At 39.3% G+C, this 72,089-nt stretch overlaps 1 long non-coding RNA gene across 1 annotated transcript; it reads right to left on the bottom strand.

The window, feature by feature from the left end:
• Window positions 1-16,469: 16,469 nt before the first annotated feature.
• Window positions 16,470-27,926, bottom strand: LOC105487872 (uncharacterized). The gene is made up of 5 exons (XR_011620665.1): window positions 27,829-27,926; window positions 17,290-17,356; window positions 16,934-17,002; window positions 16,700-16,840; window positions 16,470-16,553 (listed from the first exon to the last, which is right to left on the bottom strand). It is a non-coding gene; the product is annotated as an uncharacterized lncRNA (long non-coding RNA).
• Window positions 27,927-72,089: the final 44,163 nt, after the last annotated feature.

Genomic DNA, 72,089 nt, shown 5'->3' with positions numbered 1-72,089 from the left:
GTACACAAATGATTGGTAGATTTGATCTCTTATATATAATCCCATATTTCTTGTTTTGTTCATTCTTCTTTGTTCTTTTTTCTTTATTTTTGTCTGACGGAGTTAACTTGCAAAATCAATCTTTGAGCTCTGAGATTCTTTCCCCAGCTTGTTCTACTCTGCTGTTAATGCTTCAGATTTTATTATGAAAACCTTGTAGTGAGTTTTTCAGCCATATCGTATCAGTTTGGTTCTTTCTTAAAATGGCTCTTTCACCTTTAACTTTTTGAATGATTTTATTGGATTTCTTAGATTCCTTGGATTGGGTTTCAACTTTCTTCCTAATCTTGATGATCTTCATTGCCTTCCAGATTCTCAATTCTATGTATACTATTTCAGCCTGGTTAAAAGCCATTGTTGGGGGGCTAGGGTAGTCATCTGGAGGTAAGGAAACACTATGCCTTTTTGAGTTTCCAGAGTTCTTGTGTTAGCTCTTTCTCATCTGTGTGGGCCCAGATCTTGGAGTTGCTCTCCTTCGGATGTGCTTTTTTTTTTTTTCTTTTATGTCCTTTGGTGCCCTTGAGGTTTGATTGTCATATAAGATGGGTTTAGTCTACTGGCTTCATTTTCTGGATGATTTCTGGGGGCCAAGGCTTAGTTCTGCACCCCTGGGCTACATGCTCTAACCTTAGAGGACGGTTATTGGGACCACAACTTTGTTCTCTGACCCCTTGAGGTTATGCACCTGCTGTGCTGGAGGGGCCAAGGTGTTCCTGGTGGACTGGCAACAACACTCCAATGGGGGTTGCTGGCAAAAGTGCTTTGTTGGTGCATGTGCCACACATGTGGCAGTGAGTTCCACATGTGTGTGTGCTCCAGTGGCAGAGGTGTGCCAGGGTCTGCACATATGTATGAGTGCCAGAGATGGTGGGGCTGCAGGGTCTGTGTGCATGTGCTGGCAATGGTGATGTGGTGGTGTCTGTGTGTGTACATGTGCTGGCAATGACAGTGACTCAGTAGAGTGTGTGCATGCTGGCAGTGGCACAATAGTGGGTGTGCATCCTGTCAGGGAGAAATGGTGGCATCCACACTTGAGCTGGTGGCAGCAATATGGTTGTGTCCGTGCATGTGTATGCTCTAGCAGCAGTGGTGGCACAGCAAGGTGTGAGTGTGTATGTTGGTGGTGGGGGTTGGTGATGGTGAGGTTTGTGCCTGTGTGCACTGGTGGCAATAGGGTGGTGAGGTTGTGAACACACACTGGTAAAGCAGTAAGAGGAGGCTGTGGGGGGGTGCATGTTAGTGGGGCCCTCTCTGCCTAAGTTCTCCGATGGTTAGGCAGGGTCTTCCAGCAAAGGAGTTATGGCAATGGCCATCAGGAAGCACCCCAGTTGGACATCTCGGGATGCATTGCAAATGGGAGTGGCCAGTTAGGGACCTTGGAAGAGGCCAGCAGATAGAGGGTGCTCAGAACAGACTGACTACATCCCATGGGCAAGACTTCCCTTCTCTGTTCAGGTCCAACAGTCGACAAAGGCCAAAGTCACCTAGAGGAGTGTGCTGAGACTTGGGGGATGGGTATCCCTGCCTGTGCTCCAGTGCAGCTGTTGCTGTGTCAAGCCCTGTGGACTATGCACATGCTGGAGTATTAGCCAAGAAGCAACTCTTGATGTATGAACAGATAAACAGAATGTGGTATAAACATGCATAGAATATTATACAGCCTTAAAATGAAGAAAATCCAATCACAGAATAAAACTTGAGGGACACGGTGCTAAGTGAAACAAGCTAGTCACGAAATACAAATAGTATGTGATTCTACTTATATGAGATATCTAAAGTAGTTGAATTTTTAGAAACAGAAAGTAGAATGGTGGTTTCCAGGGGCAGAAGGGAAGGAAAAAAGGAAATTATTGTTTAATGGATATAGAGTTTCAGATTCACAAAATGAAAAAGTTCTAGAGATCTGTTTCACAAGAATATAAATACACTTAACACTACTGAACTATACATTAAAAAATGGTAAAGATGGCAAATGTTATGTTATGGTTTTTATTACCACAATAGAAAATGTATGTCATATAGAATTTAGGAGAATTACATGTCATTTCATTTTCTCCCTTAAGATCCCATGAAGTAGATATTTATCTGGGTGGGGAAGCAAACTTTTCTAAAATCATCACATATCCAGCTGTTTTAGTAAGTTGACATGCCACTTGTTAAGACTAAGATGAGCAGAGACTAGAGGAAGTGGAGTAAAAGTGAAATTGTCATTCAGGGATGGCGTTGTTTACAGAATTTGACTTGCTGCTTACCAATAGCACAGATGCCAGATCTCCAAATAGGACTCATGAACAGATTTTTTTATCCCAAGGCGAGAAACTGGCTACATGCCTTCCTCAGGCAAGGTTTCATTAGTTTATACATGAACATCTAGGGCTCAGAAGGATCATGTACTTGCTGAGGGTTGCACGAACAGCACAGAATGTGTGGTGATTCAAGCCAACGTTTATTTGGCTTTAGTCAGGCTCCAAGCTTTCTCTGTATAACAGCTTCAGGGTTAAAGTGAAGTCATCATTTCATTTGCCAGTGGGGTCAGTGTAGCTGCTCCCCCAAGGTGCCTGCTTGGCCACTGTCTGAAGAGCCCCATGCATTGCTGCAGCATCAGCAAACCTGAGCTGAAGAACACAGCCCTGGAGAACCTCTTCTGTCCCGGGCTGGGAGATCAGCAGGACGGCAGGAGCAAGGCTGGGTGGAGGAGCAGCAAGTGGAGAGTTTCCAGGGTTGCTGATCAAAAAAGAGGCAAACATATCTGAAATAAATTAGCAAAATATAGTATTTTCTCTCTTGCCAAAATAGATAGTACACCTGGTCTCCCAGTGTGTACATATGTGTGTATTCGTGTATGTGTGTGTGTGTTTGTACTATGATCTGTCTTCTTGGATGCATGTACAATAGCAGTGATTTAAAGTCTACAGACCCAGCAAAAATTCTGTAACTGAAATGCAAGAGTCTGTGTTCTATGTTATTACCAAAATTTCAAGCCCTTAAATATGTGTCCTCAGACTTTTAAAAATATTCCCCTTCCAAACAACTTAAAAAAGAAAACTGGAGAGAGAACAAGTATTACAAAAAAGTGAGGAAATGTTTTATCTCTGCTCCCTCTCCCTAGTTTTTTCTCTGGCTATAACTGAATTTGACGGTGTCAATAAATTAGTAAGTAAATTGATTTCTTTTTTAAATTTTATAATGTTATATACATATAATTGTATTTTAATATAATTTTATTTTTTTTCCTCCTTTTACCAAATAACTGTTGGATGAATATTTAAAGAATATTGGTTTTGAGGGGTCCCAAATGGTTAGCTAGCTCTGGGAACCAAATTGTGTGACTGCTGGGGTATTGTCACAGCCAGGAAGGGAGCTTTGCCCCGTTGTGGTTTTGGGCATTTGGGTCTTTAAAAGTTTCTTTCTTCTTAAAGAACACCTCTACCCAGCACAGTGGCCCCAGCCCCAAACTTGAACATATACTTTGATTGTTTCCTCTCTGCTCACAAGCTATACCAGGTAATCCATCAACAAATCCTTTCAGATGTACATCTACTTTTAAAACTTGTCTGAGTTTTATCCACATTCCTTTTCTGCTTTCTCCCTTCCATATTTTTGTTATCTACTAATGCTTGAATTGAGTTGTATCCCCCAACCCAATTCATATGTTGAAGCTTAACCCCCTATATAACTGTATTAAAAATAGAGCCTTTAAGGTTAAATGAGGTCATGAGGGTGGAGCCCTAATCCCATAGAACTAGTGCCCTTTTAAGAAGCAGAAGAGATGATGGAGATCTCTCTCCTTGTGAGAACACAGCAAGAAGGCAGCTGTCTGCAAGCCAGGAAGAGAGCCTTCACTAGAACTCAGTCTTGCTGGCACCTTGATCTTGGACTTCTAGCCTCCAAAACTTTGAGAAAATAAACACTATAGATTGTTAAGCCACCCAATCTATAGTATTTTGTTATGGCAGCCTGAGCTGATTAATAGAACTACCCTAGCTCAAAACCTCACCTGGATTACTATATAAATTTCTTTTTTTTTTTTTTTTTTTTTTGAGACGGAGTCTCGCTCTGTTGCCCAGGCTGGAGTGCAGTGGCCGAAATTTCTTACTTTGTCTTTCTGTTCCTAATATTGTCCTGAGTTATTGTCAATAACTAGTCAGTGCATGATATACTAGTTCTTCTTCTAAGTATTTACTTAACAAGAAATGAAAATATATGTACACAAAGAGGCTTGTATAAGAATGTTTACAGCAGTTTAGTAGTTCCAAACTTGAAATAATCCAAGTGTATATCAATAGGTGAATAAATAAATTATCATATTAATGAGAAACTTTAGGGTAAGTAAAAGAAAACAGTTATTGATACAGCCACATTGATTAATCTCAAAAATACGCTGAGTAGATGATGCCAACCATAAAAGAGTATTTGCTATCTAGTTCAATTTGTATGAAGTTATAGACCAGGCAAAACTAAGCTATAGTGTTAGAAATGAGAGTGGCAGTGTAGGAGGAGTTACTATGAATTAGAAAGGGGCATGAGGGAAATTTTTGAAAGTGATGGGAGTGTTCTATATCTTAATTAGAGTGGTGATTACGTATGTGTACATTTGTTAAAACTCACAGAACTGTACACCTAAAACTTATGCATGTTACTATATTGAAATTATATGTCAATTAAAAAACTAGATACAAGCAAGAGCTGCTAATGAACTAAACATAACTACTCTGGATCATGGAAATTGTCATAAACTGTAGTCTTTGCACAATTTGATTCCAAATGGAAGTATGACCATCTTAATATAGCTTGAAATGTCCCGCTTTTTTTCTTTTCTTTTTTTTCTCAGAGATGGGGTTTCTCTCTATTGCCCAGGCTGGAGTGCAGTGATGTGAACATTGCAGCCTCTAACTCTTGAGCTCAAGCAATCCTCCTGCCTCAGCCTCTTGAGTATCTGAGACTATAGGTATGTGCTACCACATCTGGCTCCACTTGTTTTGGAAGATTCCCCTCAGCATTGTAAGTAATCCTCTTCATTAAGTTGTCCTACTCACTTCTAATAAAATATTAGGCAGACTACCCAAGGAAATTGGTCAATGAATTATCATTCTCTCCTGGAAACCAGAGTCCCCGAGAAGAGTGACACACAGTTGGAGCCCAGTCATTCTGTTGGCAGTGCCCTAAAATATTTCTCGCTGAAATCCTCAGGACTCCCTGGCTCCTGCCTTTCCTGAGGCTTGGAGTATTAATGTATCCTTTGTGTCTATGAGTTTCCTTGCATTTTCCAACAAATTGTTTGACTTTCTGGTTTATATAGGTGGAGTTACTTTCTGTTTGTAGCCAAAACCCTAAACACTTGTCAGTGGCTTCCCATTGTCCTCACAATAAAGCCCACATCATTTCACATAGCATTTTAGGTTGGGTTCCCTGAGAAGCAGAACCTGAGCAGGAATTAAGTGGGAATAGTTCTTTTGGGAAGTGATCTCAGGAAGAAGTGGCAGGGGAGTGGGGATATAAGATGGGGAAGGGAAAGAAACTAATAAAGGGCTCAGAATCACTTCTGTTGACCTGTGGGTGACTTAGATTCAGTTTGGCAGGGAGTCCTGGGAGATACTGTAAGAGACGGTAAGAGCGATTTCACCTGCGAGGCAGGAAAGCTGGAGGTATATTTTTTATCCTCCAGCTCCCATTCATCATTAGGCAAGGACTGCTCCTGCTGCCTGAACTCCCTAGAGCTGGAGCCTGCTTCTCTTAGGGCTAAGAGAAAACTCTCAGGTGCAGAGCCACAGATGTGGGTCTTAGAATGTGATCAGTGTGGGCCGGGCGCGGTGGCTCAAGCCTGTAATCCCAGCACTGTGGGAGGCCGAGATGGGCGGATTACGAGGTCAGGACATCGAGACCATCCTGGCTAACACGGTGAAACCCCGTCTCTACTAAAAAATACAAAAAAAAAAAAAAAAAAAAAAAAAAAAAAAAAAAAAAAAACTAGCCGGGCGCGGTAGCGGGCGCCTGTAGTCCCAGCTACTCCGGAGGCTGAGGCAGGAGAATGGCGTGAACCCGGGAGGCGGAGCTTGCAGTGAGCTGAGATTCCGGCCACTGCACTCCAGCCTGGGCGGCAGAGCGAGACTCCGTCTCAAAAAAAAAGAAAAAAAAAAGAATGTGATCAGTGTGGACTGGAACAGTGGTGCCAAGATGATCTGGTTGGGCAATAAGCACATCTGCCAGAATAACTTACAGGGATCCTGACCCATGTAATCGTGACTCTTCCCTGCATAGCCTATGCTCTCACTGTATAGAATTTCTTTTTGTTACATGAGCACCACGCTCTCTCAGCCCTCGAATCCTCATGCCTTTGAACAGGTAGAATGTCCTTCAGTCTGGGACACTCTGCCTTTTTAATTATAAATCTCTTTACAATGAAAATTATAAATCTCTATAATTTATAAATCTCTGTATAATGGTTAGTTGTTATGTAAGAGGACATATTGACATTGTCTAATCCAAGGACTGCAAATAAGAAATCATTGCATATCACCAACTAAATATTGGGAACATTTATTTATTCTGGAGCAAATAGTTCTCTGTATCTTAGTTTGTTCTCCTTATTCTTTTGTCTTCTAATGGGGTGAGAGACACCTCTTTGAGCCTAAATTTTCTTACCTGTAGTAGGCAGAGGGACACGGTAATCACCAGTTCCACCATTGGGATAAGTGATAAGATTCAAAGAAAAAGGAGAAACATGCTTGGTGGTAAGGGATAGTTTCCCTGAGGATGTGACATTTAGCTAAGTTGTAAAGGAAGAAGAAGATATTAACCGGCTGTGGAGGTGAGACATGGGAGAGCAAGAAGCAACCTAGTGCCCCGCCAGTCTGAGAGAACCCACGTGTGCCTGCAGAGCGACAAGGCTATGGAGAGAAAGGAGATAAGAAAGGTTGCAGGGGCTTATAGACCATGTCAAGGATTTGGGATTTTATCCCAAATCCATGGCATGTCCTACACACACTGTCCAGAGGAGTCTTCCTGAAACATAGCGAATCCTGTCATTTTTCTGCATAGGCACCTCTGGTGATTTTACCCCTCAGACCAAGGTTTCAATTTCTTAACCATGTTGTTGTATTTCTTCATGATTGGGAATTAACCTAGGTGCTTGGATGTTTCTCCCATTTCTCCCCTACGTAGCTCTTACTCTCACCAACTCGCGTATTTCCTATGCCTCAACGCTACCCCATAAAAGTCCTTTTTCACAGTTTTGGTTACACGATTTCCTCTTCCTGAAATGTCTTCCCATTTCTTTCTGTCCTTCTGCCCCTTGTAAAGTCCTACTCATATATATTTAATGTGAATGTTTTTTTCTTGTTATTATACTTTAAGTTCTGGGGTACATGTGCACAACGTGCAGGTTTGTTACATAGGTTTACATGTGCCATGTTGGTTTGTTGCACCGATCAACTCATCATTTACATTAGGTATTTCTCTTAATGCTATCTCTCCTGGCCCCCACCCCCTGACAGGTCCCAGTGTGTGATGTTCTCCTCCCTGTGTCCATGTGTTTTTATTGTTCCACTCCCACTTATGAGTGAGGACATGAGGTGTTTGGTTTTCTGTACTTGTGATGGTTTGCTGAGATTGATGGTTTCCAGTTTCTTCCATGTCTCTGCAAAGGATATAAACTCATTCTTTATTATGGCTGCATAGTATTCCATGGTGCATATGTGCCACATTTTCTTTATCCAGTCTGTTATTGATGGAGATTTGGGTTGGTTCCAAGTCTTTGCTATTGTGAATAGTGCCACAATAAACATACATGTACATGTATGTGTCTTTACAGTAACATGATTTATAATCTTTTGAGCATATACCCAGTAATGGGATGGCTGGGTCAAATGGTATTTCTAGTTCTAGATCCTTGAGGAATCACCACACTGTCTTCCACAAAGGCTGAACTAATTTACACTCTCACCAACAGTGTAAAAGCGTTCCTATTTCTCCATATCCTCTCCAGCATCTGTTGTTTCCTGACTTTTTAATGATCGCCATTCTAACTGGCATGAGATGGTTTCTCATTGTGGTTTTGATTTGCATTTCTTTAATGACCAGTGATGACGAGCATTTTTTCATATGTCTGTTGGCTGCATAAATGTCTTCTTTTGAGAAGTGTCTGTTCATATCCTTTGCCTACTTTTTGATGGGGTTGTTTTTTTCTTGTAAATTTGTTTAAGTTCTTTGTAGATTCTGGATATTAACCCTTTGTCAGATGGATAGATTACAAAAATTTTCTCCCATTCTGTAGGTTGCCTGTTCACTCTGCTGATAGTTTCTTTTGTTGTGCAGATGCTCTTCAGTTTAATTAGATCCCATCTGTCTGTTTTGGCTTTTGTTATCATTGCTCTTGGTGTTTTAGTCATGAAGTCTTTGCCCATGCCTATGTCCTGAGGTATTACCTAGGTTTTCTTCTAGGGTTTTTATGGTTTTAGGTCTTACATTTAAGTCTTTAAGCCATCTTAATTTTTGTATAAAGTGTAAGGAAGGGATCCAGTTTCAGCTTTCTACATATGGCTAGACAGTTTTCCCAGCACCATTTATTAAATAGGGAATCCCTTCCCCATTGCTTGTTTTTGTCAGGTTTGTCAAAAGTCATATGGTTGTAGATGTGTGGTGTTATTTCTGAGGACTCTGTTCTGTTCCATTGGTCTAAATCTCTGTTTTGGTACCAGAACCAGGCTGTTTTGGTTACTGTAGACTTGTAGTATAGTTTGAAGTCAGGTAGCGTGATGCCTCTCCAGCTTTGTTCTTTCTGCTTAGGATTGTCTTGGCTGTGCAGGCTCTTTTTTGGTTCCATGTGAAATTTAAAGTAGTTTTTCCCAATTCTGTGAAGAAAGTCAGTGGTAGCTTGATGGGGATAACACTGAATTTATAAATTACTTTGGGCAGTATGGCCATTTTCACAATATTGATTCTTCCTATCCATGAGCATGGAATGTTCTTCCATTGGTTAGTGTCCTCTTTTATTTTGTTGAGCAGTGGTTTGCAGTTCTCCTTGAAGAGGTCCTTCACGTCCCTCATAAGTTGGATTCCTAGGTATTTTATTCTCTTTGTAGCAGTTGTGAATGGGAGTTCATTCATGATTTGGCTCTCTGTTTGCCCGTTATTGGTGTATAGGAATGCTTGTGATTTTTGCACATTGATTTTGTATCCTGAGACTTTGCTGAATTTGCTTATCAGCTTAAGGAGATTCTGGGCTGAGATGATGGGGTTTTCTAAATAGACAATCATGTCATCTGCAAACAGAGACAATTTGACTTCCTCTTTTCCTAATTGAATACCCTTTATTTCTTTCTCTTGCCTGAGTGCCCTGGCCAGAACTTCCAATATTATGTTGAATAGGAGTGGTGAGAGAAGGCATCCTTGTCTTGTGCCAGTTTTCAAAGGGAATGCTTCCAGTTTTTGCACACTCAGTATGATATTGGCTGTGGGTTTGTCATAAATAGCTCTTATTATTTTGAGATACGTTCCCTCAGTACCTAGTTTATTGAGAGATTTTAGCATGAAGGGCCGTTGGCTTTTATCAAAGGCCTTTTCTGTGTCTATTGAGATAGTCATATGGTTTTTGTTGTTGGTTCTGTTTATGTGATGAATTATGTTTATTGATTTGCATATGTTGAACCAGCCTTGCCTCCCATGGATGAAGCTGACTTGATTGTGTTGGATAAGCTTTTTGATGTGCTGCTGGATTTGGTTTGCTGGTATTTTATTGAGGATTTTCTCATCGATGTTCATCAGGGATATTGGGCTAAAATTCTCTTTTGTGTGTGTGTGTCTCTACCAGACTTTGGTATCAGGATGATGCTGGACTCATATAGTGAGTTAGGGAGGATTCCCTCTTTTTCTATTAATTGGAATAGTTTCAGAAGGAATGGTACCAACTCCTCTCTGTGCCTCTGGTAGAATTCAGCTCTGAATCCATCTGGTTCTGGACTTTTTTTGGTTGGTAGGCTCTTGATTAATGCCTCAATTTCAGAACCAGTTATTGGTCTATTCAGAGACTCAACTTCTTCCTGGTTTAGTCTTGGGAGGGTGTATGTGTCCAGGAATTTATTCATTTTTTCTAGATTTTCTAGTTCGTGTAGAGGTGTTTATAGTATCCTCTGATGGTAGTTTGTATTTCTGTGGTATCGGTGGTGATATCGCCTTTATCATGTTTTATTGCATCTATCTGAATCTTCTCTTTTCTTGTTTATTAGTCTCGCTAGCAGTCTATCTTTTTTGTTAGTCTTTTCAAAAAACCAGCTCCTGGATTCATTGATTTTTTTGAAGGTTTTTTTGTGTCTCTATCTCCTTCAGTTCTGCTCTGATCTTAATTATTTCTTGTCTTCTGCTGGCTTTTGAATTTGTTTGCTCTTGCTTCTCTTGCTCTTCTCATTGTGATGTTAGGGTATCAATTTTAGATCGTTCCTGCTTTCTCTTATGGGCATTTAGTGCTATAAAGTTCCCTCTACACACTGCTTTAAATGTGTCCCAGAGATTCTGGTACATTGTGTCTTTGTTCTCATTAGTTTCAGAGAACATCTTTATTTCTGCTTTCATTTCATTATTTACCCAGTAGTCATTCAGGAGCAGGTTGTTCAGTTTCCATGTAGTTGTGTGGTTTTGAGTGAGTTTCTTAATTCTGAGTTCTAATTTGATTGCACTGTGGTCTGAGAGACGGTTTGTTGTAATTTCTGTTCTTTTACATTTGTTGAGGAGTGTTTTACTTCCAATTATGTAGTCAATTTTAGAATAAGTGCGATGTGGTGCTAGGAAGAATGTATATTCTGTTGATTTGGGGTGGAGAGTTCTGTAGATGTCTATTAGGTCCACATGGTCCAGAGTTGAGTTCAAGTCCTGGATATCCTTGTTAATTTTCTGTCTTGATCTGTCTACTATTGACAATATAGTGTTAAAGTCTCCAATTATTGTTTTGTGGGAGTCTAAGTCTCTTTGCAAGTCTCTAAGAACTTGCTTTATGAATCTGGGTGCTCCTGTATTGGGTGCATATATGGTTAGAATAGTTAGCTCTTCTTGTTGAATTGATCCCTTTACCATTATGTAATGCTCTTCTTTGTCTCTTTTGATCTTTGTTGGTTTAAAGTCTATTTTATCAGAGACTAGGGTTGCAAATCCTGCTCTTTTTGCTTTCCATTTGCTTGGTAGATCTTCCTACATACCTCTATTTTGAGCCTATGTGTGTCTTTGCACGTGAGATGGGTCTCCTGAATACAGCACACTGATGGGTCTTGACTCTTTATCCAATTTGCCAGTCTGTGTCTTTCAATTGGGGCATTTAGCCCATTTACATTTAAGATTAATATTATTATTTGTTAATTTTATCCTGTCATTATGATGCTAGCTGTTATTTTGTCCATTAGTTGATGCAGTTTCTTCACACCATCAATGGTCTCTACAATTTGTCATGCTTTTGCAGTGGCTCGTACTGGTTGCTCCTTTCCATATTTAGTGCTTCCTTGAGGAGCTCTTGTAAGGCAGGCCTGGTGGTGACAAAATCTCTCAGCATTTGCTTGTCTGTAAATGATTTTATTTCTCCTTCACTTATGAGGCTTAGTTTGGCTGGATATGAAATTCTGGGTTGAAAATTCTTTTCTTTAAGAATGTTGAATATTGGCCCCCACTCTCTTCTGGCTTGTAGGGTTTCTGCAGAGAGATCTGCTGTTAGTCTGATGGGTTTCCATTTGTGGGTAACCTTACCTTTCTGGATGTCCTTAACATTTTTTCCTTCACTTCAGCCTTGGTGAGTCTGAGGATTATGTGTCTTGGGGTTCTTCTTGAAGAATATCTTTGTGGTGTTCTCCATATTTCCTGAATTTGAATATTGGCCTGCCTTGCTAGGTTGGGGAAGTTCTCCTGGATAACATCCTGAAGAGTGTTTTCTAACCTCATTCGATTCTCCCTGTCACTTTCAGGTATACCAATCAATTGTAGATTTGGTCTTTTCACATAGTCCCATATTTCTTGGAGGCTTTCTTCCTTTCTTTTCACTCTATTTTCTCTACTCTTGTCTTCTCATTTTGTTTTGTTAATTTGATCTTCAATCACTGATATCCTTTCTTCTGCTTGATTGAATTGGCTATTGAAGCTTGTGTATGCTTCACGAAGTTCTTGTGCTGTGTTTTTTAGTTCCATCAGGTCATTTATGTTCTTCTCTACACTGGTTATTCTAGTTAGCCATGCATCAAACCGTTTTTCAAGGTTTTTAGCTTCCTTGGGATGGGTTAGAACATGGTCCTTTAGTTCAAATAAGTTTGTTATTACCAAACTTCTGAAGCCTACTTCTGTCAACTCATCAAACTCATTCTCCATCCAGTTTTGTTCCCTTGCTGGTGAGGAGTTGTGATCCTTTAGAGGAGAGGAGGCGTTCTGGTTTTTGGAATTTTCAGCCTTTCTGCTCTGGTTTCTCCCCGTCTTTGTGGTTTTATCTACCTTTGATCTTTGATGTTGGTGACATCATGATGGGGTTTTGGTGTGGATGTCCTTTTTGTTGATGTTGATGCTATTCCTTTCTGTTTGTTAGTTTTCCTTCTAACAGTCACACCCCTCAGCTGCAGGTCTGTTGGACCTGTCCACTCCAGGCCCTGTTTGCCTGGGTATCACCATCGGAGTCTGCACAACAGCAAGTATTGCTGCCTGAACATTCCTCTGGAAGTTTTGTTCCAGAGGGGCACCTGCCAGATGCCACCCAGAGCTCTCCTATATGGGGTGTCTTTCAGCCCCTACTGGGAGGTGTCTCCCAGTTAGGGTACACGGGGGTCAGGGACCCATTTGAGGAGGTAGTCTGTCTGTTATTAGAGCTCGAATGCCATGCTGGGAGAACCACTGCTCTCTTCAGAGCTGTCAGGCAGGGACATTTATGTCTGGAGAAGTTGTGCCCACAGCTGCCCCTTCCCCCAGGTGCTCTGTCCCAGGGAGGTGAGGGTTTTGTCTATAAGTCCTTGACTTGGGCTGCTGCCTATTGTTCAAATATGCCCTGCCCACAGATGTGGGATCTAGAGAGGCAGTCGGCCTTGCTGAGCTGCATTTTAAGCTTCCTGGCAGCTTTGTTTACACTGTGAGCATAAAACTGCCTACTCAAGCCTCAGCAATGGTGGACACCCCTTCGTCTTCCAAGCTCCAGTGTCCCAGGTCGGTCTCAGACTGCTGTGCTGGCAGCAAGAATTTCAAGCCAATGGATCTTAGCTTGCTCAGCTCTGTGGGCGTGGGACCCACTGAGCCAGGCACAGGAGGGAATCTCCTGGTCTGCAGGTTGCAAAGACCATGGGAAAAATGCAGTATTGGGGCAGGAGTGTATCCTTCCTCCTGGTACAGTCTCTCATGGCTTCCTTTCGCTAGGAAAGGGAAATCCCCCAGTCCCTTGTGCTTTCCGGGTGAGGTGATGCCCCTTCCCGCTTTGGCTTGCCCTCCATGGGCTGCACCAACTGTCCAACCAGTCCCAATGAGACAAACCAGGTACCTCAGTTGGAAATGCAGAAATCACCTGTCTTCTGCGTCAATCTTGCTGGGAGGTGCAGACTGCAGCTGTTCCTATTTGGCCATCTTGGAAGAGTCCTCCCAAGTCCTACTCATCATTTTGTGACCCAGTTTCAAGGCCACCATCTCCAAGAAGACTTCCCATATGCTCCCAAACATAGAGGGTCTCTCAGGGCTCTGAACTTGCTTACTACTTGATGCCTTTCCTAATGTGGCTGATCACATTCTGTCTGGTTATTTCTCTTCTCTCCTGTACTTGATTTGAAAGCTCTTTGAGCATATGGGTTATGCCTCAGTTGTCTTTGTGTTTCAAAGACAAAGACAAACAAAGGCCAAAAAAATTACCTCATCATTAACTTTTGTTTATTCAAAGATAAACAAAGGCCAAATAAATTAAACTCATTGCTCAGTCCAAAGTATTTGGCATTTTTAGCTCTTTTGTACTTTTTGTTTTGTTTTGTTTTGTTTGAGACAGAGTCTTGCTCTGTCGCCCAGGCTAGAGTGCAGTGGCACAATCTCAGCTCACTGCAACCTCTGCCCCCTTGGTTCAAGCGATTCTTGTGCCTCAGCCTCCTGAGTAGCTGGGTTTACAGGCACATGCCACCAGGCCCAGCTAATTTTTGTATTTTTAGTAGAGATGGGATTTTACCATGTTGCCCAGGCTGATCTCGAACTCCTGGCCTCAAGCAATCTGCCCACCTCGGCCTCCCAAAGAGCTGGGATTAACCATGCCTGGCTGCATTTTTAGTTGTTAATATGATAGTCACTGATTTTATCCTATAAGAGTAAAATAGCATCTGAGAGATTATCATTTTTTATTTGCAGTTAATTTATAAAATATCATTTACATAATAAAATTTTCACATATTTTTGCTGTCACACAAAATGTCACCTACAATATGTTGGAGAGCTAGCAAGTCCTTCCACAAACTAAGAAATATATTTTCTCTGTGAGAAAGAGAGGGTGTTTTCAACAGTTCTTGGTGAGTTATTTAAAGAAAGCTAAAATACAAATAATCAAAGCTACATAAATTACATAAAATCTACCCTTAAGCATTTGTTTTTTTCCTTGCAGTTTATATAGTATCTAATCAGTTACCATTAGTTTGTTTTGAACCTTCCTACAGGTTAATCTTTCAAATCTACTGTGCACATTCATTAGAGACTCACCTATGGTTAAAAAAGTAATAATTCCCTTTTCTTGGTTTCATACATTTTTAGGAACAGAGAGCCATCAAGTAATTGCCTAGTTTGAACCACATTCTATAAGCAAGACTCTAGGTTTTCCCAGAGACTTGAGCATCATGACATGATGAAATATATACTATGAAAAAGACCCTGCAGCCCCTTCATGAAGGTAAAACATTCCATGTCCAATGACATTTAAGCAGCTTTTAAGATTTTATTTTTAAAATTAGAAAAACTAGCTTTAAAATTCAGGCCAGAAAAATACATATTTATAATATGAAGTAGAGAAGTATGTGCAGAATTTGGTAAAATACAATACAAAAAATCCAAGTTTATAAAGAGACATTATCCTGAGATAGGGTATTCCAGTGTCTTTGAAGTGAGAAACAGCCACGCCCTCAATGGACAATAGTAGATTTGCTCATAAGAAATTAAGGATCAAGAAAGAGGGCAGTGTGTAGTGGAGCATGGGGAAGTGACAGAGTGGGCAGAGAAAACAGTATGCCCATAGTATTGGCAGCGAAGTTACCAACCTGATCCTGAAGCCTTAAGTCTCACCCATCCATCCACAATTGATACCACCAACAGCAAACACATTCCAGGGAGCCAGGCACAGTGCACCATTATGTTAACCCTCTTATGTCCACCAACATGGACCCTCTTATTTCATTCCTACTCTGTCCCTGCCCTGTGCTCATTTATCTGTTTCTTTCACACACTGATTCATTTGGACATTAAGTGCTTAACTGCCAGACTCTATTCTTGGATGTAGGAACACCTGGTCAAATATGATGAGGTTTTGGCCCTCACAGCACTAAGAATATAGTAAGAAATGCAGAGAAACAAACATTTAGTGTAGAAGCATTCAGTCCTGAAATACATAAAAGATGGGTTACAATGGAAGCCCAGATAAGGAGGACCTACTCCTGCTCTATGGTTGGTTCAGGAAAGGGTCACTGGAGCAAGAGGCCTCCAAACTGAGAGCTAAGGTTAGAGTTAGTCAGGAAAGGACAGAAGGAAAAGAACAAACTGAGACTTTAGTTTGTCCCTTTTGACATTGAGTCCTGGTCTTTTGATTGAGTTGTTTTTCCTCTTAAGCAGAATATCATGAAAAGAAAGTAACACAAGTGTAAAAAATGCTGTGTAGTATGTAGCATAAATATTCAATATTCAAGTAACGTATGGAGAAATGAGAGAAGAACAGAGAGCCTGACTAAAAGAATGAAATAAAGTCAGATTAGGACATTGATGCACTTCCAACTTCTTAGAGAGAAAGATTTCTTAAAGTCAATTAGAAAAATTGGCTAGGAAAAAAGTATTTAAATCCTGCCTAAATGACCTCAATTTCTATTCCAATAAATTACTGGTCTCGTTTGCAATTAGTCATCCAGCTTGTCAGCCATATGAACAGAGGATTTATTTTCTGTTTCAGGCATTGAGCAGATGGGCATCCTGCCACACTAGAACCTGGCTGTGCTTCCAGGTAATATGGGGGAGGGGGCACAGGGGAAAGGAGGTAGGAACTGGGATTATCACCTCGAGAAATTTCCTTGTTGTTCAGTCAGCTCTGAGCTGATATTCCAGCTTTGTTCTGAAATTCAGTTTTAGATTTGTTGTTTGAAAGTTGAGAGACATTTTTCATATTGTTATGTCTGGCTGGAGGCCAGTGGGCAGAGGGAAAACCAGAATGTGTGCAGTCTTAGTCCTAAAAAATGGTGAGGGAGGAACACTTAGCTCATCACCTGAAAGGCAGGGTCTTGAGAGGCAGCCAGGTTTAAGGACTTGGAGGTCACTGGAAGATGCAGTGGTCTGAAGCAGGAGAGGAGCTAGGGATCAGAGGTTGGGAAGAACAGAAACAGGAGACTGAAATGTGGCTGGAAGTGGTCACAGAGCTGTGACTGATCCTGCCAGAGGATGTTGCTCTTGCCCAGGGCGATGCTCAGTGGGTTGTTGCAGGGATGGCCATTCTTACCCATTAGGTCCTCATTGTGCTTTCATTCCAGATAGTTTCTAAGTTGCTGCAAACACCTCAGGTCAAATTCTCCACCCCAAGTCCTCTGAAGGCACTGTGCGTAGAGTTCCACCAAACCAGACATCATGTGCAGTAAAGTTTCTATGGGAAATTGTATTAGTCCATTCTCATGCTGCTATAAAGAACTGCCTGAGACTGGGTAATTTATAAAGGAAAGAAGTTTAATTGACTCACAGTTCCGCATGGTTGGCGAGGCCTCATGAAAATGACAGTCATGGCAAAAGGGGAAGCAAACATGTCCTTCTTCACATGGCAGCAGGAGAGAGAAGGGCAGAGTGAAGGGGGAAAAGCGCCTTTTAAAATCATCAGATCTCAAGAGAACTCACCCACTACCACGAGAACAGCATGAGGGAATCACCCCCATAATCTAATCACCTCCCATGAGGTTTCTCCCACACGTGGGGATTATGGGAACAATTCAAGATGAGATTTGGGTAGGGGCACAGCCAAACCATATTACTCCACCCCGGTCCCTCCCAAATCTCACATTCTTACATTTCAAAACACAATCAGCCCCCTAAAGTCTTAACTTATTCCAGCAAAAATCCAAGTCCAAAGTCCCATCTGAGATAAGGCAAGTCCCTTCTGCCTGTGAGCCTGTAAAATCAAAAGCAAGTTAGTTACTTCCTAGATACAATGAGGTACAAGCATGGGGTAAATACACTCATTCTAAATGGAATAAATTGGCCAAAACAAAAGCCCTACAGGCCCCCATGCAATTCAAAAATCCAATAGGGCAGCCATTAAACTTTAAAGTTCCAAAATGATCTCCTTTGACTCTACGTCTCACATCCAGGTCACACTGATGCAAGAGGTGGACTCTCATATCTTTAAACAGCCCCACCCCTGTGGCTTTGCAGATTATTGTTCCACTCCTGGCTGCTTTCACGGGTTGGCACTGAGGGTCTGTGGCTTTTCCATGCACATGGTGCAAGCTGTTTGTGGATCTACCATTCTGGGTTCTGGAGGATGGTGGCCCTGTTCTCACAGATCCACTAGGCATTGCCCTAGTGGGGATTCTGTGTGGGGGCTCCAACCCCACATTTCCCTTTCACCACTGCTGTAGCAAAGGTTCTCCATAAGGGTTCCACCCCTGCAGCAAATTTCTGCCTGGACATCTAGGCATTTCCATATATCCTCTGAAATCTAAGAGGAGGGTCCTCAACCTCATTCTTGACTTCTGTTTACCCACAGGCCCAACACCACATGGAAGCTGCCATATTCTTTCCTTAATACATTTATTTATTGTCTGCTCCTCTCTAATGTAAAGCTCCATCAAGGCAGGGATTTTTGTTTGCTTTTTATTTTAATTTTTAAAATGTATTTTCAGTGCCTGGTACTATGCCAGGCATGTGAAGGCATGCAATATATATTTCAATAAATACATAATCTTACCTTGGGCTGGGTTCTCTGCATTTTTTTTTTTTTGATAGTTTTGCTCTTGTCCATTGCACTGTGTGCCTGGAAAAACCACAGACACTCAATGCCAACCTGTGAAAGCAGCCAGGAGTGGGACTATAATCTGCAAAGCCACAGGGGTGGAGCTGTTTAAAGACATGAGACTCCACCTCTCGCATCAGTGTGACTTGGATGTGAGACAGAACAAAAGGAGATGGTGCAATGGCACGATCTAGGCTCACTGCAACCTCCACCTCCTGGGTTCAAGTGATTCTCCTGCCTCAGACGCCCAAGTAGCTGGGATTACAGGCACCTACCACCACCCCTGGCTAATTTTTGTATTTTTAGTAGAGATGGGGTTTTACCACGTTGGCCAGGCTAGTCTTGAACTCCTGACCTCAGGTGATCCACCTGCCTTGGCCTCCCAAAGTGCTGGGATTACAGGTGTGAGCCACAGCACCTGGCCTGCTCTTTTTGTTTATCTTTTTATTCATTCATCTCTCCATCCATTCATCCATCCATTTAAATCAACCATTTATGACCTAGTCCCTCATGACTTCCTCTCATACTGCTTTCCTTCTTTATTATTCTCCAACTTTATTGGCTTCCTTTTTGTTTCCTTATAAATCCAAATTGGTTCCCTCCTGAAAGGCTTTGCACATGCTTTTCCCATTGCCTGGGGAGCTCTTTCTCTAGGTCATCTCATGGTGAGTCCATCATACCACTCATATCTCAGTTCAAATGTTCTTTTTAGAGAGGTCTTCCCTGTCCACCCTACATAAATTCTCCTCTGGCTCCAACCTCAATCATTCCAGTCACCCTCGCATTATCCTATTTTAGTATCATTATTTTGATAACATATCATGATCTGAAATGATCGTGTTCATTTATTTGTTTGCTTGTTTAATGCTCTGTCTCCTCCTGTCTTGCCCCCTGGTAGAATATAAGTTTCAGTAAAACAGAGAGACCCCACCGATTTTGTTTCCCATTGTATATCCAATCTCTAGGCCAAAACTTGGAGCATGTTTGATGCTTAATAAATATTTGTAATTGTAATATTTGTAATTAGTAACAAATAATGATCAGGATTATGCTTCTTACGCTGCCTATATTGAAACCCAGTTCTGCCATTGACTATCCCTGTCACTTGAGAACAATGCTTGACTTCTCTATGCCCAAGCTACTTACCAATATATGAGGACTATAATAGTAAATGTGTCCTATGATTGTTGTGGGGATTAGTGATAGCAATAATAACAATAGTCATAACTACCACTGAGCAGTTACAATATGCCAAGCACTGTTTTAATCCCTTTACCTGCATTTAATTGTTTAATTCTCATCACAACCCTATGAAATGGGTGTTATTTTAATTCTCATTTTTTTGGTGACTCAATTAAGATTTGGAAAAGCAAATAACATATAGTTACTAAGAGGTGGAAAAGGGATTGAAACCCAGGCAGTTTGGCTTCAGAGCCTGTAATTTTACATGTGCTAGGAACATAGTAATCACTCAATAAATGTCAGCCATTATTATTATTAGCTATGCAACATTACAAGTGAATATACTATAAATCCTTTTTTTCTCAAAGATGTCAACTGTGAAACAGGCAGCTTAATATTAGATTCTATAAAAAGCAAGAGGAAATTCACACTGATTTTAAAAATGTAATTTGAAAATACAATCTTTTCATTACATGGGGAGCTATTAAATACATACAAATAATATATTTCATATAAAATAAATCTATTTTATTGAACATTAAATCTTATTGAAGATATTACATGTGCTGCATTATACTGGCAACTGACATCTGTTAAAAACAAGCTTCCAGAACGCCAGTTTGGCTTAGGTAATTCTGTGAAAGAGGTTCTGGATTATTCCCCAACACAAATATCTTGGCAAATTATGACAAACAAGCTTTCAGACTTGCTTGTGAATAGTTAAAACTGAACTGCAAATCCTTAAATGTCAAGGGAACACTATTTTTTTTCCTTGTACTTTGAGACTTGTATTATGGACATTTGTATACTTATCAATATTTACTATACTGCACTATTTTTAAAAAGCAGGTAATAAATATTTTCTTCATTATTTTTCTCATTATATTTATGTGAGTCTTGCATTTAGTGGGGAGTAGAATTTTTTTTTACCACTCATTGTTAAATTGTGCATACTTGGGTTTTCTCTTTCATATTCAGGAAAATTGTTTTTCCTAAAATTAAATCATGGCATTGAGTGATTACATGTATTCATGTGTCAACTATGACTTACAGGAAGTAACCCAACTCTATTCAAGAAGGTTTGTGTTCAGATTCTCTATTCAGGCCGTGGGTTTGCTGAATGAAGGAATTTAGAAAGTGGCCGGATTTTGGAGTTGGAAAGGACATTGGGACACTATAATCCAGTTTCTCTTTTTCATAGGTGGGTAAATGGGAAATCAGAGAATTTAAGTGACTTGTCTAAACTCTCACAGCTAGTTAGTATCAGAACTGGGACTGGGAGCCAAGTCTCCTGGTTCCTGTTCTGATGCTTTGTTGGAGGGCAGAGATTATATGCTCCAAGAATTTTGTTTTTCTGTTATAGACAGTAGAACTTAGAAAATCTAGATGAATGGATAGTTAATGTGCCCATTAAACCATCTGTTTCAAAGAATAAATGTTTTAAGCAAAATTTTCATGAGTCTTTTGATTGAACTTGCTATTAAAAATCTGTGAGTGGAGATATATATTTTAGTTTTACTAGAAATAATAAATTTTCCCAATTAAAGTAATTCACATTCATTATAGAAATTGGTAGCATATAGAAAACCATGAAGGTAAAATAACAGGACCCGTCATTTCAGCACTCTTAGACAACCATTGTTAACATATGGATATTTGGATTCTATATTTCATGTTATATGTGTGTGTATAAATATGTGTATAAAGTAATTATAAGTACTATGGATTATATTTAAACATATTATATATTAATATCTATCAATACTAGGTTATATTAGTATATGTAATCCATATTATGAAATAATATATAATTACCATTTGCTTAATTGGGATCATATAATATAATACATTATTTAAAAATTTACATATGTGTTTGGGAATATTCTTTTTTTTCTTATCCTTTGAGTTTGTTTAACTTTGAAATTATTTCACAGTTTGGTAGAACATAAATTGGGCATAATGATTTTTGAGGGGTGGATGTTTTCAATATGAATTCACTCTTTTAAAAGTAGGGATTTATTCTGTATTTCTAATTTTTCCTGAGTCATTTTTGCTATGTAATAATTTTCAATATATTGGCATAAATATGTTCATAATATTCTACTTTTGAAAAACTTTCCCTTAGTTTTATCCTATTTTTTAATAATATTTTTGACCTTTTTTTGGGTCTCATTTATCTTGTTTACTTTTGGATCAGACATATCAGATGAGAATCAGTTTTATTACTTATTTCAAAGAACCAACTCTGGTGGACATAGACTTGCACTGCCCAGAGTTTTCTTTCAGGAAGACTTTGTTGCCCCAGCTGCTGAGTGTACCACCTTTGGCATCTTCAGCTGTCAACCCCTTTAGGTCCCACCTCGGCTACAGAGAACCACCTTGACCAAGGCCACACCCTTTCTTAGGGCATACCCAATGTCTGACTGAGGTGGAGGTATATAGGCCAGCTATTTTGATTTAATGTGGGACAATTTTGATGGGTCAGTTCCTTTTCAGAGCTCCCCATAGGGTCAGCTGAAGTTCTTTGGTTTACATTGCAAATCAATTTCTTTATTTGCACAGTTCTTCTTTCCCTTTCTCCCTTCCACAGGTGTTAATCACAATAGTACTTTCTAACAAATATCCTAAACATTAAACTCTGTCTCAGAATCAGCTTCTTTAATAACTCAAACTTTGGCAGTGGATGCCAGGAGTAGGTCAAGAAAGCTGGTATTAAGATGGGATTTTGGAGCTGTATTATTTACAGTCCAGCTGGCAATGAGGATCCCATCACAGGTAGTAGGAGGAGCACAGATAGCCCCTGGAAAAAGGTGGTGGTCCAGTTGTCAAAACTTTCATTGGTGATAATTTGGGATATTTTGTTAGAAAGGAATGCACTAGCTGGAGTGAAGTATTAGACATTTGTAAAACACGTTGGAAATAGTAAGTAAAAGACAATGGGATTGGATAGCTATTTCTATCCTCTACTAAAGCTCCAAAAAAGATACTGAGAGACTGAGAATGAATAAAAGGCTATTTTGAAAGCCAAAGGTAAAAGCCAGAGACCTCTTTTGTAGCCTGTGAAAAGGATCACATCTCTTGCAATGAGAGAGGAGAGAAAACTGAGCAATATGCCTATGACTTAATCAGAGAGTAGTTGAGCTCCAAAGAGTAAACTTACAACAAAAATAAGTCTACTACACTAATGGCAGGCCCTCAGGTGGGAATGAGCGAGACCCTGACACTTGAAATGGGAACCCCTAGATTCATCCTCCCTTCCCCAAACCTTCTTCTAGGAATCATCTGAGTGTTCCTAAGTAGGCTATCCTATGAATTAAGAGCCACCACCTTATCCTGTTGCCTGAGGCCAATGCAGTAGACCCTTTCCCCAGGAAAACATGTGTCTCTTCAGAATCTTCCCTCACTTCTCCTGGTCACTAGGCTTATAACGAGGGTTAAGTTGCTAAATAACCCAACTGGGAATATACTAGGCCTGATAAGAGAAGAAAAAGACCATACCCTTAAGGAGCCACAAGACCTAGCCAATATGTACTAGCAGAAGCCAGGAAAGAATATGTGAGACTGTGTTGTGAGGGTGCATGATGGAGGTCAGAACTTAAAATTGAATAAGGAAGAGTTTATTGATTTTAGAATGCTCTCCTGAAATACAAAATTTAGGACCTTGGCAAGGTCTCCTTGAGATAGTGTGAACTTTCTACTAGAATGGCTTCTGTGCATGCTCAGTGACTCGAAGTATTAGAAATCCATGGTAGACAGCAGAAAAACGGATTAAAAGACTCAGGGAAATAATTAGAATGGAAAACTATGTTAAGACTTGACAACTCACAAGATGATTATGTTCCACGGGAAAGCATGGCATATGGTCCAGTTACCAAGACCATCATGTATGCATTGATGAAAGCGACACCAGTAGCATTACGAATTTCACTGGTACTCTGCTCTATAGGCCAGGGATGTTGGAATGAGAGGCTACTACAGAACAAGACTCACTGGTAGCAGTAAGAATAATAGACCCCAAAACAATAGAAGTAAGATGACACTACCTTACCATCAGAATCCGAGTGGATACAATTATTGTAATGAGTGACTAAGTCAGAGTGGCAGCCAAGGGGGACTGAGTTGCAGAGAGTTACAGACATGGTTAATAGCATTGATATCCCTAGATGGGTAGCCAATAGGGTTCTAAACTGTCAGAAGAAATCAATAATAGATGGTCAGGAAGCTGGGGGCAACCACCACAATGAAATTACTATCCTTTGCCCAGTTTTCGGATCTGAGACAAATTTCCAGAGCTGGAATCTATTGACTGAAGGAGAGGTTGGTGATGAAAAATATAATTACTCAAATGACTGAGAAATAAATAGAAAACACGAATATTTCTATAAGTATTAAAACTTGAGTTGGCAGTTAAAAATATTCCAACAAATAAAATAATCTTAGAAAAATCTATGGGTGAACACTGTGAAACAATCAAGAAACAGAATCCCTTGGGAAAGGCAAGGAAGCAGATTTTCCCCTAGAGCCTCCAGAAAGAACATAGCCTTACTGATTCTCTGATTTTAGGACATCTAACCTCTAGAACTGTAAGAATATAAGTTTATGTTGGTTTAAGCCACTAAATTTGTGGTAATTTGTTATAGCAACAATAGAAAACTAATACATAAGCTATTTCAAAATACATGTAACAAAGATGTCTGAAAACTTTATAAAGGGAGTTAGTAAAAATGATTAAAGAATTCAAATGGAGATATATGAGTGGAAAGCTATACCATGTTCATAGATAGAAATACTCAGTATCATAAAAATGTAACTATAAATTAGAGGCAGTTTTATGAATTGAATTATATTCCCTCAAAAAGACACGTTGAAGTTTTAATCCCCAGTACCTCAGAATGTGATCTTATTAAGAAAAAAATAGGGTGTTTACAAAGGTAATCAAGTTAAAATGAGGTTCCTTGGGATGAAAAGTAATTCAGTATGACTGATAAACTTATAAAAAGGGATTATTTGGACACAGAAATGAGCATGCACAAAAGGAAAATAAGGTAAAGATGGAGGCAGAGATTGGAATTATGTTGGTATAACCAAGGAACGTCTGGGACTACCAGAAGCTGGAGGAGGCAAGGAAAGATCACAATCATACAGGTTTCAGGGGGAACATCGATCAATTTGCTACCTTGATAGAGGCTTCTAGCCTACAGAATTGTGAGGAAATAAATTTCTGTTGTTCTGAGTGGTATTTTGCTACAGAGGTCCTAGAAAGCAGACACAGAGGCAGTATCAACAAAAGGTTGTGAATAGAGTCACTGGAGTGAGATCACCTGTATTTAAATTTTGGCCCTATTACTTATTAGCTATGTAATCTCAGTATTATTTCATATATAATCTGTGTAGCCTCTCTCTGGGCCTTGATTTAATTGTGTAAAATAGTACATAAATATACTTAAAAGAGGGTCTGACACATAGTAAATACTATGTAAGGGCTAGCTTTTAATGTTATTCTTTCCATATTAATCTAAAATTCAATGGAATATCAATAAAAATTCCCAGGAAAGTCTTTTACTGACATAAAATTGACAAGCTTATAGTAATGTTTTTAGAAATAGCTAGGACTATCCTGAAGAAGAACAATGGTTTCAGAGATGCAGAGGGTGCTTGCCATACTTGGTCTGAAGAATTATTGCAAAGCTTGAATATATAAGATGGTAGTATACTGGTATAAATTTAGAGCAATAGCGCAATGAAAGATAAGAACGTGTTTTGAAATAGACCCACACATATGGGGCACTTGATATATGGCAGAGGTAGCATTGAAATCTACCAGGGAAAGATAGATTACTCCATAGGGGAAAAACCTGATGTCTTCTTTACATCATAAAAGTCAGTTCCGGCCAGTGCGGCGGCTCACGTCTGTAATCCCAACACTTCGGGAGGCCGAGGCGGGTGGATCACAAGGTCAGGAGTTCAAGACCAGCCTGGCCAACGTACAAAAATTAGCTAGGTGTGGTGGTGCGCATCTGTAATCTCAGCTACTCAGGAGGCTGAGGCAGGAAAATCACTTGAACCTGGGAGGCGGAGGTTGCAGTGAGCTGAGATCACGCCACTGCACTCCAGGCTGGGTGACAGAGCAAGACTCTGTCTCAAAATAAAACCCAAAACCAAAACCAAAACAAAAAAGTCAGTTCCAGTGGACTCAATACTTAAATATATAGAAAAAAATTTTAGAACTTTTTAGAAGCAATAGGATAATCTCTTAATAGCTCTAGCATAAGTAATGTTATCCTGCACCATACACAAAACACAAAAAACATTCAGTAAAAGACTGATAAATTCAAATATAAAACCTAAGATTTAAAGAAGGAAATGAAACTAGAAGCTACAAATTGAGATACGAAATTTCAACACATAAAATAGTCAGGATATTAGAATCTAGATTAACAGCAACAACAACAACAAAATCCTCCTAAAAATAAATAAATACACACAAATAATACAATAGAAAAAAGAGCAAGAGACGTGAAGTGTAATTTTACGAGTAGGAAACAAGAATAACTCTTAAACCTGTGAAAAAACGTTAAACCTCACTAGTAATCAGAAAAATACTAGTGGAAACTACAACTAGAAGACATACTTTATACCTATACCTTAGCAATAAACAAAATGTGCTGCAATAAAAATCACTGATGAGGCTTTTAGCTACTGTGGGTGGAATACAAATTGAAAAAACTACTTTGCCAAACCCTTTGAGATGGTATCGTGTGGTTTAAGCTGAAAGTCATAGGTAGACTCTAAGGCAGTCCCCAATGCATCCCTCCTCCTGGTATTTACACCCTTGTGTAAGTTTCCTTCCCTGGAGTGTGGACAGGACCTGTGGCATGCTTCTAACCAATAGAATATGGCAAAGGTGATGGGAGGTCACTTATGTGCATAGATTACATAAAATCTGCCTTCCAAGTTGTTCACAGATGCTCTTTCTTGCTGGCTTTGATGATGCAAGCTGCCATGCTCATGCTGTGAGTTGTCCTATGTTAAAGAACATACGACAAGGAACTCAGAACAGACAGTCAACAAGAAAGTGAGGCCTTCAGTCCAACAACCCACAAGAAATTGAATCCCATCAAAAACCACATGAGTTTGGAAGCAGATTCTTCCTCAATCGAACAGTCCAGTGAGACTCCCACTCTGGCCAATGCCTTGTCTGCAGCCTTAGGAAAGACCCTGAAGGTGAGGATCTCACTTGTATACAGATTCCTGACCCAAGAAACAGTGAGATTATAAATGTGTGTTGTTTTATGTTGCTAAGTTGGTGGTAACATTGTTACATAGAAATGGATAACTGATAAAACAAATTTCCTATAATTCAGCAATTCCATTCAATTATAAACCCTCAAGAAAGTCTTACACTTTGCCAGGAGACATACACAAAAATATCCATTGCAGTATTATTTGTAAAAGTACAGCTATAAATATTTGAGTATAAAAATAGGATAATGGATACATAAATTTTGATACATGCATATTATCAAATACTAAAAAGTGTCAAAATAAATGAACTACAATCACACACATGAACCTGGATGAAGTTCACAAACACAGTGTTGAGCAAGACAAGAAAGACACTGAAGAATATGAACAGAATGGTTTCATTTGGAGTTCAAACAGTGCAAAACTAAACAATATGTTGTTTGGGGAGGCACACTTTTGTGAAAGACCATTGTAAACATAGAATTGAAATAATTGCTATTTTGGGGGGGTTATTATAGGAATTAGTATTTCTGTAGAAATTAGATTGAAGAGGGGCACATAGTAGCCTTAAGAGCTATAGATAGCATTCTATTTCTTAAACAGGATCAGTGGGTACCCTGACTTCTAAGAAAACTATTCTTTATGTCTTAACATATATTTTATATATGTTCTTTTATCTGTATAAAATATTGCACAATACAAATTGATTCAAGACTGTTCCTATTGTTATAAAATTTATAGAGAACTATATTAAGAGGGGCCTTTTCTTTGACTTAACTACAATATAGCTCTAAATACTGAAAAAATTGATAGATTCTTGGTTGTCCTATCAGGTACTTATGGGTAGTGAATACCTTTATCTTCTAGTCTAGAGACGGGGTTTAGGAACTTAACATCTGCCAGACTTTTAGGGGCTTTTCCAGGTTACTTTTAGTTTTTATTTTTCCCTGAAACAACTACTAAAAAGGAGAAATGAGAGCATACAATATATATCTAATAGGAACTTGAGGTAGAGACAACTGGAAAGAGACCATACAGGACAGATATAGACTTGAATGGCATGAACACTAAGCTTCAGGAAATTAAAAAAAAAATAACACTTAATCAGGTTAAATAAGACCCAATCATTTATAATAAAATTTAGAACACCAGAGGAAAAAGAGATCTGAAAAGTAACTGGAGAGAAAAATCAGATTACTTACAAATAACTCTTGTTCGAATGAGAGCTGTTTCTTGGTAGCAACAATAGAAGTTAGAAGGCAACAGGATACCTTCTCAAAGAACAGCCTCCAGATTCCTGGAGAATGAAATACTACATATTATTATGTTTAATTATAAGCCCAAGTCAAGAAGCTTCTGGTAGAAAACGCTGGAGAGAGTAAGACTCAGAGAGCACTTGATTGACATTTATGACCTACTGTTTAAGATCATAGAAGCAGCATGTTTCTTATTGCTATTAAAATATTATCACAAATTTAGTGGCTTAAAACAACAAAAATGTATTATCTAACAGCTTTGGAGGTCAGAAATCTAAAATAGGCTTTACTGGGCTAAATTCAAAGTATTGGCCCATGTTCCTTCTGGAAGCTCTGCAAGACAATCTGTTTGCCTGCCCTTCTGTGCTTCTAGGGGTTGCCTGTATTCCATGAGTCATAGCCTCTTCCTCTGTCTTCAAAGCCAGCAATGGTTGGTCAAAATTTCCTGGTGCCCTATCATCCTGATACTCCTCCAACGCAATAAAATCTCACTCTGCCTTCCTCTTATAAGAACATTTGTGATTATACTGGGCCTACCTGGATAATCCAGGATAATCTCTCATCTCAAAATCCTTAAATTAATCCCATCTGCAAAGTCCCTTTTACGATGTAAGACAACATGTTCACAGATTCCAGGAATTCAGACATTGAAATCTTTGGGGGCCATAATTTGGTCAACCAGAAGCAGACAGGAACCTTTAAGATCAGTATGTCTAACCCAGTTATATTACAATGTGAGGAATGATAGATTGTCAAGGAATCAGGGGACATTAGTTTCTTCCCTATCACTAAAAACCATAGTGACCTTGGGAAGGTCCCTTCACTTCTCTGAACCTCTGATCTTCCCTCCTTTCCTTCCTATATTAATTCAGGAAATATTTCTTGAGTCGTTCCTCTATGCTAGATGCTATTGTAGGCTTTGTAAAGTGGTACTTTTTCTTATTCTAAAAAAATGAGAAATAATAAATGCTTAAAATAAATGCTTAAAGCATTCACTAAGGTGTCTGGCATATAGTGAAAACTTAATAAATGAAAACTGTAATTATGATTCTCAATTGAAATAGAGCATTAAGATATTTAAATTGCAACTGTGTCTTTAGAAGTTGAGTCCAAGAGGGTAAACATTTGCATGGCATGCATTATTGCATAGCACCTCCTGTGCACATTATGCTAGGCATTGGCAATACAAAGATGAGAAAGCCCTGGTCCCTGTTCTTAAAGGGGATGTATGCACACGAGTAACTCTATACAAGGTAGAGAGTCATAATTTTGTGGTAGAAGTACAGAGGAACTGTCATAGGAGCACAGAGATAAAATTGCATAAGCAGAACCCCAGACTGAGTCTGATCTGACTCCAAGAGGTAGAATTCTTTATTTTATTTTTTATTTTGTTATAATTTCAACTTTTATTTTAGATTCAGGGGTACACGTGCAGGATGGTCCCATGGGTATATTGCATGATCCTGAGATTTGCAGTACAAATGATCCTGTCACCCAAGTAGGGAGCTTAGTACCCAATAGGTAGTTTTTCAACCCTTGCCAGCTTTCTTCTCTCTCCCCTCTAGTAGGCCCTAGTATCTATTTTTCCCATCTTTATGTCCATGTGAACCCAATATTTAGCTCCCACTTACAAGTGAGAACATGTGGCCTTTGGCTTTCTGTTCCTGCATTAATTAACTTAGAATAGTGACCTCAAGTCACATCCATATTGCTGCAAAGGGCATGATTTCATTTTTCTTATGGTTGTGTAGTATTTCATGGTGTATACATACCATATTTTCTTTATCCAGTCCACCACTGATGGGCACTTAGGTTGATTCCATGTCTTTGCTATTGTGAATAGTGCTGCCATGAATGTACAAGCGTATGAGTTTTTTTGGTAGAACCATTTATCTTCCTTTGGGTATATACTCAGTAATGGGATTGCTTGGTCAAACAATAGATCTGTTTCAAATTCTTTGAGAAATCTCCAAACTGCCTCCCACAGTGACTAAACTAATTTACATTCCACAAAAGGTGAAATTCTTCTCCTTTTAAATGAATCCCAGTTACAGGAAAGGCCAGTGAAACGGAGGGCTCCACATGCCCTTATGCTCTTGCCACTCCCAAGCCTCAACGGTGTTGGCTTCCCCGTTACCATCATGTTCCCATGTGTGGAATTACCCTCGTTTTGTGCTTTGCTTGTGCTATTCCTCTTTCTGTATATTTTTAGATCCTTATATCAGGGGAGTTCCCTCTGCCCTTTGAAATTTAGATCTAGGCAACTGAAATCCTATTTTTATATTCACTGGGAAGTTCAGTTCTCTTCCACAGGTCTTTACTCTATGGTGACTTCTGGCTCTGAACTCCTTCCTCAACTGAACTCCATATTTTTTGCTTTGTTTTGTTTTGAGACAGGGTCTTGCCATGTTGGCCAGGGTGGTCTTGAACTCCTGGGCTCAAGCAATCCCTTTGCTTCAGTCTCTTGAGTAGCTGGGATTACAGGCTTAAGCCACCATGGCCAGCTTCTATGTTATTTTTGTCTCACTTTCCATGGTAGTTTCCTCTCTCTTTTCCATGACACACCACATATGGAATTGTTTTTATTCTTTTTCCATGGATTTTCTCTAAATTACTAGGTGTTCATGCTTGAAACAGATGATTATTTGCTTTCATTCAATTTTTTTTCCCACTTGTGAACAACTCTGGGGAGGGTCTAAAACCAATGTGTTATTTATGCCTAGTCCAAAGTGACTATGAATTGACAATTGTTGAACAAATGCATTCTTGCAGTATCAATGCAGGACCTTAAAACAATTAGAAGGCACACAGAATTGAACGGACTTCTTTTCTCAAAACTCAATTTCTCACATTTAAGCCTGGCCCAAGAAGGAAGTCTTGCCTGTTCTCTTTGTCCTTTAGGCCCATTTGTATTTATTTAATAAAATATTTGTCAGGAACTCTATATGTGTTATCTCCACCATCCTTAGAACAACCTAATTATGTGAATATTAGTATCCCCATTTCAAAGATGTCAAAACTGAGGCTAAATAACTTGTTCAAAATTGTATAGTTAGAGAATGGTAGAACAAGGATTCAAACCCAGACCTGTCTGACTTTACAGACCAGCCCATTCCATTGCATTCCATTCTTCACTTGCCTGAGTTCTGCAGCCGAGATGTGATCACTTGGCTTTCTTTGGGGAGTAGCCTGGGGGATGAGGAGGGTCAATTATGACACCACCAGTGGGCTGGTGCCATCACGTTCAAGAGCTCATGATGACTGCTGCTGTCAAAATGATCTGTGACCACTTTGAGCAGAGGCCTGGCTGCTGGCTGCCTCTTGGGTTAGCAGAATATTTTTTTTTCCTAAAATAATCCAGCAAACCTAGTTCCTTGAAGTAGTGCTTTGGTCTGTCTTTATAGTCTTCCTTCTGTCTGCCTTGCTTACAGCTGTCTACTCTCACTTGCCATTCAGTGATATTTTAGACATCCCACAGCGACCAGTGGGTCATGCCTACCTGGAGGATATGGACAGCCTTTTCACTGGCAAATGCTCCTGACATATTGACTGTTCTGGAGGCGATCTTAACTAATGTTTCATGATACTAATGAAATTGTTCCTGCTTGAATGATTGGAACTGCATTATTGGAAGATTAATCTGGCAGCCTTGGGAAGGATACATGGGAGTGGGGAGAGATAGCAGGTAGACAAACCAATTAGGAAAGCATTGCAACTGTCCATGAGAGAATAGATCAGAGCCTGAACTAGAGTAGCAGCAGAGACATAAAATAAAAGGCAAATGCAAAAGACTCTGGGGGCATAACTGAGGTGATAGTTGGAACTGTTCCATCTCTCTCAAGCATACAGAAGTCAGGGCATTGCTACTGCCTTATCTCTTTACTTTGGTGTTGAATTCGATGAGGCATAAATTCAACTTAATTTAACAACTATTTGTTGAGCACACGCCATGTGCCAGGCAGGCTGTTAGAGGCTGTGAGACCTTCTCTCAAACATCTTACAATGTAGTCAGTGATATAAATAGGATGGTAAAAGTTACTTCACCTGAAATGGGAGAATTGAGGGAAAGCCTTATGAAGTTGTTGGTAATAGAGATGGGTTTGACAGGTGGAAATGACTTTTAACAGGCAATAATAGAGGAGGAGAGAGAAGGTACTAGGGTGGAAACAGACTGTAGGGGGGGGGGGCAAAAAAAGGTGTTAAATTTGCAGTACAGGGATCCACAGGAGATAAAACTGGAATCCAGGCTTTAGCCATATTTTTAAGGTGAGGAATTTTATTTCACTTAACAAGAGGGAGTCATTGAAGAGTTTTATGCTAAGTGACAATAATATGTGCTGTATTTTAGGAAGATTAGAATCTGGCAACCATGAGACAGCATGCTGTTAGGAAAAAACTACCAGATGGGAAGCTGTGTACTTGGGTCCTTTGTCCAGCTATTTTATTCATTAGTTGAGCAACCTTAGATAAGTTACTTAGTATCTCTGAATTAGGATTTCTTCATGAGCAAGAACAGATAGTAATTTCTGAGTTCCACAAAGGTTATTATGAACTGATACCAAATAAGAAGTGGATGAAAGATTTAATAAGCAAGTAAGGTAAATAAAGTTATTTTTAAAGATGAGAGTGGACCTATAAAAAATGGGAGATCAGTTTAGAGCATATGATTGCTGTTTGAGGTAATAAAGAAATGGATGGGATCAACTGAATTGGCAATGAAGGAAATAGACAGAAATAATTTAAACTAATAGTAGCTAATACTTTCAGAGTACTTAGTAAAATATGTTCTTTCAAGTACTTTGCCTATATTAATTTAACAACTGTATGGGGTAGGAACTATTACTCTCTCTACACTTTACAGAAAGTTGAAAAGTATTTCCCAAGCTCATTCCGCTGGAGAGGTAGTTGGCTCCAGATCTTCTATTTTGACTACTATGGTACTGACTTTCAGTGTTGGACGATTTGATTAGCATGGAGCATCTGTCTTCAGTTCCACTCCTAATACTTGTGTAGAAAAGAAAATATTGTATAACGGTTAGTCTCATGAATCTGGAATCAGGCAGTCTGGATTTACATTCAAGCTCAGCTAGTTTTCTCAGGTCTCTGACCTTTGTTTTTTTTCCACCTGTAAAACGGGGATTTCTTTAGTATATGACTCCTAAGTTTGTTGCAGAGATGATTTAAGATAATATTGAAGCGCCTGGTACAAGATTGCCCAGTCAATTTTAGCCACGCTTATTTTTGTTTTCTGAGCTTGTTTTTCAAAGCATCACTCCATTTAAGGTTATACTCCTCTGGCTGATTTTTTTTTTTTTCTGTTGCCTTTGTGTGTACCAATTCTTCAGTATCCTTTGCAGTTGGATTTCAATGAGAGCTGCATTGCTCAATACGATCGCTACACTACTTGTGAAGCACTGTTTTCTTTGATTGTGTGACTTTCGGTAGTGCACTTAACCTTTATGGGTTTCAGGTAGCTCCTTTAGGAAATGCTGCATACTGCTCTGCAAAAAACTCAGTTCACTGCTGTGGAGTCAGGGTGACTTAATCCTGGATGAGAAAGAGTTTCAGAAGGGTTATGAAAGTGGTCAAAGACTTTGATTCCGAGGAAGAGGAAGTGACAGATGGATTGGTCTCTCTCATTTACGGTTTTAGGCCTACAGAAAAAAGATACTGGTCTGAAGGAAAAGCCAGCTCTGGATAGTGGAAAAATACTGGACTCACATAAACCTGAGTTTCAATCCTGCCTTTTCACTTATTGTTTGACCTTGTGACTTGACATCTCTGATCTTCACGTCTCCCTCTTTAAAATAATAAGAGTAATGATAACCTCATGAGGTTACCATGAGGACTAAATGAGCTAAAATTTAATGTGTCTGAAACAGAGTAGATACTAATGCTGTAATCAATTACCATATTTAGGCTACTGAATGAGAAAGGAAAGTATGTGATATTCATTGCATTTTCTCATATTTTTAGGAATGACTCTAAATACCACAATATTGTCCACTTAAATGAGAAACAATTTGAGAAATTTTAGAGAACCATTTCTTTTCAAATTTGTTTGGGATTACTGAGGCCATTGATCTTAACTTCAATTAAAATAAAGTTACCTTGCAGAGATATAGTATACTAAGTGACCAAACTTGGCACCACTAATAGTGGGGCACTCTGACATGATGGGTCACTTTGTGTTTGGAGTTGGTTCCTCCTGGCGGGTTCGTGGTCTCTCTGACTTCGAGAATGGAGCCACAGACCTTCGCAGTGAGTGTTACAGCTCTTAAAGATGGCACAGACCCAAAGAGTGAGTGGTAGCAAGGTTTATTGTGAAGAGCAAAAGGACAAAGCTTCCACAGCATGGAAGGGGACCTGAGCGGGTGGCTGCTGTTGGGTGGGGTGGCCAGCTTTTATTCCGTTACTGTCCCCTTCCTTGTTCCATTTTTATCCTATCAGATTGCCCTTTTTTCAATTTACCCTGTGATTGACTACTTTTAGAATCCTGCTGATTGCTGCATTTTACAGAGCGCTGATTGGTGCGTTTTACAATCCTCTTGTAAGACAGGGAAGTTCCCCAAGTCCCCACTCGACCCAGGAAGTCTAGCTGGCCTCACTTCTCAACCTGATGCCACAGGAGTTCATAGCATCACCTAGAAAGCATTCTTAATAAAAAATATTTAACTTGAATTTGATCAAGCTTCTATACCTCACCTCTAGTTTACAAGAAACACAGAGGACAGAGAATTGAGAAATATGACATTGTTAGGAAGCAATCTAGAATATGGAATATTCTTTAAAACAGCTGGTATGGACTCTTTAAAAAGTCAATGTCATGAGAAAAGAAAAGGCAGATAAATTGTTCTAGATGTAGAGAAATCACAGAGACATCACGATTAAATGTAAGGTGTGATCTTCAATTGGAAAATAAAACAAAAGAGGTATAAAATACATTTTGAAACTTGCATGAGTCCATTCTCATGCTGCTGATAAAGACATATCCGAGACTGGGCAGTTTACAAGAAGAAAGAGATTTATTAAACTTACAGTTCCACGTGGCTGGGGAGGCCCCACAATCATGGCAGAAGGTGAAAGGCACGTCTTACATGGCAGTGGCAAGAGAGAGAATGAGAGTCAAGTGAAATGGGTTTTTCCTTACCAAACCATCAGATCTCGTGAGACTTATTCACTACCACAAGAACAGTATAGGGGCAACTGCCGCCATGATTAAATTACCTCCCACGGGTCCCTACTACACACATGGGAATTATGGGAGTGCAATTCAAGATGAAATTTGGGTGGGGACACAGAGCCAATCCATATCAAAGCTATTGATGAAATTTGAATATTTAAAAATTAAATGTTGGAAAAAAATACTTGACACCCCACCTCCCATTCTATCCTCCCACCAACCTCCACCTCCACCCATATATTTTGATGGGTTATTCAATTACTCTGTGATGGGGCCAGGGCATCAGTAGCTCATAAAGATTCCACAGGTGATTTTAATGAGCACAGCAGCCCTAAAAATAACTCTTGCACCTGTGCACCAGGAAACACACAAGAAATAGCTCATAGCAGCACTGCTTGTAATATCACAAAATGGAAACCACGCACATGTTCATCAACAATAGAATGGATAAAGTGTGCTATTTTTATAAAGAAGGAAAGTGATTGCTTTAATGTCTAGGAATACCTGATAGTTAACTTTTTGCCTCCTCCCGCTTGAATTCCCAGTTTTCATTTGATCTGGACCTCAGCATTTATTGTGTACGATAGTGAGGACATTTCTAGACATTTCTTTCAGAGATGACCTTTATCCTTAATTTCTACAGATTTTACCCACTGGGTATCAACTTCTTCAGAGTGAATTGTGCCTTCCTGCTCAAATAGATAATTCCCATCTTCCAGTTTGTGGTTTTTGGAGAACGGGAATCGGCTTGCTTCTTTAAAAGCCATTTGCAGTAGTCTGCCTGGAATTTAAAATTTTATGGCTTATTCCATCAGTCCATGTGATATTACCCCATCTGAATTTAGCTAACTGAGCTAATGTATAATTAGCATTTCTCTCCACTCATCCCTTTGCTCCCTAATGAGTTGGGAATTATGTTTTCACAGTGTGTACTGGGAAGGCAGACATGTCTGGGCTGACGTTCTGAGCTGCTATTTCCCCTCTCTACCCTGTAAACTCCCACTTTGCTATTTTGGTTCTCATTTTTAAAAAGTTTTATTATAGCCGATGGAAATATTATTTTTTAGTAGACTTCTCAGGTTTGTGGTTCATCATAAGCCCAGGTTCCAGCATTCTGACCCTCACTACCAACTTAATTAATTGTGTCTCTCCTAGTGAAAGCAACAGTGTTGTTTTATTTCTTACTGTTGAGATGTGTTAATGACTCATCAGCAGGGTATTAATGTTCATTTTCATCCAACAAGGACCAAAGATACACCTTTCACAGTTTATTAATTTTAAGGTTCCCTGGATCAGAATCATCTATGAGGGTTAGAAGCCACTTAAAAATTGTAATGCACTTGCCTGGTTCACAATAATTGGAGCCCATGTTTGTTTTGACAAAGGGAAGTGTATTAGTACATGAAGAGATGATAGCGTGTGATCAAGGTAAACACCTTTGTGAGCTTTCACGATAATTCTAGATATCACTAATTAAAGATCTATGATTCAGGTGCATTTACCTCTGTTAGGGATCTGTGATAACATTTGGATTTCATTTTTAAAACATTATAGGAGATAATATTGTGGCCCAAAAAAGCATTATCTATAAAAGCCAGAAGGTCTTTATTTTCCTTAAGTTTTTTTCAAATCACAGGGCTAAAACTCTTCAGTTATTAGTAGTAAGTGTATCAGTTAGCTTTTGCTTCTAATAATTAACCACGCTAACATTTAGTGGTTAAAATGAAAATTCTTTTTTTTTAATTCACAATTCGGTGGGCTGGCAACTTGGGCCAGGCTTAGCTGGGTAATTCCTTTGCTGGTCTCAGCTGGAGCTCACTCATGTGTCTCTGGTCAGTTAGCAGGTTGGCTGGAGGCTGGTTGGTCTGGAAGAGACCTGTGATAGGATGGCTGGTCTTTGCTCCATGTGCTTTCACATGGAACAAGCATATGAAGAGGTGCTTCTTTCACATGAAGAAGTCTAGCTTTGGCTTCATCATGTGGAGATGGTAACAGGACCCCCAAGAATATCAAGACAGGGGAAGCCTTTTCAAGTCTTTACTTGCATTGTGTTTAGTGTTGTCCAACTGGGCAATGCAAGTCCCATAGCCAGGTTCAGAGTTTGTGTGTTTGGGGGCGGGTCGGGGGATGAGGTAGAGGGAGGGCTGGCTACCAGGGCAGGGATACAGTGAGGTGTGAACAGATTGGGGCTACTACTGCAAGTAATCCACCAGAGAGAGATAGGAGAAAGATTATTTGTCTAAACCGTATAGACCAATATTTTACCAAGTGGATTGTAAGGAATTCTGGTTCAGGGAATATATCTATATGTTACCAAAAGGGGAGTTCTACAGTTAAATAAGTTTGAGCAATGCTGAATTTAGCAAAGTGAAAGATACTTATTTATTGCAGGACATCTCATAGCCATTAATATGCTCAGAGTCATGATGAACCTTCAAAAGTAGATGCATAATTTCCCAAACTTAGACTATAGAAATTTCTGTTCCCTGCCTCCACTTTCCATGGATAATCTTTAGAGATAGATGCTCTTTAAAACATATTTAAAATGCTGCTGTGGAACAATGAGCTCCTTGACTAGCCTTTTATTTCTCAATCTTTGCTCTTGACAAAGGACAAAGATTGAAAAATAACTATATTATGTTCATGTACTCACCACATGTTTTGTGCCTATTTCTCCAGGATTAAAATAGGAGACAGTAAATTTTACTATCAATTTTCTTAGGAAGAAAACAAAACAAAATGAAACAAAACAAAACAATGTGGGCCTCCAAAGAACAACGTGCTTTTGTGGCCAGGCTGGTTGCATTCTCCATCATTGTCTCAGCAATCTATTTGCATACAATTTTACTATGATTAGATTTTGAATATGGAGACTCTTCTATAATTTGAGCCTTTATTAGAATACTTTTCTCCTGATAGCAACTGCAATAAGCCAAGATTCAGGAGTAAGCGATCTCTATATTTAGCCTTTGGGAAGAATTTGCAGTATGTTTTCCATCATTTGATTTGGCATGTAGATAGTTTATTTCAGTAGAGATGAAGCAGGATGAAAGATATGAACTTTGGGGGTCTCCAAGTAAATCTTGGGCTGGTCACTCTTTAGCCCTATGACTCTGAACACATCTTTCCACTGCTCTAAGGTAGATACAACAGTATCTATCTTTCAGGGTTCTGAGATTCAATGCCATAATGTGAGTTAAAAAAAATCCTGCTTCTTAGAATACAGAGGAAGCGTAATAAAGGGAGCCATTGCTCTCGAGGAAAGAATCCTGCTTTTGAAGATGTGATGGCAAAAATCTGGGGCCTTATCATGGACTGGAGCTCAGCCTAAAGCTCTGATTTTGCAGGGTTACGACAGAGAGATCCTCTTTCCAGCTCTCACACCTGCCAAAGCTTGCTTTGACCCCAGGACATTTGCACTTTCAGCTTTCTGCCTGAAATGATGTTCTTCCCAAGGTTTGTGCGTGGCTTTGTGTCATTTAGGTCTCACTTCAAAAGTTGTCTCCTAGACCCCCCTCTAGCCACATTCACTGATGTAGCCATTCTTTTTACTAATTGCCTCTCCCCAAACTGTATCCCATTACCCAGCTGCTTTACTATCCTTATAACAGCACTTTATGATATGACCTTATGCATTCATTTGTTATGTGTTTGTTTACTCTGTCCAACTAGAAATTAACCTCTGTGAAACCTGATGAGCCCAAGGCCTAGAATGTGGTCTGCCCCATAGTAGCAGCTCAGTAAATATCTGTGGTTGGGTGTCGAATAAGAAATGACTGAACAGAAAGCTCATTTTGTGGATTTGGCAGTGAAGGTGTCTCAAGAAGGAGCCCCTGAGCCCCACCCTCCTTCCTGTGGCTGTGGATATTAGTGCAGGGAGCATGCACATTTCTCTATCAGCTTAGAACCTGGAGCAGGCAGAGACCTCCTCGTAGAGGTGCCATAAGTGGACATATCTGTGAAGATCCAGGGACAGCAGAGATGAGGAGGTAAAAGTGTGACCTGATGCAGAATATCCTACACTTCCCCAAACAAGTCAAAATGATTCATGGCTCACTGCTTTTGCTCAGGAAGCAAACCTCCTCGTCTGTGGAGCAAACACCTAGTTACCTTTCATGACCCAGTTCAAGCATGACAAGCCTTTTCTGTTTTTCCCTCCCATAGACAGATTTATCTCCTCTCCTCCACGTCCTCCCTGTATTCTATGCACACTCCTCTAACCTGTAACTCCTTATGGCTCACACTTCTCCTTTGTTTGGGATGAGCACTTTTATTTATTTATTTTTTTTGATTCATGCTCTCAGTTCATACAGTTTAAATGAAGCAAACCACTCTCCCTGCCTGGGATGGCAGGGAAGATAACTGGTCCATTGGCAGCACTATGTCCTTGAGCAGTGATTGGTTCAGAAAATGATGCATACAACAAGCCCGATGAGTCAAGCCTGGTATGTTTGCTGGAACTATTAGAAAAGGGATGTTCCCTTTCCTCTAGTGTTGCCAGGCTGGTGGAATATAAGTCTGGAGTGGTTGGAGGTGATTTTGCCACCAAAAAACATAAAAGCAAAAACCAACATGGAGAAAAGCATAATTTATGATGAAGAGAGACAGAATTCAGTTGGATATTTGAATATCTGAATCCAGCAATGCCCAAAGCAACTGAACTTTTCAATGGCATGATGGTTTCTCTTTTTCGTTCACGTCAGCTTGGGTTGAAATTATGCCATTTTGTAATCAGTGTCCTGAGTAGTGCAATGCTTTTTTTTTAATAGCACAGTGGGAGCACCTTGACAGCAGAGACTGTCTCTGCTCTAGTCTTTTGTTTTGAACATTGCACTATGTGCTCAATATCTGTCTTCTAACCTGGTTGGAGTGATTGAATGAATTAGTGAATTAAATTAGTAGGTAACTGGACACGTCTTTAATGGCAAATTCAGGATTTGAGATTTTTGTCTTTACTGGTTTTCTCACATAATTAATTCACAGTATCCGGGTCCCATGTCAGCAACTGAAAGTATTTTATTTTTTTCTTGCTTCTTTAAAATGACCATTAGCTTGTTTCACTGTCATTTGATTCTTTCTCTTTGTGCTGAGGTGCAAGGGAAATAAATTCTCTTTAATTGAGGGTTGCTGTTATGAGGATTTGCATTATTGCTTAGTTTTAACAAACAGGATATTACAGCAACTGGTGATTAATGTGATGGGAAAGAGTGAACATGCTACATGAGTCATTACATTAGACTCAACATGTTTAATGGTCTGTTATGCTGAGCATGGAGCAGCAGGGAGCCTGCGGGGGAAAAGAAAAGGCAAAAAGCTCACACACTTTTTTTTCAAGCTGTCTATCTTACAAACAGAGAGCTGTCACCATTCTCCTAACTGCAAATTAGGCAACAAATCTGAGAAATTATTTTTCTTCCTTTGACCAGTGAACATAGAATATAAGTTGACCCATGCTGTACAGAAATATTCTAAAGTGATACAACGAGGGTCATGATGGTCAACTCTTATGATGAGATGAACTCATTAATTCATTAACTTCTGCTTTCCTGCCTGGAAAATGGAAAAGTAATAGAGAACTAGTTTATAAATTCACCAAACTTGTATAATGAAAACTGGGTTTGCTAAAAGGTTCATTTTTAGGAGAAAGGTAATGTAAATCAAAGTACAAAAGTATTGAAGTCTTGGTCTAGTTTTGGCTCAGTTTCTATTTGCATTAACCACTTTTGGCAAGTTAGTTAACATTTTGATCTTTAGTCATCTCACTCGCCTGAGAGGGTTTGTACTCTGTTACAGAGTAGCATGAGTATTGAGAAAGAATTTGTGAAATGTAAGCAATAAAATATATAAAGAACTTTGATTATCATGTAATAGTATTATTGATAATACTGCAGTTCACACAAGATGTCTAGAATTATGAAAGTACGTTCTCTGACATTTTCCAGAAATGTAAATGAAATTTCCCTCCACTCCCACCCTTGGCATCTCCAGTCCATTCTTTACACTGAAGCCAGAGTGATCTTCTAAAAATACATAAATCTGATTATAACACTCCCAATGCATGATGGACTCCAATGGCTTCTCATTGCTGTTATGTTTGGAACCAAGGTTCTCAACATGGAAACAAGCCTGTATACCATCTGGCACATTTTTATGTCTCTCTTCTCATCTCATAACTTTTTTTTTTTTTTCTGTCTGGGTTCTACCCACATTGTCTTCTTTCAGGATCTGAGTGCACTGTGCTTCTTATCTCAGACTTTGCATGCGCTGTTCTTTCAGCCTAGAATACTCTACCTACTCTGCTTCCCAACCTTCACCTTGAGTAGACTGAATAATGAACCTCTGTCCCCAGTGAAGCCCATGTCCTAAGCCTCAGAAGCTGTGGCTATGTGATATTACGTGGTAAAAGGGGCTTTATGGAAGTGATTAAGGATCTTGACATGGAGAGGTTATCTGGATTATCCAGGAGAGCCCCACTGTAATCACAAGCATCCTTATAAGAGTAAAGAATAAGAATCAGAATTAGTAGTAGATGTGATAATGGAAGCAAGACAATGGCGTGAATGTAGGAAAGCAGTTACCATAACATTTGGCAGGCCTGCTGGTGGAGCACGGGGGGAAGGGCTCCTAAGCCATTTTTGAGAGTGGAGTTAATGGAGGCTTCTTACAGAAAAAGATGCAAGCAGAGCTCTCATGTTTGAGCAGGAGGAGGGGGCTGCTTGAAGAGGTGAGGACAGAGAATGTTCAAAGCAATATGGATAGCATGGGCATATATTCTTGAGGCAGGAAAACTGGGAAGAGTGGAGAATACTGGCGTGCACAAATGGACAAATGGTGGTGGTTGAGGTTGGAGAAGAAATCAAGGGCCAGATTATTAAGAGCCTTATGAGTCAGTTTAAGAACTTAGGTAAATACAGGCCAGAGGAAGAATTTTAAACAGAGGGGAGAAATGATAAAATTTGAGTTACAGGGATCAAAGTGGAGAAGGGGAGATAAAGTGGCTGTTTTAGTATTTGGCAGAGATGGCTTTGGTCTGAAAAAGTTAGGGGCGGTGGGGGGATGAAGTCAAATGGACTGATCCTAGAGATATTTAGGAGGAAGGTTCACTAGGACTTAGGCTGGTAGAATGCAGGAGTGATGAGAAATGAGGAGCCAAAGATTCCTCCCAGATGAATAATTTGGAAAACTGAATAAATAGGTGGTGATGCCATTCGTGGAGATAAGGGAAAGAGGAATACACTAAAGAGAAAAGTCATGTACTAAAAATGTCTGCAGCAAACAATTACTTTGTAAAAGACTATGAATTCGGTATTGATGTAGACAAGTTAACCTGATGACAGTTGGTAGAAGGGATTATTGCTTGTGGGTATGACCTGGAGAGGATAGATTTGAAGGATGGGACACATCTAGAAGATAATTGGGTCATACATTTAAGTTCCATAATTTATTTTCACAGTTTAGGATCAAGGAGATATAATTCCCTAGCACCTATAAAATGTTTTGTATTTTAAATTACTTTTTATTTTATTTTATTTTTTATTTTCCCATTAGTTATTGGGGTACAGGTGGTATTTGGTTACATGAGTAAGTTCTTTAGTGGTGATTTGTGAGATTTTGGTGCACCCATCACCCAAGCAGTATACACTACACCATATTTGTAGTCTTTTATCTCTCACCCCCTCCCACATTTCCCCCCAAGTCCTCAAAGTCCATTGTATCATTCTTATGCCTTTGCACCCTCATAGCTTAGCTCCTACATAACAGTGAGAACATACGATGTTTAGTTTTCCATTCCTTAGTTACTTCACTTAGAATAATAGTCTCCAATCTCATCCAGGTCGCTGCAAATGCTATTAATTCACTCCTTTTCGTGGCTGAGTAGTATTTCATTTTATATATATATATCTCTCTCACAATTTTTATCCACTCATTGATTGATGGACGTTTGGGTTGGTGCCACGATTTTGCAATTGTGAATTGTGCTGCTATAAACATGCATGTGAAAGTATCTTTTTTGAATAATGACTTCTTTTCCTTTGGGTAGATACCCAGTAGTGGGATTGCTGGATCAAATGGTAGTTTTACTTTTAATTCTTTAAGGACTCTCTGCACTGTTTTCCATAGTAGTTGTACTAGTTTACATTCCCACCAGCGGCGTTGAAGTTTTCACTGTTCACCACATTCATGCCAACATCTACTTTTTAAAAAATTTTTTGATTATGGCCATTCTTGCAGGAGTCAGGTGGTATTGCATTGTGGTTTTGATTTGCATTTCCCTGATCGTTAGTGATGTTGAGCATTTTTTCATGTGTTTGTTGGCCATTTGTATGTCTTCTTTTGAGAATTGTCTATTCTTGTCCTTATCACACTTTTTAATGGGATTTTTTTTTCTTACTGATTTGTTTGAGTTCGTTGTAGATTCTGGATATTAGTTCTTTGTCAGATACATAGATGGTGAAGATTTTCGCCCACTCTGTGTGTTGTCTGTTTACTCTGCTGACTGTTCCTTTTGCCGTGCAAAAGCTCTTCAGTTTAATTAAGTCCCAGCTATTTATCTTTGTTTTTATTGCATTCGCTTTTGGGTTCTTGGTTATGAAATCCTTGCCTAAGCCAATGTCTAGAAGGGTTTTTCCAATGTTATCTTCTATAATTTTTATAGTTTCAGGTCTTAGGTTTAAGTCCTTAATCCATCTTGAGTTGATTTTTGTATCAGGTGAGAGATGAGGATCCAGTTTCATTCTCCTACATGTGGCTGGCCAATTACCCCAGCACCATTTGTTGAAAAGGGTGTCCTTTCCCCAATTTATGTTTTTGTTTGCTTTGTCAAAGATCAGTTGGCTGTAAGTATTTGGGTTTATTTCTGGGTTCTATTCTGCTCCATTGGTCTATGTGCCTATTTTTATATCAGTACTAGGCTGTTTTGGTGACTATGGCCTTATAGTATAGTTTGAAATCAGGTAATGTGATGCCTCCAGTTTTGTTCTTTTTGCTTAGTCTTGCTTTGGCTATGCAAGTTCTTTTCTTGGTTCCAAATGAATTTTAGAATTGTTTTGTCTAACTCTGTGAAGCATGGTGGTGGTATTTTGATGGGGATTGCATTGAATTTCTAGACTGCTTTTGATCATTTTCACAATATTGATTCTATCCATCCACGAGCATGGGATGTGTTTCCATTTGTTTGTGTTATCTATGATTTCTTTCACCGGTATTTTGTAGTTTTCCTTATAGAGGTCTTTGGACTCCTTTGTTATGTATATTCCTAAGTATTTTATTTTATTTTCTTACAGCTGTTGTGAAAGGGATTGAGTTCTTTTTTTTTTTTTTTTTTTTTGAGACGGAGTCTCGCTCTGTCACCCAGGCTGGAGTGCAGTGGCCGGATCTCAGCTCACTGCAAGCTCCGCCTCCCGGGTTCACGCCATTCTCCTGCCTCAGCCTCCCGAGTAGCTGGGACTACAGGCGCCTGCCACCTCGCCCGGCTAAGTTTTTGTATTTTTAGTAGAGACGGGGTTTCACTGTGTTACCCAGGATGGTCTCGATCTCCTGACCTCGTGATCCGTCCGTCTCGGCCTCCCAAAGTGCTGGGATTACAGGCTTGAGCCACCGCGCCCGGCCAGGGATTGAGTTCTTGATTTGATTTTCTGCTTGGTCACAGTTGGTGTATAGAAGAGCTACTAATTTGCATACATTATTCTTGTATCTGGAAACTTTGCTGAATTATTTTATCAGTTCTAGGAGCTTTCTGGAGGAGTCCTTAGGGTTTTCAAGGTAAATGATCATATTGTCAGCAAACAGGGACATTTTGCTTTTTACCAATTTGGAGGTCCTTTGTTTCTTTCTCTTGTCTGATTGCTGTGGCTAGGACTTCTAATGCTATGTTGAAGAGGAGTGGAGAGATTTTTGTCTTGTTCCTATTCTCAGAGGGAATGCTTTCAACTTTTCCCCATTCAGTATTATGTTGGCTGTGGGTTTGTCATAGGTGTCTTTTACTATGTTAAGGTATGTCCCTTGCACACCAGTTTTGCTGAGGGTTTTAATCATAAATGGATGCTGGATTTTGCTGAATGTTTTTTTATGCATCTATTGAGATAATCATGTGATTTTTCTTTTTAATTTTGTTTATGTGGTGTATCACATTTATTGACTTGTATATGTTAAACCATCCCTGAATGCCTGGTATGAAATCCACTTGACATGTTGTTGGATTCAGTTAGCTAATATTTTGTTATAAATTTTAGCATCTATATTCATCAAGGATATCAGTCTGTAGTTTTCTTTTTTGGTTGTGTCCTTTCCTGGTTTTGGTGTTGGGATGATACTGGCTTCATAGAATGAATTAGGGAGGGTTCCTTCTTTCTCTATCTTGTGGAGTAGTGTCAAAGGATTGCTACCAATTCTTCTTTGAATGTCTGGTAGAATTCTGCTGTGAATCCATCTGGTCCTGGATTTTTTTGTTGGTAGTTTTTAAATTACCATTTCAATCTCACTGCTTGTTATTGGTCTATTCATGGTATCTAATTCTTCCTGATTTAAGCTAGGAGGGTTGTATTTTTCCAGGAATTTATCCATCTCTTCTAGGTTTTCTAGTTTATGTGCATAAAGGTGTTCATAGTAGCCTTGAATGATCTTTTGCTTTCAGTGGTGTCAGTTGTAATATCTCCTGTTTTTTTTCCTTAGTGAGGTTATTTGGATCTTTCTCTCTTTTCTTCTTGGTTAATCTTGCTAATGGTCTATTAATTTTATTTATCTTTTCAAAGAACCAGTTTTTTGTTTCATTTATTTTTTTATTTGTTTATTTTTTCTTTCCCCCACTTTATTGAAACAATATTCACCCAACAGATGACAGGCTGCAGCTTGAGGAAGAGCTGATCACCTTTTAACTGAAGGTGATGATTATGACTAATACTTATTAAGCCCTTTCATGCAACATACATCTTGAGTTTCTCACAACACTCCAAGGTAGGCACTTTTAATCCCCATTATACAGATGAGGAAGATAAGGCTTGTGAGGGTCAGTGACTCACCAAGCTCTCCCCCAGTGGCAAATGAGTGACAGATAAGGCATCCCAATCCAGGTATGATTGCTTGCAGTCATCACTCTTAAAAATCCACCACTGAATTCTATCAATATTAAGCATGAGACCAGAAGGTACAATCTCCAGTACTTACACATGAGAAAAACAAAGTTCAGATGATTCCTGGGTCAGTGTGGTTTCTGATGCACTGTACTGCCTCTTACTGAAATTGACCTAAATCTATAAAGTTGGTGAAATTGATCTGATTCATAATATATATAGATGGTTCCTTGTTGGAATGAATTTGGGTGCCCTGGGAAGACTGTTTTATTAAGATATCCTTTTCAGCATTAGATAGTTTCCAAAGTTCTACCATTAAATATTAATTCCTCTGACTTAGGCCATTCATATCTCTTTGTTAAAATGCAGTTGCTCAAGCATTTCAGTGTGGATATATGCATCCTTTTCTGAAAATAGGTTTTAATTGGAGAGAGGGAATGAGGCCAGAGAACAGAAGCAGGTTGAGATGAGTCTCAGGGCAAGAGGAAGAGGAAAAAGGTAAAATATCATCTGCCCAGCAACCAAGTCGATTCTTAGTTCTGGCTTTTCCTGTCTTGCCCTATCTGATAGCAATTTATGTTAAAAGCTAAGGCTCAGTGGGGGAAGGGTGACTTGCTTGAGGTCACAGAACAAGGAGGTGACAGATTCAGGGCTTATTCTCCAAGCTGTTTGTAGCTGTTCTCCAAATCTATATTGTATTTGTAGATGATCTTAAGGAGAAATATCAGGTCTACTTGATGTCATCTTTCACTCTATTCAAAACAAAAGTTTATCATTAACCCTAAGAGTCTTCCTTAGTCTAAATCAGTTCTTCAGCAAAGTAGTTAAAGAGATGATTTGTCATTGAGGCCCTTGGATTCTACCCCACCCCCGCCCCCACTTTTTTGTTTCATTTATTATTTTTTCAATTTCATTTAGTTCTGCTCTTATATTGGTTATTTCCTTTCTTCTGCTGGGTTTGGGTTTGGTTTGTTCTTGTTTCTCTGGTTCCTTGAGGACTTTAGATTGTCTGTCTGTGCTCTTTCAGACTTTTTGATGTAGGCATTTAGGGCTATGAACTTTCCTCTTAGCACCACCTTAGCTGTATCCTAGAGGTTTTGATAGGTTGTGTCATTATTGTCATTCAGTTAGAAGAATTTTTAAATTTCCATCTTGATTTTATTTTTGATCCAATGCTCATTCAAGATCAGGTTATTTAATTTCCATGTATTTGCATGTTTTGAAGGTTCCTTTTGGAGTTGATTTCCAGTTTTATTACACTGTGATCTGAGAGAGTGCTTGATATAACTTATTGAGGCTTGTTTTATGGCCTCTTATATGGTCTATCTCAGAGAAAGTTCCATGTGCTGTTGAATAGAATGTATTATGTGGCTGTTGGATGAAATGTTCTGTATATATCTGTTAAGTCCATTTGCTCCAAGGTATAGTTTAAATCCATTTTTGTTGTTGTTGTTGTTGACGTTCTGTCTTGATGACTTAGCTAGTGCTGTCAGTGGAGTATGATGTCCCCTACTATATTGTGTTGCTATCTATCTAATTTCTTTGGTCTACTGGTAATTGTTTTATAAATTTGGGAGCTCCAGTGTTAGGTGCATATGTGTTTATGATTGTAATATTTTTCCGTTGGACAAGGCCTTTTACCATTATGTAATGTCCCTCTTTGTCTCTTTTAACCACTGTGGCTTTAAAGTTTGTTTTGTCTGATATAAGAATAGCTACCCCTGCTCACTTTTGGTGTCCATTTGCATGAAACACCTTTTTCCACCCCTTTACTTTAAGTTTATATGAGTCCTTATGTGTTAGGAAAGTCTCCTGAAGACAGCAGATAGTTGGTTGATGAGGTTGATGAGTTCTTACCCATTCTGCGGTTCTGTATCTTTTAAGTGGAGCATTTTGGCCATTTGCATTCAATGTTAGTATTAAAATGTGAAGTACCCTTGCATTCATCATGCTCTTTGTTGCCTGTGTACCCCTTTTTTGTTCTGTTTTTGCTTTTTAACTTGTATTTTTGTTTTATAGGCCCTGTGTGATTTATGCTTTAAAGAAGTTCTGTTTTGATGTGTTTCCAGGATTTGTTTCATGATTTAGAGCTCACTTTAGCAGTTCTTGTAGCGGTGGCTTGGTAATGGCAAATTCTCTCAGCATTTGTTTGTCTGAAAATGACTCTATCTTTCCTTCATATATGTTGCTTGGTTTCACTGGATACAAAATTCTTGGCTGATTATTGTTTTGTTTGAGGAGGCTGAAGATAGGGCCCCAAGCTCTTCTAGCTTGTAGGGTTTCTGCTGAGAAATCTGCTGTTAATCTGATAGGCTTTCCTTTGTAGATTACCTGGTGCTTCTGTCTCATAGCTCTTTAGATTCTTTCCTTTGTCTTAACTTTGGATAACCTGATGACAATGTGCCTAGGCAAAGATATTTTTGTGATGAATTTCCCAAGTGTTCTTTGTGCTTCTTGTATTTGCATGTCTAGGTCTCTAGCAAGGCCAGGTAAGTTTTCCTCAATTATTCTCCCAGGTATGTTTTCCAGGCTTTTAGAATTGTCTTCTTCCTCAGGAACACCAATTATTCTTAGGTTTGGTCATTTAACATAATCCCAGACTTCTTGGAGGCTTTGTTCATATTTTCTTATTCTTTTTTCTTTGTCTTTGTTGGATTGGGTTAATTTGAAGACCTTGTCTTCAAGCTCTGAAAGCTTCTTTCTTCTACTTGTTCAAATTTATTGCTAAGACTTTCTAGAGCATTTCACATTTCTAAAAGTGTGCCCTAAGTTTTCTGAATTTTTGATTTTTTTAAATTTAAGATATCTATTTTCTTGAATAATTCTCCCTTCACTTCCTGTATCATATTTTGGATTACCTTGCATTGGGCTTTGCCTTTTTCTGGTCCCTCCCTGATTAGCTTAATAACTAACCTTCTGAATTCTTTTTCTTCTTGGTTTGGATCCATTGCTGGTGAACTAGTGTGATCTTTTGGGGGTGTTGAAGAACCTTGTTTTGTCATATTACCAGGGTTGGTTTTCTGGTTCCTTCTTATTTGGGTAGCCTCTGTCAGAGGGAAGGTCTAGGGCTGACGGCTGTTGTTCAGATTTTTTTGTCTCACGGGGTGTTCCCTTGATGTAGTACTCTCCCCCTTTTCCTATGGATGTGGCTTCCTGTGAGTCAAACTGCAGTGATTGTGGTCTCTCTTCTGGGTCTAGTCACCCAGAGAATCTACCTGACTCTGGGCTGATACTGGGGCTTGTCTGCACAGAGTCCTGTGATGTGAACTGTCTATGAGTCTCTCAGCTATGGATACCAGCGCCTGTTCTGGTGGAGGTGGCAGAGGGTGCAATGGGTTCCATGGGGATTCTTAGCTTTGGTGGTTTAATACTCTATTTTTGTGCTGGTTGGCCTCCTGCCAGGAGGTGGCACTTTCCAGAAAGCATCAACTGTAGTAGTGTGGAGAGGGACTGGTGGTGGGTAGGATCCTAGAATTCCCAAGATGAAATGTCCTTTATCTTCCGCTACCAGGGTGGACAGGGAAGGACTATCAGGTGGGGGACGGGGCTAGGCATGTCTGGGCTTAGACTCTCCTTGGGCAGGTCTTGCTACAGCTGCTGTGGGGGATGGGGGTGAGATTCCCAGGTCACTGGAGCTGCGTACCTAGGAGGATTATGGCTACCTCTGCTGAGTCATGCAGATTGTCCAGAAAGTGGGGGAAAGCCAGCCATCACAGGCCTCACCCAGGTCCCACAGAAACAGAAGGGCCAGTCTCACTCCCACTGCCCTCCTCCAACATCCCTAAGCCTGTTTCCAGGCGGAGGGTGAGATGGGCTTGAAAACTTGCCTGAGGCTTTCTGCCTTCCAGCTGCAAGAGAAAAGGGCTTTAGTTCTTCGCCTGCTTGTGATGTCTGCATGCCAGATTTGCACTCTTCCCCAAGTTTTGGCCAGGAGGCTTCTTGCCCCATTCAAATTGTTACAAAGTTCAGCTAGAGACTTTCTTCTCCCTGTGGCATTTTAACCCCAGCTCCTCTGGCCACCCTCCCAGTGGATCCCTGTGGTGTCAGGCAGGAATGGGCTGCTTGGCGACCCATTGAGCTCTCAGGGCCTTTCTGCTACTTTCTCTACCCCTGTATTTCACTTGGCTCAGCTCTCTAACTTGACTCAGCTCCAGGTAAAGTCAGAAACTTCTCCTGCAAATGGACTTTCAGCTTCTCCAGTGGAGATGTGTATTTGAGGGAGGAGGATCTCCCTTTCCCACATCCACGGTTGGGGCACTCACAGTATTTGGAGTATCTAATGGGTCCTGTAGGAGCAGTCTGCTTCCTTCTGAAGGTCTATGTGTCCTCTCAGGATTGCTGGTTTGTTCTTGCAGTTGATCTGGAGCTAAAATTCTCAATGCCAGCCTCTGCATGCTGCTCTGTCTGGAGCCAGAATCTAGTCCTGCATGTATTTTATTTTATTGTTATTATTTTTTTGAGACAGAGTTTTTCTCTATCACCCAGGCTGGAGAGCAATGGGCCATCTTGGCTCAGTGCAACCTCTGCCTCCTGGGTTCAAGTGATTCTCCTGCCTTAGTCTATGGAATAGCTGGGATTACAGGCATATGCCACCACGCCTGGCTAATTTTTGTATTTTCAGTAGAGATGGGGTTTCACCATGTTGGTGAGGTTGGTCTTGAGCTCCCGACCTCAAGTGATCTGCCCACCTCAGCCTGCGAAAGTGCTGGGATAACAGGCAAGAGCCACCATGTCCAGCCAGTTTTTTAACTGACAAATAAAAAATTGTATATATTTATTGTTGTACAACATAATGTTTTTAAACATGTACACATTGTGGAATGGCTAAAATGAGCTAATTAACATATGCCTCACCTCATATACTTATCATTTTTTTTTTTTGTGGTGAAAACACTTAAGATCTTCTCTGTTAGCAATTTTCAAGAATACAAGACATCAGTATTCTCACAAACTCTATAATATTATGTAGTTTCTACAAAGCAAGCATTATCTTTGGTAGTCTTATTGGAAGCATAAAATTTAAAATAAACAAGGAGATGTTTCTATTCTACCCTGGGCTGCTTAGTCCATTTCTGGAGTATTATATTCAGTTTTGAATACCATAGATTAACAATAACATGGAAAATCTTGAGAATATTTATAGGAGAGTATCAAGGACAGTGAAGCAATTTGAAGCCATTGATACAGAGGAATGTTTCAGGAGATTGACAGTGTTTGCTAAGAAGAGAGACTTTGTGTATATTTGTGGGGTATTGGGAAAGATGTGTAATATACAAAAGCTGCAATGTGAAACATTGATTAATCTTATTCTGTACTATTTCAAGGGATATAAATGAAATCAATGGAAGTAGTTAAGGAGGTCAAGAGATTGACAAGCTTCATGTGCAATAGATGGGGAACAGTTTTGCAGTAAGTATTGAATAGAGTCACAGAGTTCCATTCTATGGAAAGGGAGACCATTGAAATAATTGGTTTTTCCAAAGGTAGAATTAGCTGCCTTAATTTAATAGTTTTGGAGGTTCATAAGAGGAGGTTCATGTTCAGTTCCCAAAGGATCATTGGGATAGATGACTTACTGTTCCTTTTGTCCCTGAAGACCACTAGTTGTGTTGAGAATGAAGGTCTGAGTAAGCAATATGCTCAGCTAGGAGTTCTAAGGATGAGGGGCAAGGGAGAGGAAATACTCAGGGCTCCCAACTTCATGCATTCATAACTGTTGTATTGGCTTATCTTTACTAGAAGCCAAAGGAGGCTGGGGGTTGGGGACTGTACTGTCCTTGAGTGTCTCTGTTTGGCTGAGTGAGCTTGTGAGTAGTTTGGCTGAGTGAGCCATGATTATGCACTGAGTAGCTTTGGGAAGAAAGAAAACAGAGGCTCTGTGACCTGCACTAGACTGATCCCAGGGCCAGTCTTGATGGATCTCTTTCATAATTTTTAAAAATGCAATATCTTAGAATCTCAATGATTCAAAGGACTGTGGAGGTCAGCTTTCCAGGCAAGTTCTGATTCAGAATCTGCTCAGAAAGACGGCGACTTCTTAGAGATTGGAGTTCCTGAAATAACTCAGGATGACTGAAGAGTGTTGGATGAAAAAAAATAGTATTAAGTTTTGGATAAAATGGAAACATGTATATGAGTATATTAAAGTCAATTAGAAATTGCCCTACTACTCCTTTATGGAATGTATAACATATGTATAGATAGAGTCCCTATCTGCCTACTAATATAAAACATTTGCATTTTAACTGCATTTGGTTGATCTGTATGAATTTTCTTTAGTTTCGGACAGTCTCCCAAATAAAATTTTACCAGGAGAAACTAGGAAGGGGATGTAGGAGATTTTTCTCCTCTTTGGGCCCTGGAAACCACACATTATTGCACAAAAGACAGAATTGAGTTCATTGTCTGCTGCTGAAGGGATCAGCTATTTCCTGTAAGAGCTGTCATGGAGACATATTTCCCCTCATTTATACTGGAAAGTAGGGCATTTGCTTGTAAGACAGGTTGAAAACAATTTATTTGGCATTTCGATAAAGGTGGAAAATGAAACAACATTCCTCCTTCTCTCCCTCCCTCCCTTTCCTTCCATTTTTGACAGTTTGCATGTAGGTAAAGAATATTACAGCTGTAGAAAGGCTAATTAAAACCAATTATAGCTTGACTGACCTGTCACCACAATCAAATTACCAAAAGAACAACATAGCATATTTGGAAAACAGTTTCTTCTAGAGCACATATGCCTGATTTGGTCACATTTTATTTTAGGGATCTCAGTACAATGATTACTTGGCCACAAGCACCATTTTTCCATGATCTCTTATGTATTTATTTTTCTACAGTAGGTCCTACTTTTAGAAAATCTAAAAGAAAGTGAGGAAGGCATGAGGAACAAATGGGAAAGTAAGATAAGGACGTCAAGGTTGCTTTAGATTAATTGGGATAGAAGAGTTTTTTTAGACTTTACCTTTAATTTAATTTAATTATTTTTATCCTGTGGTTTGTAGAGTCTTCAGACTCATTAGTGTGCCATAGGGAGCCCTCGTGGTCTGACTAGAACATTTTTCTCCAGTCTCATTTCTTTCTCCAGAACACAATTCATGCCAGACACACTAATATGATCTCAACACTATTTCATAAAAATCTCTAAATCAACTAAAATACTTCTATTTCATTCCTCTTGATTGTTACATAGTATTCCATAATGAGAAAGTACCATAATTTATTCAACCATTCCCTTGTCAATGGATGTTTACATTGCTTTCAGTTTTTACCACCACAAACAAAATCGCAGGAAGCAATCTTTTACACATATAATCACACATTTATGGCTCTAAGACAATTCCAGGAGTGGGGTTTCTGGGCAAAAATATGTAGATCGCTAATTTTAATACATGTTGTTCAGCTTACTTTCAAAAAAGGTGTGACATTTCATATTTACACCAGCAATTTAATAAAGTATAATTTCCCCATATTATCATAAAATAGGTGTATTAGTCCGTTTTCACACTGCTTATAAAGATCTACCTGAGAATGAGTAATTTATAAAGGAAAGAGGTTTAATTGACTCGTAGTTCCACAGGGCTGAGGAGGCCTCAGGAAACTTACAATCGTAGTGGAAGGCAAAGGAGAAGCAAGCATCTTCTTCACAAGGTGGCTGGAGACACAGAGAGTGAAGGGGGAAGTGTCACTTTTAAACCATCAGATCTCATATAGACCCACTCACCATCATGAGAACAGCATGGGGGGAACTGCCTCCATGATCCAATCACCTCCCACTAGATCCCTCCCTCGACACATGGAGATTACAATTCAAAATGAGATTTGCTTGGGGACACAGAGCCAAACCATATATATCATTCTGCCCCTGGCCTACCAAATCTCATGTCCTTTTCACATTTCAGAACCAATTGTGACTTCCTAACAGTCTCCCCAGGTTTTAACTCATTCCAGCATTAACTCAAAAGTCCAAGTCCAAAGTCTAATTTTAGACAAGGCAAGTCCTTTCTGCTTTTGAGCCTGTAAAATGAAAGAAAATTAGTTACCTCCAAGATACAGTGGGGGTACAGGCACTGGGTAAATGTTCCTGTTCCAAGTGGGAGAAATTGTCCAAAACAAAGGGGCCACAGACCCCATGCAAGGTTTCATTTAATGAAGGCAGGGCTCTCATTAAATCTTAAAGCTCCAAAATGATCTTTGACTCCATGTCTCACATCCAGGGCCTGCTGATGCAAGCGGTGGGCTCCCGTGACCTTAGGCATTTCCACCCCTGTGGTTCTGCAGGGTACAGCCCCTGTGACTGCTTTTGTAGGCTGTTGAGTGCCTGTGGCTTTTCCAGGTGCATGGTGCAAGGTGTCAGTGGCTCTGCTATTCTCAGAGCTGAAGGATGGTGGGCCTCTTCTCACAGCTCCATTAGGCAGTGTCACAGTAGGGACTTTGTGCGGGTGCTCCAACTCCACATTTCCCCTTTGCATTGCCCTAGTAGATGTTCTCCGTGAGAGTTCCACCCTTGCAGCAGACTTCTGCCTGGATATCCAGGTGTGCTGTACATCCTCTGAAATCTAGATAGAGGTTCCAAAATCTCAACTCTTGTCTCCTGTGCACCTGCAGGCCCAACACCAGGTGGAAACTGCCAAAAGTTGGGGCTTACACCCTCTTAAGCCATGGCCCGAATTGTACCTTGGCCCCCTTTAGCCATGGCTGGAGTTGGAGTGGCTGAGATGCAGAGCACCAACTACTGAGGCTGCACAGAGTAGCAGAGCCCTGGCCCTGGCCCATGAAACCATTTTCCTCTCCTAGGTCTTTGGGCCTGTGATGGAAGGGGCTGCTTCGAAGATCTCTAAAATACTCTGGAGACATTTTCCCCACTGTCTTGGTGATTAACATTTGGCTCCTCATTACTTATGCAAATTTCTGCAGCCGTCTTGAATTTCTCCCCAGAAAATGGGTTTTTCTTTTCTACCACATGGTTTGGCTGCAAATTTTCCAAACTTTTATGCACTGCTTCCTTTTTAAACATAAGTTCCAATTTCCAATCATCTCTTTATGAATGCATATGACTGTATGCTTTCAGAAATATCCCAGCATGCATGTAATCTCAGCACGTTGAAATGTGGAGGTGGGCAGATCACTTGAGGTCAGGAGTTTGAGACCAGCCTGGCCAACATGGTGAAACTGTCTTTACTAAAAATACAAATATTAGCTGGGCGTGGTGGCAGGTACCTATAATCCCAGCTACTCAGGAGAATGAGGCAGGAGAATCACTTGAACTTGGGAGGCGGAGGTTGCAGTGAGCTAAGATCACACCAATGCACTCCAGCCTAGGCAACAGAGTGAGACTCCATCTTAAAAACAAAAAACAAAAAACAACAAAAAGAAAAAAAAAAACCAGGTCATACCCTGAATATTTTATTGGTTAGAAATTTCTTCTTCCAGATACCTTAATCATCTCTCAAGTTCAAAGTTCTACAGATCTCTAGGACAGGGACAAAATACCACCAGTCTCTGCTAAAGCATAGCAAGAGTGACCTTTGCTCCAGTTCCCAATAAGTTCTTCATCTCCATCTGCCACCACTTCAGCCTAGACTTCTTTGTCAATGTCACTATCAGCATTTTGGTCAAAACAATTAACAAGCCTCTAGGAAGTTCCACACTCTCCCACATCTTCTTCTGAGTCCTCCAAACTGTTCCAGCCTCTGCCCATGACTCAGTTTCAAAGTTGCTTTCACATTTTCAAGTATCTTTGTAGCAGTGCCTCAAACTCCTGGTACAAATTTTCTGTATTAGTCCATTTTCACACTGCTATAAAGAACTACCCAAAATTGGGTAGTTTATAAAGGAAAGAATTTTAGTTGATTCACAGTTCCACATCACTTAGGGGGCCTCAGGAACTTACAATCGTGGGGAAGGTAAAGGAAAAGCAAACACCTTCAGAAGGTGGCAGGAAAGAGAGAGAGCAAAGGGAGAAGTGCCAGTTTTAAAGCATCAGACCTTGTGAGAACTCACTCACTATCACAACAACAACATGGGGAAAACCACCTCCATGATCCAATTACCTCCCACCAGTTCCTTCCGTCAACAGGTGGGGATTAAAATTTGAGTTGAGATTTGGGTGGGGACACAGAGTCAAACCAATAAATAGATACTATAGTTCTTTTCAATTTTTGTCCATTTGATGAATGTATAAGGTGAATTTAGTCTCTGTTTTCCTGGATACTAGAAAATTTGAATGTTTAAAAGAATTTTGGGGAGACATTTAAATTTGCTTTTAAGTAAAATATCTGTTCAGGTCCTTTGCCTGTTTTCATACTAAATTTTCTTTGTCAGTTTACAAGAACTCTTTGTATATAATAGATATTATATCTGAATTACAAAATTTTTCAAACTGTCATTTGTCAACTGGCTGTGATTTTTATCTTTTGTCACATTTGAATTTTAAACATCTTTATGTAGACAAATGTTGTCTTTTTTTACTTCTTAAATATCTTCTGGCTTTCCCATCTTGGTTAAAGCCTCCCCTTGGTCCTAATTTGATTATGTAGTTTCCTGAATATATATTTTTGCAATAATTTTGTCTATCTTTTTAGCCAGCTTTGCTAGTTTAACTTATTAAACAGCATATATTATTTCCTGAATGAAACTACTGTGTTTGTCATATATTAAATGTTCTTATATCCTGAGATTATTCTCTATTGCTATGCCAATGTCATCCTCATTTGATTAAAGTGGCTTTATGATATGTTCTGATATCCGGTTGGGTCAATCTTCTCTCAAGGTTGATTGCATTATATTTACCTATTAATTTTAAGATACTTGTGGTTTTATATTAATTATTTTCACACAGGAGAGATGGTGTATCTTTAAATATATTCAGATCTTGCTTTAAGTAATTCAATAATATTTTTTTATTTTATTTATATGGATCATGTGTCTTCCTTGTTAAATATATTCCTATAAATTTTGTAGTAAATAGAATATATTTAGTTTTTATTGTCATTTATTGGTGCTTACTGCTTAAATAAAACTAGTAAATATATTGTTTAAAAAAGACTCTTAAATATACATATATCCACTTATAACATTTCAAAAAATTAATTCTAGCAGTTTTTTTTTTTTAACTGTCTCTTAATTTTGCTCTTACCCTTGAATGACAGTTTTACCTCTTATAGGATTGTAGACTGAAATTATTTTCCTTCATAACCTTCAAGGCATTAGTTCTTTTGTCTTCTGTGTTGCTGATAAACTTGCTACTGGTTGGACTCTCATTTCTTCATAGGTGAGTTTTATGTTTTCTCTGAGAAAACTTATAGGATATTTCTTTTTATCTGCAGTGTTTTGAAATTTTACAGTTTCTGATTTGAAGTATTTCATTTTGCCATTTACTCTGCTGGAAACTCAGTGGAACATTTCGATTTAGAAATTTTGCTTTTTTCAGCTCTATGTATTTTCTTCTTTAAAGATGTATTTTGTCATTTCCTCACATTTTTTTTTTCACGAAAGTTCTTACTTTCTCAAATTCTTTTTAGTCTAACATTGAGTGTCCTGAATTCATTTCTTTTGTCTCTATTTTTTTTATCTTCTACTTTCTAGAAACAGGAATCTGGGCTTAGCTTCCCTGAGCCAAACCCTTCATGACCACCTGCATCCCTCATGTAACACAGGCAAGAATATGTTTGTTGTAACCCACTGAGACTTTGAGGTTGTTTGTTGCAGAGCAAAAAGTGACTAAGATGATGTGCCTATTTCTTTGTCTTTTTGCAATATATGCTGGTAGGTTGCCTTTTAAATTATTTGATATGTATCTTTCTATTTTTCTAATTGCCCCTTTTTCATCATGATTTGTATTTTTATTTATTTGCATATGTATTTCTTTAATTTCTCTGAGGACACTATTTTTTAAGTTTATCATCTGGTTCTGGTTTTTTTTTGAACTGTATCTCTTTGTGATCATCAATTTATAAGTACTCAGTAGAGTTTAAAGTAGAAGGATTGAAAAAAAATAGATCATGAACCACTGTAAGTATAAGAAAGTGAGTATAGCAATATCAATAGAAGACTAAATAGATTTCAACCCAGAGCATTGCCAGAGATAAAGGGAACATTTCATCATGATAAGAGGCTTCTTGAAGCTATGATAGAGAAAGAAAGATTTTTTTCACTCTTGTGGCAGTAGATGAATATTGTATTTTTTAAATCTGGACTTTCACTGAGGATAGAGCCCCATTACAGGTCCTGCTTCATGCAGAGGCCTAGGGTTTATTTTCAAGGGGTCATGGTCTCTTCTCTGTGTGACCACCTGTTGTGATTTTCCTAGGCTCTGTCATTATCGCTCACCAGCAGAGAAGTCTGACCATCTGCATTTACTTACCACTCTCCTACAGCATAGGGCTATCTTTTTTTTTTGTTCTGGTGGATTTATCTTGCTTTCTCTTATGCTCAGAAATGCCTTCTAAGCCACATTTATCACAATTCATCTAGTATCTACATAATTTTCAGTGACAGGGTCTTTTAGAATATCTAGTCCAGGGTACTGCTCAAAGAGAAAGACCTATCTTGCCTTTCAAACTCTAGCTGCATCATTTACAAGCAACCTCGGGCAAATTATTCTCTATGATCTCCAACTTCTTCACCTATAAAAGAAGACAGTAATATCTACTTCATACTTTTTGTTATACACTACCATAGTATAACTGGTAGCTACTTATTTTTTCTGTGGTTTACATTATTAGTAAAAATTAGGGGTTAAATATACGTATCTTGAATAAAGTAGAATCATGAAACATCCTGCTTCAGGAGTTGGCAAATAACTGCATGTAGGCTGGTCACCTATGTTTGGAAATATTGGAACACAGTCATGCTTGTTTGTATTTATATTGCCTATCACTGTGGCTTTATGATGGCAGTGTTGAACAGTTACAACAGAGACTGACACAAGTTTAAAATGCATAATATATGACCTTTGAGGAAAAAGATTTCCTATCCCTGTTATGGTACATAGAAGCAATGGATTTCAAGACTGAGCTCAATGCTACACCACCTGAAGACTTGTAAATATTTACATTAGAACGTCTATTACACTGTGTGGCGTTTAGCTTTTTGAGTAATCCACTTAGTTATTTCACCTCCATTCCTTCATCAGCCATCAAGATTTCCACTGTCTTAAACTCAATTTGTCCCACCAACTCCTCAAACAGAAAACTTCCCAAGCATCCTTTTTATCTATTCCTCAGATTAACCTCATCTTGGCTTATTTTCTGTTGCTATGATAGAATACCACAGACTGCATAGTTTATGAAGAAAAGAGATTTGACTCATGGTTCTAGAGACTGTAAAGTCCAAGAGCACGGCATTGGCATCTGGTGAGGGTTATCTCATGGTGGAAGTGCAAAGTGGAAGTGAGCATGGAGACAGAGAAATGGAGGCTATATTTATCGTTTTATCAGGAACCCACTCCTACAATAACTAACCCACTCCAACAATAACGATATTAATTCATTCATGAGGGTGGAGCCTTCATGACCTAACCACCTCCTAACGTTCCTACCTCTTAATATTGTAACAATGGCAATTAAATTTCAACATAAGTTTGGGAGGAAACATTCAAACCATAACAAACCCCTCTTACTATATCCCTTATTTTTGATGTTCTCATGTTTTTCAAATATTTTATTTCTTTTTCTTTATTTTACATTTTGTTTTAAACAAAAACAAAAGCATCAAAGTAAAATAGCACACTTGTGTCCAATCAGTTTCCCAGTTGTGACAATTCTTTTCTCAGCCAGCTGTCATTCTCGAATCTGTTGACTTTCTTTTCATTTTAACTGCTACTGCTCTAGTTTACCCCTTGTTTCCTCATGTCTGGATGTTTTCCCTGTTCTGGGCTTATCTTCCATTGCATTGTCTTATCCCACTGTAATCTTATACACCTTAAACTCTATCTTCTTGGGGTTATTCACTGTTCTTCAAACATCTCCTTTCCCTCCACATCTTCTTGCCTTTGTTTCTATGATTATATCAGGAGATTTATCAGCCTCTTCATTTCTCCACCCATCAGTATTTTCCTGCGCATAATTCAAGGCTTAACTCAAACTCCCTCTCTTTATAGAATTCTTTCACTGTCTCCCCTGGAAGAATTTCCTTCTTCCTTTCAATAACTAGTGCTTCCCCAGTACATTAGAATGCTGAGTTTATTCTTAGTGAATTGTATTAGTATTATTTGTTTAAATCTCTCTCTCCCTGCCACTAGATTATAATTCACCTTAGGGTAAGTGTGCGGTCTCATTCATCTTTATGCTTATTTTGGTGCCTGGTACAGGAGCCTGTTCGATAAAGGTTTGCTAAATAAAAAGGCAAGTTTAAATAGGCTCTAAAGAATTTTAATCAAATTGTGAATAATTGCTCAGAAATACTCTTTTGGGGTTGATGACACAGAAAGACAACCACAGCTTCCCACACAAACACTCAGGACTCTTGGACAAAGCTATTACCAACCCTGGATGGCAAATTTTTACATCCATAAATAGTCCTGAGCAAGCTGCTCTGTGAAAATTCCCTTTTCCTTTTGGGAGTGAGTAAGCCAAAGATGTTAATTGTGAAAATTCAGAGAAAAGTTGTAATCTGTAGGATGATGGTTTGAACATCTCAAACTTTAGCTAAAAATTAGTAGTTTATTCAGGCAGTTTTCCTCTACTCATCTTGAACAGCATAAAAGCCTCATGATAAAAGATTCAGCTAATAATTTCCCCTGAAGAGTAAATAGCATTTGGATACATACTAGTTATCATTTTTATAAGAAAGGTATCTATAAATACCATTTTACAGAAGGATAATCCAACACCCATAAACACTGAAAAAAATTCTATCTTTTAGAAAGTCTGTAGGAATTAAGGTTAGACAAACTTATTTTCTGTGTTACTTATTCTGACTGTAAAAATAACCTCATGGGCTCTTGCAGGAGAGCTGGAAAACAAATAGTGGAGGCTATGGAAGTAGAAGGTCTGAGAAAACAATAATAGAATATTTATACTCTTGGCTACCAGACTCCAAAAAGCCTCAGCCATGACTCTATGCCTAGGGTAGGTTGTGGGTTTGAGTAAGCTTCCTATGGAAGGTGAGCCTAGTCTAGGGTGGATGGTAGAGCCCACCATTAAGCCTTGGGGTCTCAAAACCCAAGGATAACCTGCTGGCTGCTAGTTTGGTTTGAGCCCAGTGGAACTGATCTGAATAAAGAGTGGACTGCATCTACTAATAACTACAATAAAGTATGATTAAGTATAAAAGTAGAGACATTTATGAAATGCAACAAGAAATGCAACTCAATTTTTTTTTCAGATAAGGAAATCAAAGCTGAGTATCTTTTCAAGGTCACCCAGTCAGCAAATGGCAGAGCCAGAATTTGAACACTGTTCTGTTTTACTTATAGGTCTGTGTTTTAAGTTAGTATGTGACTCCACATTTCTGATAATATATGCATATATATACATCTTTACACACACACACACACACACACACACACATGCATACACACACACACACATTATTTGCAGTATGCGGTAAAAATTTAAGTGGCTCACCACACCTGGGGGACTCAGGAATCTTTAATCTCTGTGTTTAAGGAGTCTGTACTATTTAGCTATTGCTACATAACAAATTATTCTAAAACTTTGTAACAGCCATTATTGGTTGTGCTACATTTTCTATGGGTCAGGAATCTGGGAATGGCTTATCTGATTGCTTCTGGCTCAAGATTCCTCATGCGCCATAATCAAGCCATTGACCAGGATTGTGGTCTCAGAAGGAGTATAGCTTGAGAGGGGGTTCTACTTCCGAACTCACTCATGTGGTTATTGGTAAGACTCAATATTTCACCACATGGCCCTCTTCACAGAGTTGCTCCATAACATGACAACAGGCTTCCCATAGGGTAAGCAATCCAAGAGCAAGCAAGAACACCCCAAGATAGAAGCCACAGTCTTTCATAATCTAATCTCTGAAAGTGACATATTATTGCTTCTGCCATATTCTATTCATTAGAAGTGAGTCACTAAGTCCAGCCCTCACTCACTTGAGGAGAATTACTTGAGGGTATGAATACTAGAAAGTGCGCACCACTGGGGCCATCTTGGCAGTCTACCACAGGAGATGTTTCTAGTCATTTTATCATCAGCCTCTTCTAAGACCAGTTTCCTGGGCTCAGCAGTACTTGTATTTAGAGTCTTGTAGAATCATTATTGCAGGTTTCAGACAGAAGTCAATGCAATGTGGCATCACATCTTATCATCCTGGGCAATCCTCACAGCTAGTGTTTCTTTCTGGTGACAGATCAGTAGGTAGTAAAGCATTCCGCTAGGATCTAGAAATCAGATCATTGTTATTATTAAGACAATTGTCTTTGAGAAAAGCAGAGGCATAATAATATTTATCTGTTTATTATACTAAATGAGATGTGAAAAATTTTGTATCCATGTGTTCCATTGTATTGCTAAGAGCAAAATTTACATGATGAAAATTGTTGCTGTTGCATGGCATAGGAGACTTGGGTCCCAGTCTGTAGCTGTGTGAACATAATACTTAATCTCTCTGGTTCTCAGTTTCCTTATCTGTAAAATGAGGTGGTTAAACAAGAGTAGGGTTCAACCAAAAGCCTATAGGGAGCTTTAGGAAGCAAAGAGAGAGTAAAGAGATCAGCAGTAGCACAAAAAGGAGTAATGGAACTATGAGAATTGGAGCATGCACACGCTATCTCAAGAAGACTGCTAAAAGTACAAAAATTAGCTGGGTGTGGTGGTGTGCACCTGTAGTCCCAGCTACTAGGGAGGCTGAGGTAGGAGAATCACTTGAACCTGGGAAGTGGAGATTGCAGTGAGCAGAGATCACACCACTGCACTCCAACCTGGGCAATACAGCGAGACTCCATCACAAAAAAAAAAAAAAAAAAATGACATCAGCCCATTATTGTCACAGGGAGACATGGGCACAGTGCTGCTGGTTCTTTTGACTTTTCAAAAGAAGTTGAAAATTCAGGCCTTTTGTAACATTTTTATTTTAAGTTTTGTATAGGCCAAACAATATTCAGCTTGTGAGTGGTCAGTTTGAAATCACTAGAACATATTTTTCATTTAAAGATATAAACTGAGGAATGAATACTATAACATATAACATATTCATTGCATACAATGGGAAAACATTTTTTTTAAGGTGAGGCTGTCATAGGTACACATAATATTTTTTGTCGGTGGTTTGTTTTTCCAACATTCCAATTGGTTTAGAAAAATCTACATTTCTGCTCCAAGGAAATCAATAAAGAACTATTAATGTGAAAGACACTCCGCATTTCATTTATATTTGACCCTTAGTGCTACTAGAAAAATAGAATAGGAACCACAAAATGAGAAATTTAAATGAATCTTGATACTATCTGATAGGAATCTTTACCACCTCAGGTCATGGACTTAGAGAGAACATCTATCTAATTCTTGTTAAAATTAAGTCATAAATTATGTTCATAAAGATTTTTTATAAATAACCTCATGCAGGGTCAATGTCAACAGAAGAAATTAGAAAAGCAATCGAGAAGTCCTGATGAATGAGCTCGTGGGCCCTGGAATTGACGGCATGATTGTCAGGACCCAATTTTTATCTAATAAACACGCAAATGCCATCGTTAATATTGACACAGGGAAGTTAAATGGAGATACTCTCTATGATAAAATGTCATTTTGGAAGAATTAATATGAATATCATGAGTTTAAATACACAGAAGAGACATAGAATGGAAAATTCTGGGCCCTGTGAGCTGTGAAAGCTATTTCTACAAGGTTCTATGCATTTTCTTTTCTTTTTTTCTTTTCTTTTCTTTGCCTTTAATTTGGTTAGATGGAAAGGACTGCTATTGCGCTAATTTTAGGGAAACTATTGTCTTCATCACCAATTCCAGGTTTCAGAGAAAGTGCATCTAACCCCAAAGAAATACATTGCCATTTCTGCCTTTACATCAGCTGCAGGTCCCCTACTTCTGTGTTGTGGTTTGCCAGTTACTACTTGAGACAGTCGCTACAGCAGTTACTACTGTTAGTACTTAAAACTGTCAATACGAGACTGAATGAAGGGGACGAACACAGAAACGAAAACTTAAGACAAATGAAACTGTTTTAAAGGAAGGGAACAGGGAAGAAGAAGAGAGCTCCCTGCTTCTAGTGAGCAAAGGCAGCCCCTGAGCTTCCACAGCCCTTCTTATTTATTAGATAGCAAGAGCAGGGAGGAGGAGGTAACGATTGGCCAGCTGCTTAATTGATCACAGGTTCTCATTATTATTAACAGGCTTCAATTATGCCTAATCATAAGAAACACTTGTGCCTGGGTCGTGACTGCCCTCAGCAGTCCTTCTGGGTGGCAGACGACGCAGTTTGTCAGTTTGCCAACATTCTGCACCCATGAGAAACAGGTTGCTGCCCACTCATCTAGCCTCCAGTGGTATACTGACTTGATCATGACCCTCAGTCCTTTGGCCTCCAACACTTCTGGTCCTGTAGGGAGGGCAGTATACAATATAGATCCAGTGACTTATGTTTCAGGACCAAAGTTGTCTGGAATCCTGTCCAGATCACCTACTTATTAGCTCTGTGGCCTTGGGTAAGTTGCTTAACATCTTTCTGCCTTTGTTTCCTCATCTGTCAATCAGGGATAATCCTCATACATGAGATTGAATTAGTTGATGCATATAAAGTATATAAAGTGCTTGTAAGACACAGTATAGCTAACAAACGGTATAAGTGTTCAATTAACTTCAGTTAACTGCTTTTTACCATTTTTGTTGCTTTTTCCTAAGGCATTTGCTCACCTCAGACTTCCCTTTCTTGCTGCATTTGCTGTATCTACCATGGTGCTTCCGTTTGGCTGGCTCATGTTTTCTGGCTAGTTATCTTTCATTACTATGTGTTGTTTTGTGTGTGTGTGTGTGTGTGTGTGTGTGTGTGTGTGTCTGCGTGTGTTTAGAATTGAATCTGCAGCAAGCAATCCCTGATGCCAAACTTACTTGAAAGTTCCTGTTTGTGCCTAGGAGGGGTTTTCAATGGCAAAAATTTCTTACAGATAACAGGTACCTGTCATACTTAATAGATAGAAGGGCTCCTGGATGTGTTTCCAGGGAGGTGGCCTACCACAGAGCTCTGTATGTAGGCCCCAAGATTCTGATAAGAGGCCACCATCACTGATTTGGATCTTAGTATTGAAAAATTTCCAGCTTTCTCTCTGCAAGAAGGGAGCTACACTCACTTCTCTTTCTCGATTTTGCTCATGTTTTACTGTCTTTACAAAATGTTTCCAGAGTCGTCATCTTCCAAGTAGAATTGACCGCTTTCTCCTTGGTGCTGTCACTTCATCCTATACCACCTGTAGGGACTAAAATGGCATGGGACTCATGCCATTGTTTTGTGCCCATGTCTGATCTCTTCATATAATTCGCTGGAAGGCAGATATCTCCGGTGCTAAAATCAGGCCTGGCATAGAACAGGCCCTTGGAAAACGCTTCTTGAGTGAGGATGAGGAGCAGGTAGGCTGCCAGGAAAATGGCTCTGTTGGTGAGGAAACTTGATGGAGGAACATTCACTTGTTCATTCGAACTGGATCAGGTTCTGCTCAGACATCATTTTTCAAGGAAGATTTCTGTGTGAATACCAAGGAAGTAACTCCCAGGAAGGATACTGTCACCCAGACTTGGCATGGCTACCTTTAACAACACTTGAGTAGGGTTATCTATCTCAAGCATAAAATCACACATGCACATACACAATAATGCACAGATATATAGAAGAGTATTGGGATCTGGTTCTAAATACTAAACTCATACCAACATATTCCATAGTACGCTGGACTCCTTGGCCATGAGGTTAGTGTTTCTTCTGGCCTTCTTGTCTTTGGATCCCTGGGTTTTGAGTCTTAACCCATTTGGTCCCCTCTGAGTCTCATGCTGGTCCTCTGGTCTGGAATCCTCCTTGTGTCTGAGCTAATATTTTCAATGTAGACAGGTCTCATCCACTTGGTCTAGAGGCAATGATGTAAATCCTTCTAGGTTTTCTAATTTGATTATGCTGAGTATAGCAACTGCATTTCAATGGTCATTGCTATTTTTATAACCAATTGTTATTACATAGCTAAGTTTTAAAAGTTAAGAGATGACGTAGAATGCCTTCTCATACCTTCCTCATGTCTTCTGAAGTGGTTGTGATTTCAGTTGGGTATAAAGAATACCTTTCAGATTGACTGATGGCTGCAAGATTGTTTGCTATTCAAATGTCCTCTTTCCTCTCTGTTTTCTGTCTATCACCACAAATGTCTCCGGACAGCACTAGCTGAGGTCAAAGCTATCTGCTCAGGAGTCTGTTATAATATCTCGGCGAATATGACATATTTGGGCCCTTGCGAGTTAACTGTTTCATTCCACTCACATATGGTAACATAGTTTTGGTACAGACTTGATATCTAACCAAGGAACTGTCCAGTGAAACCTTTTAGTATTTGGGTAGAGGGAGAAGATTAAGAGAAGAATGTGACAAGGCAGTGTGATACAATAGAAAGAGTGTGAATTAGGGTTACACGGACCTGACTTTGAATTCTAGGTCCATTTCCAAGCTGTGTGATATCAGGCAAGTTATTTAACCTCTGTGAACCTTAGATTTCTCATCAGAGATGTGGGAATAATAAATAGTGCCTATTTCATATGAGTATTGTGAGTATTAAATGAGATTATACAAACTCTATGGAAGTAAATGTTAGCCTAAAAAATAAAATCCATCAATCACTGAGGCCTTTGTTTGAATTAGATGATCAGATTCTTTCTACTCTGAGAGAAAGCATGAAATGAATTTAAATAAGGAGCAAGTGCAAGTGAGAGAAAGGTCTAGAGACTGCAGTAAGATTGAAGAGCAGAGGGGACTTTAGGACAGGGAGTACTGTAAAGGAAAGAAAAAATAATGGAGCATTGCCAGTTTGTCATAGACCTGGAGCTAGGCTGTTTAACTCATATTATCTCGTTCCATTTTGAAACCTTTTGAGTTACACATTCAGACAATTGTACAAATGAGAAAATTAGAGGGTCCCACAGAAAGGGGAAAGGATTTGGGCATTATGTCATAGGGAAATGATAAAGCTTAAATGACTGAATAGAGATTGACTCTGAAGTTCACAGACTGAGTTGTAACCCTTTTCTGGAGAGGAAGCTGAGGGGAGTGCCTTGGTGGGGTTAAGGGGTTGGTCAAAACCAGCTTAATTCTCATTGTTTCAGAGACAGCAGTTCATATGGAATGACATGATAGCCTTTGTTCCCCAGGGAGTCCATAGAAAAATTACCACATTTCCAAGTGCTTTAAGAGACAGATGATTTCTTGGATGATTTAAGAGACAAGGTTTTGTTGGTTTTTAGTTTTGTACTTTTCTTTTCAAACTTTACCAAAAGGGAAATGTAAGGCCAAGATGTACTCAGGCACTTGGTCCTTTTAAAATATTGCTTGATGCTAGCTCCACCACCCACCAGAATGCCATTGGAATTAATGAGTCCATACTGCATGCCAGGTACTGTGCTAGGCCCTGGAAACACACAGTTGAGCAAGGCAGCATTGCCTTAGCCCCACAGAACTTTCACTCAAGATGAGAAGACAGGCCCTGAATAATTATGCAGGTAACTCTAATTACAATAATGAGAAGAGCTATGGAAGAAGAGTGAAGATTATTAGATAATGTCAGGAAGAATAACCTACATGGCAGTGGGGAGGGATTGTCAAAAAAGCTGCTACAAGGCTGTGACATTTTAGTGGAACCTTGAAAGGGGAGTAGAATTTATGCAGCAGAAAGGAAGAAGCTCTCCAGGCAGGACACATACTTGTCTGGCCATCTGGCATATCGATTTCTAACCTTCTTTTTAGTTTTTTTTTAATACTTGCTCATGCTTTGATTTTGGTACCAATCTCACTTTACTCTGAGCATCTTCCATTTCAGATAGAAGGTTAATTGTTTCAGGCTTCAATCGGTGACTATCCTTGGCCTCTCTCCCTGGCTTTGGAACTAATTCACAACTCCTTTTATATTGCCTTCTATATGCCTCCCGATTTTTGCTTTCCTCTCTCTGCCTTGTGTTTGCACATTAAAATGAAAAGAGATTTTAGAAAAATACATTTTTCATTTTAGAAAATGCTAGTTGTATTGGAGAGTGGTTCTCCGAGATGCAGATCAAATTTAAATTGCATCTCCTATTTGATGCAACTGCTTGTGAACATAAGAAAATAGCATCCATTTATTAAGGAAGCCATGTGCAAATACAGAGCATGTTTGCAAAGGCTTATTATAGCACAAGAGGCAATTGCTGCCTTGTTTATTTGGTTTGTGGCTAAGTCATTACAATGCTCCTCTTCCAGAAAATAAATATATGTAGACTGAGATGCCTTTGGCAGAATAACTATTTCCATTTTATTTAAAGATAATCCAAATTTAAAAAACCATTGCTGCAGTGGACGTTGCTTATTCTGAGCTGTCCTGCATCCATTTTACCTACTTTTAGAAATATCACCCCAACATTATTTGTATGACTGTGTTAGTTAAAGTAATACTGACTGCTACCATGCATAAATGGTCAAACTAAGTCTAGTAAAAATGTATTTCTTATATGATAGTCTAATATGCATGATCCTGGTAGGGTGGATTCTACTTACTCATTCGGAAAGCCCTGCTCATTTCATCTTCTTGGCTCTGCCCTCTTCCAAATTTGCAGAGTCTTTTAATTTTAGCTGGCAGATGGAAAAATACAGAAAGGATCCCATGTAGAAGGTTGTCACAGGCAAGGCTTTCATGACATTGGCCGGAACTCCGTCACATTACAACACTTAGCTGCAAGAGAAGCCTGGAAATGCATTCAAGTTATCTGTATGGGAGAAAAAGGAACTACTAGTCTGTGCTATAGATATCTAACTCTTCCCTATGTTTCAGAAAATACTAACTCCATCCAAAATACATGAAGCTTGTGACTCAGTCCTTACCTAATCTGGTCAGAGGTTGGCGCATGACTTAAGCTAGTCCAATCAAACTAGAACTCCAGACTTTTGTCTGGCATTTGGGTGGCATGCTCATTCCTGTTGGAGATAAACAAGAAAACACACAGTTCTATGGCAGCCATCTTGAGATGTGAGATGGATGATAGTAGGTGCCTCAGAGATTGAAGTCAACACCTACAAGTGGTTGGGTCCCAAAATGGAAACAGAGAAACCAAGTTCTGATTGTTTAGCTGTTTGGTCACACATTTCCTAAAGCCATATCTAGCGTTCCAGTCACATGAACCAATTAATTCCTGTTTTTTTCTCATTTAATTCAGTTTGAATTAAAGTTCCTCTTCTTGAAAACTTGTAGTCTTGCAGATGGTGTCATAAGTGTACAATTTCCCAAAGACATTGGAAATTTGTACTATTTATGTGACTTTATTTGGGATACAGTTTAGTTGGAGAAATGGGCTGTTTCTTAATTTAAGGCATCATCATTATATCTGATTATGCACTCACTCGTTCAACAAAGACTTTATATGGTATGTTTGTTGTGTCTTTTTAACCCCATCTGGGCAGTTTATATTATAAAAACCGAGTTCCTCCCTGTCCACTTCCTTGAATTCCTCCTTATTTGCAATATTGGTCATTTCACTCTTTAAACTCATATCTCTAAATACATTGTGTTTTAAACAAAAGCTAGGTTGGAGCAAGGATCAAAATTCTCTCATGGTTGCACACATGTGGGTAAGAGCATTCAGTATCTTTACTCAGCACTTCCCAGGAGCTACAAATTAGTGCGATTGTACATTCAAATCTGTTTATAAATGTCCTGGTAAAACACAAACGTTTCCTTTAGTCCCTAGGAAATTCTGAAAGTCTTCTTTGTTACCATGACATCATACATTTCAAACTTTTGTGTTGGAAGAGTGAACAACTAGCCAGAGGAGGCATCGCTTATTTTATTAAGTAGGATATATATGTTTTAATAAAACAGATATTATTATCGTTATTATTATTTGTAGAGATGAGGTTTCTTCATGTTGTCCAGGCTGGTCTCAAACTCCTGACCTCAAGAGATCCACCTGCCTTGGTCTCCCCTAGTGCTGGGATTACCAGTGTAGCCACTGTGCCCGGCAATAAAACAGATTTTAGTTTAAGCAAAAGAGAAGTTTATTTCTCATTCACAGAGATATTTGAGCTGGTATTGTGGCTCTGAAAATTCTTCAGGGAAGCGAGCTCCTTCTATTTTGTTGCCCTTGTATCAACCAGGATGTCACTCTTGTTCACAGGATCCAAGACAGCTCACCATCAAGTCTGAGTTCCAGGTAGGTGATGATGGAGATAAGAGGAGGGAGGATTAGCTGGAATAGGCTAGATCATGCTACAGTACTAATCATCTTCAAAATACTGGTGACATGTTTTGCTCATGTTCCATGTTTGTCATGAGTCACTGGGGGTTCTGCTTCGTGTTACTCTCACTGAGGGACACCAACTGATGAACTTTCACCATCTGGAGCCTTTCTGGGACCTGTAGTGGGAGAGGGAAAGCTGGGCACTGTTGCCTCCACAGTGAAACGACTTTGCCTTCTACATGTTGGCCAGAATGGATCATATGGCCACATGTAACTTCAAAAACTCAGGAAGTACAGTCCTACAGTGGAATGTACGTGAGCAGCTCTAATGACTACCACAGAGGTCATGTCCCTTCAAAGCACGACCTGGAAATTGAACACATAAATTATCCTTACATGCTATGGTCAGAACCTAGCTGCATGACTATAGTTAGCCAAAAAGGAAGCTGGTAAATGTAGTCTTCATTGTGTTACGGTGATCATGGTTTCCAGCATTTCCTTTGAATTATTTCTTAGTTTCCCTTTCTCAGAGCACATTACTCACCTGTGCTTGCATTTTGTCTACTTTTTCCTTTATGGCTCTTAGCATATTCATCATAGTTATTTTCAGTGTTCTGATAATTCCAGAAACTCTGCCCTATCTGGATCTGATTATGTTGCTTGCTTTGCATCTTTATACTGCATTTTTTTCTTACCTTTTATTATGGCTTATATTTATTTTGGTTGAAAACCAGACATAATGTGTTGGGTAATAGGAACTGAGGTAAATCGGATTTTAGTGTGAGGTTTTATGTTTATCTGGGTGATAATTTTGCTGTGCTTATTGTTTGCTCTAGCTGTAGGTGCTTGAGGCTTCGATTTCCTTTTTGTGTCCCTGGTTGTCTTTGGGTTTCTCTAGGTACACCTTCTTAAATAGTGTGTTAGCCTCACAATTCTAGTTGTAATCTTCTGTTAATATACTGGGAACTCGCTGATGCAGTGCTGAAGTGTGAGAAGAGGAAAATGTTCTATACCTCTATGATTTGCTCTCAGTCTTTTAGTGAGCATGTGCCCTTGGACTGTGACCTTTAGAAGTGCTTCTTTTTTTTTTTTTTTTTTTTTTTTTTTTTTTTGGTTTTCTTATGTAGGTGAGACTGAAGGGTTAGAGAGGGGCTGGAGCTGGATATTTTTCTTTTCCCACATAAGTTAGGCTCTGATAAAGTAATTTTCCTTAATGGCAGGTAAAGAAGAGAAAACTCTGGGTGTATTTCAAAATAGTTACTTTTCCCCTGGGCATATTTTGACAGTTACTTTCCCCTTCCACCTGCTAGAAGCTCAAAATGAATTTGCTCTGATCTTCACCATGAGAACTTGGTGAGGTTCCTGTAGATGCAACTCATAAGGTCTTTCCTAAGATCAGGACCCCAGGAGACGTTAACTCTCAGGTTAGTCCACACTTGGCTTCCAGCAGTTTGTCAATTGCAGTTTAAATTTTCTTACCCACTTCCAGCTCCATTAACTTTTTCTCCTGATAAGCTGTGACTCTCTATTTGTCTATCTCTCCAGTTTTTGAGTCATTGGTTTGCTTGTCACCTCAATTCTC

Source organism: Macaca nemestrina, chromosome 3 (assembly GCF_043159975.1).
Source record: "Macaca nemestrina isolate mMacNem1 chromosome 3, mMacNem.hap1, whole genome shotgun sequence".
NCBI lineage: Eukaryota > Metazoa > Chordata > Mammalia > Primates > Cercopithecidae > Macaca > Macaca nemestrina.
Note: the sequence above shows the minus strand (reverse complement) of the source record. Positions and strands in the feature narration are given on the sequence as shown.